This window comes from Dendropsophus ebraccatus, chromosome 10 (genome assembly GCF_027789765.1).
Source record: "Dendropsophus ebraccatus isolate aDenEbr1 chromosome 10, aDenEbr1.pat, whole genome shotgun sequence".
NCBI lineage: Eukaryota > Metazoa > Chordata > Amphibia > Anura > Hylidae > Dendropsophus > Dendropsophus ebraccatus.
In genome coordinates this window covers 80,347,266-80,410,113 of record NC_091463.1, presented here as the reverse complement: position 1 = coordinate 80,410,113, position 62,848 = coordinate 80,347,266, and the positions used below count along the sequence as shown (strand labels likewise).

Below are 62,848 nucleotides of genomic sequence, written 5' to 3'. Positions count from 1 at the left end.
GACAGCTATTGAAGGTGTACAGGCATCTTAAGGACCGTTTCGGTGCTGTCACCATTTTGCAAAATATCCTTGTGTGGACCGGAAAGACAGATAGGGATGTCAGATTTATCATTTTTATTTCGCCAGGTAGAATAGTGCAGCAAATGCTATTATTCTGGCTGTCAGAGGCAATGGAACTATGCAAGGGTGGCACTCAATGGCCATGCTAAAATGTACCGGTGCAAAAAAGAAGAAGAGAGAGAAGAAGACAGATAAGTGAGAAACCCAGGACAGGGTTGGGGCAATGACTGCTTTCCCCTGAATTAGTGAATCAGCTGTGATCTTAACATCACCTATCCTGTTCGGACAACAATACTGTTAACAAACCAAGGTGGCAATGGTGATGTGCTACATAGATTTTTCATGGCTGCAGGCTGAAAACAAGAGATCAGTACTAGTATAGTGTAGACAGCTCCCTACCTACATCCACCGAAATCTACAAAACAAGGTCTCCGTTTTCTACATAGGCTTTATCCTAGACTCCTGCTCTTAGGGCCCTATTATACCAACAGATTATTATTTTTTTGAGCCAAAGCCAGGAGTGGACTATAAACAGGGAACAGGTAACAATAGATAGACTGAGATTCCTTGTCTTTTCAAATCCACTCCTGGCTTTGGCTTACAAAAATCTGTAAAATAATCTGTTGGTGTAATAGGGCCCTTACAATGTCCATGTATGAAATTAGACCTGTGACCCCAAAGTTCTGCATAAGATCGAGTGATCAGTTTTCCAAGGATGATTTTCCAGGTGAATCCACATTAGATGGGAAAATTCTGATTCAATGGTTTTTATTAAGGTTTTTGGAATAAAGAAAAATTCATTGATCTGGGTTGGAACAAGGCCTGATCATTGGTGCTAGACAAGCCAGGGCCAAGATTTCACTGCCAACCTTGTAGGGTTTTCCCATACACTGGTTTGGAAAGCATTCTGTCATGCCTGTAGGGGTATAGTGAGTCCTGACCAGCCCCCAGCCCATTGCCCCTGCCTACTTAGTCAATCTACCCTGACAGCAGCCCCAATTGGACAATGCTCCCTACTGTAGCTAGGCGCACGGGCAGTCGTTGAGAAAAGTAAGGGTCCTATTACACGGGACGATTATCGAGCGAAAAATCTTTATATTGTTCGAATTTAAACAATAATCGTTCTGTGTATTTGCAGGCAACGATCGAAAAATCATTCAGATGTCGTTGATCGTTGATTTAGATCTGAACCTAAAGTTATTGTTATTCGTTCGCTGTAATTTAACATTCGTTCGCTCAAGTTCCGCATTTGTTCACCAATCGTTCAGTGTAATTGCACATTGTTCATTGTTTTGCTGGGATCAGAAGGAATAAACGATCATAGTAGCGATCGCAATAACGATTGTAACTAACGACCATCGTTTTGTGTAATATGGTGAATGATTTCAGGTTAACGATAAACAATCTAGTTTGCGATTGTTTATTGTTAGTCGTTAATCGTTAAAAATCGCTCCGTGTAATAGGAGCCTTAGGTTAATAGTCAGAGTCAATACCAGGAAGGAACGTCAGCGACAAAACCAGATAAAAGCCAAGTGTCAAACACCAGGGAGGAAAGTCAAGCGCCTAAACAGAAAACACCAGGAGGGTATATCACAAGCCAAAACAGAACCAGAGAAATACCATATACAGATCTGGTAACAACCAGAAGGTAGCATAAAGACAGAATCACAATCCGCATTGCATAAAAGTCATATACAGGAAGACTCAGCAGCAAGGAAGAAACGTGAGTGAAGGCACAAGACACAATGACGGGCCACTCACAATATTTTGGCACTCCTGTTATTCTGATAGGCTGGCCGCTCCTGACGGCAGTGTGATCAGCCATGGAAACATGCCCCCATCTTGGAATTGGCTCCCCAGTTGTGATGTTAGCGGGATGGGCAGCCATGGCAATCACCCTATGTTCCAGTCACTGTGAAAGGGTGGAGAGAAATAACTCAATGATAAAAAAGAGTCAGAATAGGATGTTGGGGGCCATGCTGATATACAGGTGAAGCAAAGTCATGGGGACTGCAGCTATATACAATCCTGGCTGGTGGGCTCTCAAGCAGTTCTTGTTATATAAGACATCAAGCAACGTACAGTCATCGGAAGCATCATTGCAATGTGCTTCTTTTTTCTCTAAGAGGCTGCATAACAGGACAACAAAACGGCAAATAGGATATTCCCCATCAGGATAACCATGGCAAACCCTGACACATTAATGTAATGAAATGTAATGAGATCAACAGATCATGATCAAAAAAGGAGGAAACAGTCCTTGGAGACCTTCCAAACTTCTGTTTTATCTGAGATGTAGGAACAAAGCATTGTCATGTTCCTACATCTAAGGCTGTATTCACCTGATGCTTCCACTCTCAGCATCATGTATACATTTGCAAAATGTTAAAATCTGATGCCAACATATACGTTCACAGGCCCCATGGACTGTAATGACCCACAGTCAACTTGGCTCATATTGCAAACGTATATGTGCATTTACTCATACTAAGAAGCGTACTTGTGAGCCTAAGGGCCCTATTCCACCAAACGATTATCGTTTGCATATCATTAACGATTAACGATCTCAAACGACCACTATTGCGAAAGACCTGAAAACGTTCACTCATTTCCATTGAACGATAATCGTTACTTATGATCGTAATTGCGATCGTTTTTTCTTCGCTATTTATTCGCTATTGCATTCGTATCTATTGCGAACGACCGAACGATGTCTTATTCAACGCGAACGATTTGCGAACGAGCAACGATAAAAATAGGTCCAGGTCTTTTAAAGCGATCAACGATTTCTCGTTCGGTCGTTAATCGTTAACTGCATTTCAACCGAACGATTATCGTTTAGATTCGAACGATTTAACGATAATCTGAACGATAATCGTCCAGTGGAATAGGGCCCTAAGTGACACGAATGGTGCAACCAGGAGATCCTCCATACAAGTTAAGGCTATGTTCACACTTTGTATGACGGAACGGCCGGTGTCAGAAAAGATCATCCCAGCTGGTACTGCAGTACCGGCCAGATGATTTTTACAGCCACAGAATTTGGATGCGGGCGCATCCGTTGTGGTCACCTGAATGATGACAAAATATATAGAGCAGAGGTGTAAAAGTTGTGGCCCTCCAGCTGTTGCTGTACTACAATTCCCATCATGTCTGGGCAGCCAGGGCTAAATCTTTAGCTGTCCAGGAGTTATGATAATTCTAGTTTTGCAACAGCTGGAGGGCCACAGTTTGACACCTGTGCTATAGCGTGACCACCGATGTCAGTGAAGATACTCATAAACATGAGTTGCTCGAGCCCACCTATTTCAGGGCTAGCTGACCATTTTCTGTGTATGTGGGTGACTCTCCTTTGACTGATGAAGGACAAGCGGCATGTTAAATTATATTGGCCCTCCTCTTGTTTCTTCTTGTCCTCAAGTGAGAGACACCCCTGTCAGAGGATAAAGTAGTAACTGTCTCCCCTCTCCCCACTGGAAACATATGCATGCTCAACTTTACAAAGCGTGCACGTTAATGAAGAGAACGGGAGGGGTATCTGTTTGACCAAGTGTTACTGAAGGTGTATGGCCACCTTTAGACAGCTGTCTGTCATCTTTGGGGTGGACAACCTTCAATTTGCTTCGGAAAAGGAGTCTGAATTTCAGGACACTACTTGCATTGTATTGAGACTCTTTCAACCCCTGTCATCACGTGGACAGAGTTATAAGGTTATCTATAATGATAAAGGAGGTTGTGTCGGCACTCTGGGCAGGGGTTGCCAGGAAGGCCAACATCCATCTGTGAGGTTCTCCACCAGTTCTTGGATAATAACCAAGCCTTTCTCTGCATGGGGCTATAGAAAAGGTTGAATAGACAAATGCCCTCTTTTTTTTCTACAAGATACTGTAATGACTTTGGCAAAACATGGGTGGTAATAAGCACATGCTAGGGCGGAGACCCAGGCTGAAATCCCACCTACTTACCCTGCCAAATAAATATAGCTGAGATGAGGAATCATGACACAAGCCTCTGCAGAAACATCATTATGGAGTTTCAGCCTTGGAAAGACTACCTTCAGCTGGCCTCATTGGTCCAAAAGATGGCACGGATGAATACTACTGCCAAATCTGAGCCTGATGACTTCTTTAAGGAAAATCCAGCTATACCAACAGAGGGCCAGGCTAGCAGAGAAGACCAAATCAACTCCGGCTCCCCAGCCTATCTGATTTTTTCTGAGGATGACCCTCCAGCGAGCGCTAATCCACCTGACTCCTACTATCAAGTAGGACCTAACTCCTCTTACTACCTGGACTCTAACCATCACCTTGCCCATCACAAATATGAACCAATGACTCTTGAGAACGTTGAGACTGAACCAGATGCTCAGTATAAGTCTCCTGATGTTAATCCTATTATACCTTCGACTAAACGTGAAGCTCGATCTCGAAGTGCTATGTGTCACTTCTGCAAACACAATGGAGAGCCACGTCATGTTTACACCGGCCATACCTTGAAGGATGAGGAAGGCAAAGTCATCTGCCCCATTCTCAGAATGTATACCTGCTCACTGTGTGGGGCAACTGGAGATTCATCCCACACCAGGAAATACTGCCCCCTGAACAAGAACAAAGATACTATCGGCAGGAAGGCTGAGCGCACCTGTGCTGGGCATGGGATGAAGCACTAAGCTGGATCAGCAATCTGTGAGGCTGTAGTTCCTGTAGTTCGATTTTTTTTAATCTGTGGGGCCATTTTTTTTTTCCTGTTAAAAAAAGATCCAGGGCAGGACTCAGAACTTTTCTTTATTTCTTGTATGGGAGGTACCCATTGTGTCTTTTATTTTACCATTGTGGCATATAAGGAGGAAAACCTTTGTATGTGAGTTGGCTGTACCTGGACTATATGACGAGAAGTCACCTTTATGTTCAGAGACTCTCTGATTTGTGAAAGTTCCACATTCAGGTCCCTGTAAGAAAAAAGAGCAAAATGTAAAATATGTAAAACTTGTAAAATCTCTTGTAAAAAAAAAAAAAATTCTTTTTTTAAATGGGTTAATAAAAAGTTTTTTTCAGCAATTGTTTTTATTTTATTTGTAACCTTAAATACAATATTTTCAGACACGGGTATCAGTCAAGGATAGGGTCAAAGAGCAACAAGATTCCTTGTTAGGCTGGGTTTACATTTATTTCAGTGTTTTCCTCCAGTCCTGTTGCAAGTGCCAGAGAAAAACTGATTTTTGAACTGATCCCATTCATTTCAATGGGACAGTTTAAAGCACCCGGCACTTCAAGTGGGATGTCGGAAAACTGGACAGGCCAGACGGCGGAACGCATCTTGCAGCATTCTGCCGTCCACCCTTGACAGTTAATGGAAAAAAGGATATGACAACTGATGCATTTTTCCATCAGTTGTGGCATCAGTTGTCATCAAAAAAAGGATGCGGGACCGCCTGATTCATGTACACCCAAAATAAAACCAAATGGTCCAAGTGGTTCCAATGATCTAACTGATCTATAGTGGTGTCAAGTAAAATCTATTACTATGTGTTTAAGAAGAATGGTAAAAACTAGGTGGAAAATACATCTCCTCTATATAGTCTAAAGGTGCCCATACACTTTATGCTAAAGATGGCTGAACCCGCTACTAGAGGTATAAGGTGTATTGTCAGGTCTGATGGATTTTCACTGCCTGACCTTTTAGTTTTTAGAAGGAAAAACCAGTGGCAAAGGGGTCTGGCTGCGGCTTACCCTTCCCCTCCCGATAGAGAGCACAGACAGGCAGCTGTGCCAATTGTTAATGTATATAGGAAGGCCAGGAGACATAGCTGTTGGCCAAACAATCATTTGTCAGACAATTATTGAAGCTGTAAAGGTACCTTTACTACCACTCATTCAGCCAATATCTAACATGAATGCACAGCTCAACCCAATAGGAAGATGGCAGGTAAGCAAGATTCCTCCCCAAGAACAAAAAAAGTTGGGCAGTTGAAATGGAACATACCACATAACTATACAAGGATTTATTTACCACATAATATAGCAGGGTAAGGATTAATCTGGCACCTAGGAAAGCCAAGGAAGAACTAGAAGAGCCGAGGAAGAATATGTCTGGCACCTAGGAAGATTGGTGGAGGATTAGTCTGGCACTTATGGTAACTGAGGAAGGACTGGTCTCACACCTAGAAAGGCATCTAGGAAGAACTAGTCAGGTACCTAGGAGGGGTGATAAACAATTGGTATGGCACCTAAGATAGCTGAGACAGGATAATATGGCAACTAAGAGAGCTGTGGAAGGATTGGTCTGGCACCTAGGAAGGCTGAGGAAGGATTATATAGCATTTAAGAGAGTTGAGGAAGGATTGGTCTGGCTCCTTGGAGAGCCAAGAAAGGATAACATGGCAACTAAGAGAGCAGAGGAAGGACTGCTCTGGCAAATAGGAGAGCCTGGAAACAGTTGGTGAGGCACCAAAAAAGGACTGGCCTGAAATCTAGGACAACTAAGGAAGAACTGGTCTTATAGAAAAGCTGAGGAAGGATTTTATGGCACAGTTAAGAAGGCCAAGGAAGGACTGGTCCAGCACCTTGGAGAGTCAAGGAAGGATAAAATGGCAGCTAAGAGAGCTGAGGAAGGACTGGTTTAACAAGTAGGAATGCTGAGGAGCAACTGGCCTCGCACAGACGAGAACTGAGGAATGATTATACAGCACCTAAGAGAGTTGAAGAAGGATAGGTATAGCACCCAGGTATAGCAACCGGGAGAACTAAAAATTGGTGTGGCACCTAAGACAGCTGAAGGAGGTCTGATATGGCACCCAGAAGAGGCGAGTAAGGGCTAGTCTGCTTACACCAATTAAAGATTAATGACGGCTGTAGCTTGATAGATATCACATTAGGTAACCTATAACCCTAGTGCTGAGAGACAATCCACTGGTTGCCCAACAACATTCCATTGATGAGCTGTGACCAAGTCCTCAGCACTCACAACCCGCACTGGGTCCATCCTAATTTCATGTGGTTGGTTTTCCATTTACAGACTGCAAACTGGCAATTACACAATTTACTAATACAAAGAGCTTCCACCCATATGACTTACTTACTTTCTTTCCCTGAACCGAAGCTATGATATGCCAGCCTGGCTCATCACCCCTCGGCAGATATTCCTGCAGGATAGGTAGACAACAGAGGGAAGAATATTGAAAAGCATGACCTATAATTGGCGACCAAAATGTTAAAATTTTACTCAGAGGCAAATACCCAGATAAATGAACACAGGCATAAGTCTACCCGTACCAACATGACAGCTGCATGGGGTCATGGCTCTGGTATTAGGTGGAGGGAAATGAGTCGGGTAGGAAGACCTGGTACAGTGATTAAGGTGCCACAATCTGTCAAGGAATTTTTTTTATTTAACCTGATTACTCATATAATACACTGCAACTATACTGAGGTTGTGAGGAGACAGAGGGATCCCCCCTCATTCTATATAGCTACTGAGCTCTCAGTAGTGACAGATGACATCTCTGAATAATATACAGTTAATATCCTTATCCAATGGGTTGTCTGTAGCGATGAACAAACTTGCCCAGCGTTTGGGTTGAATCTGAACCTGAACGCTTGGCCTTTGACTCACAGCGGCTGAAGAAGTGTGATGCAGCCCTAGGGAGGCCTAGAAAACATGGATACATTCAGAGGCCGAATTCATGTTTTTATTGCAGCCCTAGAGTGGCATCCAACTTCTCTGGTCACTGGAAGTCAAATGATGAGCACACAGATTCAGGCGAACACAAACCTTTGGTAAGTTTGCTCACCACTAGCTGTCTGGCCTACAAAATGTTTGACTACGAGCTCTGGCTGCCTTAAAAATAAAGAAGAACATATGTTCAGTAGCCTGATCCCCCACCAGCTCTATCTGAATGATGTTCGGTCACAGTTGAGCAGAACTTGTTTGACCACGAAGGAGTCACCCATTAACCTTATCACTATCAATGATGGGACAGACACAGCAGGGGATCTTGGCACGTGAGTACAGATTCTTTTTATTCCATTGTAAGCCTGCCTCAGCCCATACTAAACATTTCATGAGAAGTTGCCAGAACCCATTGGGTGAGATTTATCAAACATGGTGTAAAGTGAAACTGGCTCAGTTGCCCCTAGCAACCAATCAGATTCCACCTTTCATTCCCTACAAACTTTTTGGAAAATGAAAGGTGGAATCTGATTGGTTGCTAGGGGCAACTGAGCCAGTCATTTACCCATTCAAACACACACACAGTTGGCTGTATGGGAAGATCAAGTAGGACAGTTGTGGCCTGAAAGAACATAGAACATATACGCATTGCTTCATACATGATTTTGCTAACAGTCCTCAATCCCTTGCATGGGAGGCTGCCTTACGTGGACACATAGGGGCACATTTATAAACATGCGCCCCTGTTGTACCCCACGGAAAAGGGACAGATTAACCCCTTTTCTGTAGTGTACGCCAGGCGTATCTCCCGTCTGACGGATGGGCAAGCAGGGGGGGAACGACAAGGCAGGGAGGAGGCGTGGCCTTCTCCCTACCTGATTTATCATGATTTACTCCTGCTCGCAGGTGCAGATTTGATGTGCAGCCATGCGTAAGGCCGACTGGTTTTACAAAAAGGCGCACGCCTCTTTGTAAACCCTGCCAGGGGAAAAGCGGGCAGAGGTTTTATCTAAGACTGGCATACGAGTACGCCATTCTTGATAAATGTCCCCCATAGTCCTCAGTGCACGTTTACTTTAAGGCTGCGTTCACACTACGTGTATTTCAGTCAGTATTGCAACCAAAACCAGGAGTGGAATAAAAACACAGAAAGGCTCTGTTCATACAATGTTGAAATGGAGTGGATGGCCGCCATATAACAGTAAATAACGGCCATTATTTCAATATAACAGCCGATGTTCTAAAATAACAGCAAATATTTGCCATTAAATGGCGGCCATCCACTCAATTTCACCATTGTGTGAACAGATCCTTTCTGTGTTTTTAATCCACTCCTGGTTTTGGTTGCAATATGAGGACCACAATACTGACTGAAATATACATATACTGACTGAAATATACGTAGTGTGAACGCAGCCTTTAAAGAATACTTGCAATTTCTGGTGACATTTCAGAATAAGCTGCAATGTCTCACCTGTTTTCTCCTCTTTAAGCTCTAATTTTCAGCTAATTGTTGGAGCACACACACACAAAGGAGGAGATACTGCTCCCCTATATCTCTATAGCACACCCTCAGAAGCAGCAGCTGCATGGAGGACATTATAGAGCAATACTAGGCGGTTGGAGCTGTGAATCAAGCCCTGGGATGAGATCTTATACTCACGGTCAGCTCCTACACTCTCTCTGCAGTCTCCCTGTTTACATCTGGCTCTCTCCAGCAACGTCCCTTCCTCTTCTCCCCTCTCCATAGACTTGTATGGGCAGCATGTAACTTCATCCCTCAGCGATCCACTATTCCTCTTGCCTCTTAACAAATGATGAGTTTAGGGGAGAGCCCTATAAGTGGAAGAAGAATTTATCTCAGTTAACATTGCACCAGTGCTAAGATAACTTATGATAGTGCCCCCTTTTTTTGTTGTGGCCCAACAGACAAGCAGACAACAATGGAAGTCATGTATATGCTGCTGATCTGCACCGCTGCCCATCCATAAGACAAGGGCAGGGGACGGAAATCAGAGGAATAAGCTAAAATAAAGTGAGCAAAAAATTACTTTTCGAATGTTTTTTATGAATTTAAACATTATAATATAACAACGTGGCGGGGGTTTTATTTATTTATTTTTTATAGAAGAGCAGGCGGGCGATGTCTGTGGCTCTGTTCCTTATCATGGTAGTGCAACACATGCAGGCAATATGTCCTCCCCTAAATTTACAAAATAATAAATAAACTACTTGTATATAATATACAGTATCTACAGCAGTTTACCCCAACCTGTATTTGTCCACCTGTTGCAAAACTACAACTCCCAGCATGCCCTGACAGCCAAGGGCTGTCAGGGCATGCTGGGAGTTGTAGTTTTGTACCACCGAGAGGGCCACAGGTGAGAAAACACAACTACAACTAATAACCATACAGCACTTTTCTAAGGAAAAGCTCCAAATCCTACATTTCAACGTCCCGATTTTACAAAGCCTCATGGGATATGTAGTTTTATCCAAAACAAATCAATCCCAGCTACCCAGTAGTACCGCCTCTACGCCGGGGACCGATCACGTGATCCGGGCTGGGCCTCGCGGTTGGCATAGTTACACTTCCGGCACCCGATTAACGCGCTGACGCTCCTATTGGCTGCTTAGAAAAGCAGATGACCCTAAGGTTCGACCAATAGAAACGCGGCAATAGAGAGAAGGCGGGATTAAAACTGACGAGCGTGAAGTAGAGCCAATAGGAGAGCTTGTACTGGGACCAGGAACCAATAGGAAAGAAGGGCGGTGTTGTTGGGGAGACCGGCGGTTTAACTGACCCAGGGGTAACTGCTGAAGGAAGGGGGACGAGAAGAAGGTGAGTATTATGGCTGTCTGTGTGCCTGTGTGTATCAGTACGCGTCTCCTGTATGTCTATCATGTGTACGGCAGTGGGTTACTGTATCCTCCTACTGTTGGGTTAATCCTCAGTCCATGTGGTGGATAATCCTATTACAGACCTATAGCTTTTGTTAGGGCACTGATCCAAGTAGTCTCCAGCTGTAGCAAAACTACAACTCCCAGCATGCCAGGATTGTTCACGTTCGTTTTATTTATTTTTTTGGTCTGCTTTGAGTTGACCCTTCTAGGACACCGTAGTAGGATGGATCCCTCCAACAAATAAGCTGTAGTACAGGGATAGGGAACCTTCAGCCCCCAGCTGTTGCAAAACTACAATTCCCATCATGCCTGGACAGCCAAAGCGAAGCTTTGGCTGTCCAGGCATGATGGGAATTGTAGTTTTGCAACAGCGGGGGGGGGAGAGTCAAAGGTTCCCCATCCCTGCTGTAGTATAGTGTGCCTTCTAATTCACCAAGCGTGCCTGCCGCGTATGACATGGACAATCCCTTTAAATCATAGGGCTATATGCTAGTACTTGTAAAATTAAAGGGGTATTCAGACTTAAAATTACTTATCTCCTGTCCACAAGATAGATAATTGTCCGATTGCAGTGAGGTCTACCTGCTGGGACCCCCATGTGATCTCCAGAATGGGGTCTTGCATTTGAGCACAGTGGGGAGTTCTATTAAAGGGGTACTCCAGTAAAAAAAAAATTTTCTTTCACATTAACTGGTGTCAGAAAGTTATACAGATTTGTAATATAGCTCTATTTAAAAATCTCAAGTCCTTCCGTACTTATCAGCTGCTGTATGTCTTGCAGAAAATGTTGTTTTCTTTCCAGCCTGACACAGTGCTCTCTGCTGCCACCTCTGTCCATGACAGGAACTGTCCAGAGTAGCAGAAAATCCCCATAGAAAACCTCTCCTGCTCTGGACAGTTCCTGACATGGACAGAGGTGGCAGCAGAGAGCACTGTGTCAGACTGGAAAGAACACACCACTTCCTGCAGGACATATAGCAGTTGATAAGTATGGGAAGACTGGAAATAGAAGTAAATTACAAATCTATATAACTTTCCGACACCAGTTAAATTGAAAGAAACAGATTTCTACTGTATAATCTCTGTAGGGTAGCTTCACACGTACCGAATCCGCAGCAGATTTCACAATGCGCGTTGGCAGCGAAATCTGCTGCGGATCCTGTAGTATGAAGCTGAATGGGTCCCATACACGAAGCGGACCCAGTGCTATAGGGGTTCAGTACATGATGATGTCTTGATTGTTCTTGTCTTGACAGCCTTTGCTTACTCAGGATCCCACCATCATGGATGACACGGAGGTAGCAGAAGCCCGGTGCGTCTTCAGAGGCATAGAACACATCCTGCGCATCCGTAACACAGGGGGCCATCTGGAGGTTGAGGTTGAAGATGCTCTGACTACTGACCAGTGGAGGGGGGAGTTTGATGCTGAATGTAAGTATGGCCTTTATATGGCACTGGCAGGAGGCAGAGGACCTACTAAGTGCAGTTATAGAAAGAGGCCAGTGTGAATTGGGGAGACACAAGTGAATGCACGCTATATGTGATGGAAGCCTATCTTGTCTAAGAAGGATTATCTGGCTGCAGACATGACTTCATTTTTGTTGTGGATGCAGCTATGCGATTCCTTTGGGCTCCTTGGCCTGATATATATACACACACATAGCCATCTCAGACATACTCTATCAGCATGTTTGTTGGTGTGTGGGGGAACACCAAAGAAGCAGGAAAAAAAGAAAACCCATGCAGACATGGGGAGAACCTAAAACTTCTATTATGTGTAGTAGAATGCGTTATAATTTGCCAGGTTGGATTGTAGCTAATGTTATCTTGGTCTCCCTTCTGGTATCAGTTATAGAGGACCTCACTCACAAGACGGGAAACTTCAAGCAGTATGCCATCTTTTGCAATATGCTGCACTCCGCACTCACTCAGGTAACTTTTTATCTGATCATAAGTAAATGGTGAACGTTGTGGTTATGGGAAGTCTTGTTCTTCTAGATGCAATGACCTTTAATTTGGATCTCACAATTATGGAGTCTTGCTTGAAGCAACGTAATGTTAAATATTACAAGACCAGAAGCTTAAAGGGGTACTGCAGCGAAAAATCTTCTTCTTTCAAATTAACTGGTTTTAGAAAATTATATAGATTTGCAATTTAGTTCTGTTTAAGTCTTCCCATACTTATCAGCTGCTGTATGTCCTGCAAGAAATGTTGTTTTCTTTCCACTCCGACATGGTGCTCTCTGCTGAGATCTCTATCCGAGACAGGAACTGTCCAGAGCAGGAGAGGTTTCTATGTGAATTTGCTACTGCTCTGGACAGTTCCTGACATGGACAGAGGTGGCAGCAGAGAGCACTGTGTCAGACTGGAAAGAAAACAACATTTCTTGCAGGACATACAGCAGCTGATAAGTATAAGAAGACTTGAGATTTTTAAATAGAAGTAAATTACAAAACTATATAACTTTCGGAAATAAGCTGATTTTAGGGGTTATCTAAAGTAGGATTCCCCATCCCCCAAAATTCGATCACTGGGTGTCTTTGACTCCATCACTCAGCAAAATAAAGGAGCTGTGTGTTCTGTCTGCGACCGATCAGGAGAACGAGACGGGAGAAGTCCGACCGACCTGGATGGCCACATAGACTTAGGTTCCTATTACACAAAGCGATTTTTAACGACTAACTATAAACGATCGCAAAAGGGATCGTTTATCGTTAACCTGAAATCGTTCACCATATTACACAGCACGATAATCGTTAGATACGATCGTTACTACGATCGTAATTGCGATCGTTACTATAATCGTTTATTCCTTCTGTTCCCAGCAAAACAATGAGCAATGTGCAATTACACTGAACGATTAATGAAAAAACACGGAACTTGAGCGAACGAATGTGGAATTACAGCGAACGAGTAACGATAATTTTAGGTTCAGATCTAAATCAACGACATCTGAACAATTTTTTGATCGTTGCCTGCAATTACACAGAACGATTATCGTTTTAATTTGAACGATATAACGATTTCTCGCACAACAATCGTCCTGTGTAATTGGGCCCTTAGATTATTGTCCAGGTCAGAGAACGTGCTGCACATTCTCTTCTCCCAGCTCGTTCTCAATGGTTGCGACCCTACCCTGACATGTACACCAGTGTCCCCAGAGTGACTGGACTCTTTACAGCTGGATGGTGGCCACTTATGGATCTGACTATACACTCATGGATTATGTATGTGCAGGTTACCACAAGTTTACTAAAACTCCTAATCATGTCCCATCTTCTCCCCAGAGCAGTGAATCGGTAACCCTAGACCTCCTGACGTATGCCGACCTGGAATTGCTCCGCCACAGAAAAGCGGGAGGAGCGCAACGTTCAGCCCCACCAGCCAGAAGTTCATCACTTACTTCCAAGCGATACCTGATACTTATCTACTCGGTGGAATTTGACAGGTGAATCTCATTGACACCTCCCATTTATAAATTGCTATATTCTCTTTACTCATGAAAATATATTCTTGCAGGATACACTATCCCCTCCCTCTCCCGTACATTGGCAAACCAGACCCCGTTCACTTACGACAAGTGATCAGAGGATTGAAAGACGAGCTGGCCGCTCTGAAACTAGCACCAAGTGAGGAAAGCCGGGAGACCGAGATCCGACGACTCAGGGAAGAGTAAGTATGAAAATAATCCCAGGTTTTTGGTGGTCAGCTCTTTCTTTTCAATGACATTTTACAACATCACCTGTTAAATATAAAACATTGTGGTCTTCTCAAATCCCAGGCTCCAACGGGTGATACAGGAAAAACAAGAGGCCGATCTTGCCTTACAGAGGCTTCAAGACCTTGAAGTCCCTAATGGTAAAGAAGTCAGTCACATACGTATCCTGAAGAGAGCCGTGCAGACGTTAGAGTTGGAGCTTCAGAAGGAAAGGAGCAGGAGTCAGCGACTGGCGAGCAAGAAGAAGGAGGAATGCAGGCAACTTACAGAGGAGGTGAAACAAATGGATCTATGTATCTTCCATTGGTTCTATACCACAGGTGTCAAACTCAGGCCCTCCAGCTGTTGCAAAACTACAATCCCCATCATGCCTGGACAGCCAAAGCTTTAGCTTTGGCTGTCCACGCATGATGGGAATTGTAGTTTTGCAACAGCTGAGGGGCCTGAGTTTGACATTCCTGTTCTATATCATTCAAGCGACTCTGTACCCACAATCTGCCCCCCCCAAAACCGCTTGTACCTTCAGAAAGCTGCTTTTAATCCAAGACTGTCCTGGGGTCTGTTCGGCAGGGGATGCAGTTATTGTCATAAAAACAACTTTTAATCCTGCAGCGCTGTGTCTAATGGCCGGGGCTTATGCTGCGTTTACACGGAACGATTATCGTGCAAATTCGCATGATAACGATCGAATTCGAATGATAATCGTACGTGAAAACGCTGCAAACGATCAAACGACGAACGAGAAAACGTTCATTTTGATCTTACAACACGTTCTAAAATTGTCGTTCGTCGTTCGCAAAAAATTTGCAGATCGTTCAGTGTAAACAGTCGTTCGCCGATTTAACCAATGTGTGAGATAGGCTTAAGCGATTGCAAAACGAATTTCCATACGATATATTGTACCGTCTAAACGCTGATCGTTATGAAAAAAAAAACGTTTATTCCGACATTGTTAATCGTACGATCAGGCGAATTATCGTTTCGTGTAAACGCAGCATTACATTTGTATATGCATTAGGCTGGCACACCCTCTCTGTCCTTTCTCCCCACCCTCCTCATCATTAGGAATGATCCAGGCAGATTGCTTCCTATTCCCCACCTGTGCTGGATCGTTAATACACCTGTGCAAAGCTCAAACAGCAGTAAATGTTCCTGGATCATTCCTAATGATGAGGAGGGTGGGGAGGAAGCACGAAGAGGTGGTGCCAGCCTAATGCATATACAAATGTAAGCCCCGGCCGTTAGACACAGCGCTGCAGCTATCCGAAGGTACAAGTGGTTTGGGGGGGACAGATTGTGGGTACAGAGTCGCTTTCAGGAAATCGCCACACTTGCGAATCTTCTGTAATAGATGAATGCCAGACACTGCTTACTTAAGTCTACATTTCAGTTCATCCCAAAGGCGTTCAGAAGGATCCACCACGTGAACCTCCTTACCCAATTTTATTATAGAGCTCCGTTTTTACGCAATAGCACATTCATACTGGGTGGTTCTCAGACTTCTGCCACCAAGTTGGAAGCATGCGATTGTCCAACATGTCTTTGCACGCTGGGCCATTAATGTTACCTATAGTTGTAAATAAAAAGACAAACCCTAGAAATGTCCCCAGACCATTGTCCCTCCTTCACTATTGTAGTATCGGTTCTCTCCAAATGCAGATTTGTCCTTCACACTCCCATATAGTGACATGGTCCATCACTCCACAGAAGATGATTCCACTGCTCTATAGTCAATGCTTTCCAGCTTACACAGCATTGACCATAGACTTGTGTGCTTCTAATAGACCAGCGGTGGGGAACCTTGACTCTCCAGTTGTTACAAAACTACAACTCCCATCATGCCTGGACACCCAAAGCTAAAGCTTTGGGTGTCCAGGCATGATGGGAGTTGTAGTTTTGCAACAGCTGGAGAGCCAAGGTTCCCTACCCCTGTAATAGGCCATGGAAATCTCTTTCCTGGGGCTCCCAGCACACAGTCCTTGCACTGATCTCCGTTCCAGAGGCAGAGTGAAGCATAAGATGTGTATAAATCGTTTATCCTATGCTGCACCACACAATGGCGCTGCTCTGTGAATTTGCATGGTCTTCAGATTCATGGCTGTGCTGTTAGTACTGATAAATCGCAAATCCAGGTGAGCGGGGAACATTGAGGAGATCAGAAATTTCACTTGTGGCAAAGCTGGTATCCAATCTAAAACCCTGTAACACTATCAGTGTTTGCATGGCTGTGTGAGTGATTTGATGCATCCTTTTGCAGTGGGCTGAAACTCCTCAAATGAACTATTAGGAGGGGTGTGCACATACTTTTGGATATATAAGGAGAGATTTATCAAACATGGTGTAAAATGAAACTGGCTCAGTTGCCCCTAGCAACCAATCAGATTCCACCTTTCATTTTCCAAAGAGTCTGTGAGGAATGAAAGGTGGAATCTGATTGGTTGCTAGGGGCAACTGAGCCAGTTTCACTTTACACCATTTTTGATAAATCTTGTCATCCTGTTGCTGTGTCACTAGCTCTGGAATTTCTGAAGATGGCCTCCAGGGGCTTCAGTCCACTCATATATATCTTCCCAATTACGAGATACTTTTGGATATATAGAGTGTGCACACCCCTCCTAATAGTTCATTTCAGGTGTTTTAGCTACGCCCCATTGTAAAAGGTTGCACGTGGTAATGCAAACATTGGTAGTCACACTCCGAGCACTGTACTCAGCAGTCCTATAGTGAGTGCAGTCAAACTGGAGCATTGTTTTTGTTCATTCACTTTGAGCACAGTGAACCCCTGGTTTTGTGACTGTTAGGGCCCCCCCCCCCCCCCCCATCAATTCAGTACTTATCACCTTTCCAGTGGATAGGTGCTAATCTATAATCTTGGAATGTTCCCTTCATTCAGATTTTACAGTTTACTATATGAAATTTGTTTAAAGTGTACCTGTCGTTTTAATTATTATTATTTATTTTTTTAAGAAATCACAGGCGATTTTAAGAAACTTTGTATTTGGGTTTATTAGCCGAAAAATGCATTTTTATCATGAAAAAGCAGTTTGAAGCTCGCCCCCATGTCTTCATTGTTCTCTATGGAGAGGGGAGGGGTGGAGGGAGATGAGGCACCAAAAGAGGACAACAAAGAGTTAATTTACAGCTACATCACTGGGCTATGTCCTCTGAAGTCAGCACTGACCTGTCTGACCTCTGAATACCGGCTTTCATACAGCTCCCGCTGTGTAATCCTTTGTTCTCTGCTGGCGACTACTCTCCCTCCTCCCCCTCCCCTCTCTATAGAACAGACAGGTGCAAGTCTGATGTAGACAAGACTATTTCCTGATAATGAGCAAGGAAGGAGAGAGGGAAGGGGGGGGCCTGGGGAAAGTCTTTTTGAATGCAGATAATGGCATATTTGCCTAATAAACCCAGTTACAAAGTTTCTTAAAATTGCCTGCACTATTGATTTCTGCAAAAAAAAAACAAAAAAAAACCAAACACACGACAGTGACTCCTAACAATAGGTGACTGTAGGAAGAGTTGGTCTAAAAATCTTTTTTTTTTTTAATTTATTTTTTCCCAATTCAGCTTGAAGAACTGCGAGCGATCGAGCGGACCCTTCGTCTGAAAGTAAAGAGTCTGAGCACTGAGCTGGCCATGTATAAAAGAGGGTGAGTTGGGTGAGGGTGAGACAGTCATTATTTTGTAGCATGCACCTTATTAAATGGTTATCATTTCTTCCTCCTTACAGACGGGTTACACCTACAGGCCCGTCCTCACAGAGTCACTCCAGCTCTGCCGGCCGGGGGCCTGCTCATCGTAGCTCATCTAGAGGAGATAGTTCTTCAAGGAGAGAGAGATCCACATCACGAGAGAGGAGCGGACTTCACTCCAGAGAGGGAAGGAGTCTCACTAGGCAGCCAAGGTTATCTCCCTCTCCTGTGGGTAGGTGGCATCTCTTGACCTATGTTGCACATGGGATATCACCTCTAAAGAATGTGATTGATGGAGTCTGCGTGGACTCTCCTCAATTCTGAAGTGGGGGTTATGGAAAGAGTTTAAGAAGTTGAGCTCAGCTCTTCCTGGAACTCCAGCGGACTTAAAGCGACTCTGTACCCACAATATGACAACTCCCCCCCCCCCCCCCCCAAACCCCTTGTACCTTCGGATAGCTGCTTTTAAACCAAGATCTGTCCTGGGGTCTGTTTGGCAGGTGATGCAGTTATTGTCATAAAAACAACTTTTAAACTGGCAGCCTTGTGCCCTACGTGAGTGGCCTAGATTGTGTATGCATTAGGCTGGCACAACCTCTCTGTCCCTCCTCCCCGCCCTCCTCATCATTAGGAATGCTCCAGGCAGATTGCCTACTATTCCTCAGCTGTGTCAGCCCGGCACATGGGCTGGATCGTAAAGACACCTCTGCAAATGTTCAGCATGGAGAAAATGTTCCAGTGGCATTCCTAATGATGAAGAGGTTGGGAGGAGGGACCCCTCCGGTGGTGCAAAGTTAGGGCACAGATACTCCCGTAGGGCACGGGGCTGCCAGTTTAAAAATTGTTTTTATGAAATAACTGCATCACCTGCCGAACGGACTGCAGGACAGATCTTGGATTAAAAGCAGCTATCTGACGGTACAAGTGGTTTGGGGGGGGGGGGGGGTCAGATTGTGGGTACAGAGTCGCTTTAAAGGGGTTATCCAGTGCTAAAAAAACATGGTCTTTTTTTCCCCTCTCTTGTCTCCAGATTGGGTGGGGTTTCAAACTCTGTTCCATTGAAGTAAATAGAGCTTCATTGTAAACCACACCTGAACTGGAGACGAGAGGGGGAAAAGTGGACATGTTTTTGTAGTGCTGGATAACCCCTTTAACCAACACAGAAACAGTGGCTGCCATGAATCACATTGTCCTGATGATTATTATTATTTTTTTTTTTTGTATTCCCCCTACTGCAGCTTCTATTACGGTATTTTTTGATACAAATCTCAAACTGAGAGTGTGTGTGTTTTATATCCCTTGCATTCAAGTATGTGATATGCATGAAGGGCCTAGCAACCAGTTGGATGTTTGTTTGCCTTCGCTAAACAGATGAAGGAACACGGAGGGTTGACTTTAAGGAAGGAGGCACAAAGTCTGCTTTGTTTTCAGCCACAGTATGACAGTATTTGTGCTGTATTTTTGAGCTACATTGTCATATCCTGCATCTGCTGACCGGAAAGCAAGAGACTCCGGACCCCTTATAATAAAAAAAGAAATGTCAACAACAATGGGCTTCTTGTAGATGGACACAAGATCTTCGTTAGCTACATTAGCACAATAGATAGTAAAGAGTTTTAGATTTAAATGAAATATAAAATTTTGTACATGGTTATACACAGCGATTTGAAGAATAATTTTATCTTCTGTTGAAAATGTTTCCTCTTAGCCATCCGTCCTCCTCGATTTGATCCAACAGCCTATATTCGAGACAAGGAACGTAAGCAGAAAGAGACAGACTTAAAGAAGTAAGTGGATATTCATTACTGGTTACACATGACGTACGTGTACATCATGGCTACTTGAGCCTTAAGGACTTGTGCTTTACGTCTAAGTCACAGAGTTGTAGTTACTCTATGAAGCAAACATATTTCATAGACAGTGGTTGCTGTTAGCAGCCAGTGCTCATAGTCAGTGACTGGCTTCAGTGATCACACTAATGTCAGTCATTTAACCAGTCGGTAGTTGTGGCATTTGAAGTTTTTTTGATTTGATTTCAATGATAAATGCTGCGCCTGTCAGTGCTCCAATTGGCACCTCTGTAGTGTGATTGTAGCGTGCCAGTTGGTTTTAGGCTATGTTCACACTACGTTAAACTACGGCCGTTGTTGCTGATGGCAACAACAGCCGTAGTTTTTGTGCAGTGGAACACAGCCTATTAAGCAATGGCATCCCGGCCGGAGCGTACACACATCGTATACGCTCCGGCCGGGATCTGTGCGGCCCCACAAATAATTCAGTGAATTCCGGCCGCAGAAAGACCTGTAAGTTCACACAGTGAGGCGAGCGGCTTCGGCTATGGTAAGCTCTGATGCGTGCGCACGCTGATGTGCCCGCATCAGAGCTCTGCGGCCGGAAAGATCATCCGAGATGATCCGGCCAGAGACCGCCCGTTCCATGACCCGGCCGGGGTCACGGAAAGGCCGGTCCCATACGTAGTGTGAACATAGCCTTAATATGGGTGAAACGTTCAGGCGGAAGTTCAAGTCTCCATGGCTTTAAACATGAAACTGTAATGTGTGCGAAACCCACTGGATCAGAATAAAGTTGTGGGCAGTATAGTCTCATACAAGTTCATAGCCATGGAGGCCTGATCTTCTGCCCACACCGCGGAGCTCCCTGCTGATCCGGCATCAGCCCTCATGACAGGTACACTTCAATGTCCTTAAAGTGGAAAAATCCCTATAGATGTATTGGCAATGTGTAGTCTTTTGTATTTGTTTTCCTTACAGAGAGGTTGGCATTCTTCCTCTTTTTAGCTGCTGTGCCAACAGGAAGTAAAACCATAGTGGTTTGTCACTTTTATGAATTAACCTCACAGAAACTTGCAAGCAACTTTTTATTATACTCTATGAATACAAAGTGACAATTTTTACCATTATTCACTAAGAAGCTATTTTAAAGTGAATGTACCACTAGGCACATTGCTTTGTGTTTTTTACATGAACAGACCGGCTCTGGTGCGGGGGTGCCGGTGCCGCAGTCCTTTTTATTTATTTTTTTGAACTGGCCCACCCTCAGTGCTTCGTGCCCGACCGGTGCTCAGGAATAGACCGGCACAGTGCGCGGTTCAAGAAAAAGGGCACCGGCACTGGCATCCCTACGCCAGCGCTGGTCTGTTCATGTCTAAAACACAAAGCAGTGTACCTAGTGGTACATTCGCTTTAAAAGTGACAAATGATACAGTTGTCAGTTTCACAAAAATATACATAGCAGTTAAAAGCACAATGTATGAGTGTTTGCTGGTCTGACAGCATGATGAACGATGCTGTCGTCACTGTCTGTATAGCCCAGGACATAAGGTTTCCAGTGCTCTCTTTTGTTTGCATACTTATAGTCGTCTGAGCGTATGTCCATTCACGGCTCCAATATGGTGGCTTGCACATGGGACCAAGAAATGTCAAAAGAAATAAAGATAGTTTTGTATAAGTAAATATACAACATATTGAATAAAACACCCCTCACATATGTAGTATCCACATCAGCATAACAAGCTATACTCCAAGTATATACACTTCATATAGATCAGAATGTTTTTTTTTTCATTTATTTAGATGTCGTCGGGTTTCCAGTTCTCCCTCCAGTGTGAGAGGCCAGAGACGTAGCTCTTCAGGTAAGCCGTAAAATCTTACACACAACCCCCTTAGACTCCATACATGATTCATTAACACAGGTGCCAAATTGGAGAGGTAGGCTCTGTTCACACTTGTGTCAGTCCTATTCAGTCAGAACAGTTAAGTGACATGCTACTTTATTCTCTCTAGTAAGAAAACAGAAAGCTGGCAGAACACTTATAATATAACAGGCAGTAAAATATAATCATGGCTCCTGTATTTATTTTAGTTCCTACCTCCCAACATTCACATCTGTTCGTGTTATTGGGGTTGACAATCTACTTTCACCCACTATGAACTTTTTGCTCTTGGTTGGATCTTTTTTATTGGATACCTCCCTAGAGCGAACCCCTTTCAGAATGCAGCCCCCAGGAATATTTAGCTGGGGGGGAGGGCACCATGGCCAGGCATTTCCCCTATACTGGCCACTGCTAGCAAAATGTAGTTTAAGATAGTGACCATTCTGATTTAATAGCTGTCAGTGTCATAAAAAGACTGCACAAGTCAGCCTCTCATACAGAGCAGTTCTCTGTATGATTATCTGGGACGTTTCTATGCAAAGGTGCTCAATGGGACTGATAAATATTCAAAGGTATACTCCTGTGCCCTGCTCCCCTACTGCCACTCTACAAATAAGGCAGTGCCCACTTAGCAATGTTCCATCTCAGTGATTGGCTGAGCAGGCACATGTCGAGACTAAAACCAGGAAGTGCTGTGCAACAGGACTAGGCCGTGTCAGAATGGCAGGGAATGGGGCTGGTGAGTACTTTTTATATATGTAATGTATATTTTTCATTTCACTTATATGGCTCTTGATGACTGATAGCAGTTGTTAGTAGGTGGGTTATCCAACATCTCAACATCCTAAATTAATTTTATGACCAGATGTGCAATCACACTTCCTTCCTCAATACACCAGTACGTTATACTAAGTCATTATTGTTTAACTTGCTGGTTTTGACTTATGTTATCACCTTGTAAATTTTATTCATTGTCTAAAAGTTGAAAGTATTGGAAGTCATCGATCATATCGAAGCTCTGGGGATGAAATGGACTATGCTGAACGTCTGCGCAGGTAATAGACGCTGCTGTTAATTAACACCCCCCCCCCCCTTTTCCTAGGTTTATGTCTCTGTTTCCGTTCTATTCACTCTCTGCATTAACCGTATTACAGTGACGAGAGAAAACCAGCAGCGCGTGGAAGGAAGCCCTTCACTCACTCTTCCTGGAACAGCCGAAATAGCGTACGTTTCCAAACCAGCATAACTTGTAGCTAAGTGATCCCAGGTTTCCTCTAGTCCTCATGCCACATAGCCAAGTATACGTTTTCAATCATGTTATTCTTATGCACGTATTCTTTCTCTTTTTGTTGTCATCTTCCCCGCTCTCCAGGGCAAGAAAGATCGATTATCTGCAAAGAGACTTTCCAGTACCCCAACTTATGACCGAAAAATGGAGAAAGGTTTGTGCAAAAATTGTTGAAAACCAAAAATAGTTTTTTTTTTTTACAGATTCTTTGCCTTCTTGTTCCATCCTTTAAACTGTCATTGTAACTTTAAAAGAGATGTCAAACATTTTAATAAGTTAGGGCATTCAGGCCCCCACTGACCACTAGAATGAGGCAGGAGACGCGCTCGGCTAAGCCCTTCACTTCCCAACTCACTAGAAGACGGAGTCTGTAGTAAGTGTATTGAGCCTGTCTTGTGCAGCGAGAAGGGGAGAGAAGAACTTAGTTGAGCACTTGTCCCGAACCTTACTAGCAATCTTTGGGGGTCAGAACACTCAGGCCCGACTGATTAAGGTCCTCTTCACACATCAGGAAAATCTGTCCAGATCTAGATAGATTTCCTGACCTATAGGGTTCTATTCGACATGGGTATCCGTGCGAGAAAATAGGTCCAGAAATAATTGGACATGCCCCATATAACCCTAAAGGGGCATCTGGAATTCCAGACTGCTCCAGTTGTGCATCCGGAAACTGTTCGGAATTGTGGATGCACTGCTTGGCAGCCCGGGCAAGTGCTCCTTTGTGCTGACTCTGGCCCTTTAACTGTACACGCTGCTAATCAGGAGCATATACAGCAAATGCAGTGGTCTTGTCAGTCACTCTTTTGAGCATTATGCCTCCAGTCAGAAGAGGTCGCCCTCTCTGTGGCGTCGCTTGTGCACTTACAAAGCCATGAGACAGAGAGAGAAGACGGATGGGAGCCCCAGGTGAGTATAGGGTTTTTTTTTTTCTTCACCATTTTAACTGTCAGGAACAACTGATTCCTGATCAGTGTTTTCTGACCGCAAAAAACGGCCATGGACATATGAGGGAGGTCTAAACCTTTTGACTCTTTAACATATTTAAAGGTTTTATAATATGGCAGTAACCCTTCAAAACAGTTGCATAGAGGAGCTATGTTGCTGTAAAGAGATGCTGAAAACTGCCATCCAAATGCTTGTTTGTCCGACCATTGTACTGTGTGATCCCTACATAGCCATAAGGGGCTGTTCTGTCCCATAGGATGTAGAGGAATAGCAGAGCCGGCGTATTCAGCTTTCTCTACATCGGACGTAGGAAATAAATGAACAGTATCGGCCTCCGTTTCTTCATAGATGAAAGTGTTTTACACATCTTATTACTATTCATGATGCGAGATCCCCTTTTATTATTAAAGAGGTTTTGGCACCATAAACACAGGCTAGGGATATGTGCGGGATCATGGGCTTTTACTATAGGTGGCTGTAACCAGTGTACAACCACATATAACTGATCACACATTTCGTTTTGTCTCTTCCCAATTCCAGAAAACCACTTTGACCAACTTTCCGACCTTTCAGATATTGATGCTCGACTGCAAGCGTTACAAGATTACATGAGGAATCTGGACACCCGCACTTAAGATGGCAGCTCTGAGGTGGAGATCAATCGTGACAATCTGTTGGCTTCCGGGATTGCGGACACAACAATGAAAATGGCCGGCTGTGCCAATGGACACTATAAGAATATGAAGTGTGATTTTATGTATATAGATGGTTTTTTTTTTTTTTTTACTTTGCTAAATCATACACAATCAGGGAGTGCAATCTAGAGAGAAGCCATGCCGTGACCATGACTTGTGATGCGGCTGGTATGCTCGGGGAGCTGCACAGTATATCTATATGGGAACCATATCTGCACAATACTGGTAATTGGTTCCCTTTAACAATGTGTAGCCCTTGTTCTTTTCTTCTGGAGCATGAATCTAGTGACATTAGTTCAGGTTCTAGGTACTATTTCCCTAATGTTAAAACTTCTACAGTCAGCCCTTTTCAGCAGTTTCCCCACTATATTATGTTGTCGTTGTGATAACCATGGCAGATGAAGGTTATTCCAGGGCTTACACATGCTGCACAGCTGCGGTGTCCGCTCAGACTCCATATGCCATTGTGGTCATGTATAATATATTATTTGCAGCAGAGGAAATTCTTTGATGCTGCACATGGTAACCAGACTTGTTCACTTATATCACCTGATTTTTTTTCGGTAGTTTTACATGTGCACATTCCGAAGTCCCTTATACCTGCAACCATCTGAACTGCATAATGTCTTGTCTGTATGCGCGGCTCAGGAGCAGGAACGGGCAAATAGGAATGTTGCACTGTACAGCTCCATTGGCCTCCTGTAAGGAGAATGGGGGTCATCTGACACTCCAGATAGGAGTATATGGGTTAGAGCAGTGACAGTCTATGCATGCACCTCTCCATTATAGTGGACATGCCAGGCTGTTGCCAGCACTCCTATTATCCTCAGTGCTGTGTGCATGGTTTCGGCCCCAGGAGTGCAGATCAGATGGAGAAGAGAACCCAGACATTTATAACACTTTATATATGCTGTAAATGTAAATGTCTCTGAGGTAATCACCCTTTCAGTTTTATCGCTTGGGAGTGGTTCAATATAGCGATTGTAGCCCTCGGAGCAGAAGAGTTTCCGCACCCCTGGCCTAGATAAAGCGGTGGGCTGTTCTATAGCCCACATTACTTCTATTGATCAGTCGGATCATTTTAGTTTCCATGTTTTTGATGGTGGACGGGATTTTTTTATATAATGTGACAGATTTTATTTATTTGACTTGAATTTTAATGTTGTGAATGTGAGTTGTAACATTTTGTTTTAAAATATATTTGTATATAATCTGTAGTCTTGTCTTCATTTAGCCCTATGGAACAGTAGATAGGGGCAGCGCTCATCCAGCATAGAATCAGAAGGGTAAAAAATTACTCACCGGGTGATGGTGGGTTCAATTAACCCCCACATTACCATAGAGCTACGTAGGCACATCTATTAATACATTGCGGATGTGATATCCCATAGGGAGAGCAAGCGGATCCAGATACCCAAACCATCCAGGAAATACAGTGGTCAACTTACAGGAAAAAAGAAAACAAATATACAGGATTGTGCTCAGGACTAATAGTAAAATGAACAAATAAGAGAACCAAAATATCTGTTGTACTCACTCCACAGGTGACATTTGATCACCGAAACGCGTTGCCAGTGACCTATTATCTTATCCATTGTGACCTGTAGAAAATCTACCTGCCGATGGCGATTTTAGGCGTGGACCTGTTGCCTGCTGATTTGGAGGGGGATATAGATAAGGTGGCTTTTCTATCCCCCCCTGTGGAGTGTGAGTACAACAGATATTTTGGTTCTCTTATTCATTCAAATTACTATTAGTCCTGAGCGCAATCCTGTTTTTTTGTTTTCTTTATTCCTTCATTTAGCCTTGTTATATATCCCTAGCACTATTGGATATTAAGGGTTCCGAGAAAGGGACGCCATGCTAGGGAAACCAGGAACAAGAATAGAAGTCATGTTGGGGGCTAGGAATGGGATGTGGAGTCATGCTTAAGATTAGGAATTTAATGAGAACCCTTGCTAGAGATTATAGGCTCTGTAAGGGTGGTATTACACGGGCCGATGGGGGCCCGATAATACCTGTAAACGAGCAGCAATCTGCTAGATCGTCGCTCGTTTACTGGGCCTATTACACGGCCCAATAATCGTTAAACAAGGGCTGCAGGGACATCGTTACCGATGTCCTTGCAGCCCTTGCTTTAACTCTATACATTACCTATCCACGCTCCAGGGCTGCTCCTGCGGTCCGCTTCTCCCCGGGTCCCGCGCGCTCTAATTTCAGAGTGGCCTGTCAACTGACAGGCCGCTCAGCCGATCACAGGTCGGGACCGCCATGGCCTGTGATTGGCCAGGCGGCCTGTCAGCTGATAAGCTGCTCTGAAGCTAGAGCGTGCTGGACCCGGGGAGAAGAAGACCGCAGCAGCCCTGGAACGTGGATAGGTAATGTATATCGTCAGTCACCGGCTGCGCACCGATATTACATGTAGCGGTGCGCGGTCGGCACCCGACTAATATAGGTCAGAAGCTATATTAACGATCAGCCGATGATTGTTGTATTTATTACATAGAGCGATAATCGGCCGAATCGGGCCGATTATCATTCCGTGTAATAGTACCCTAAGTGACCCTCCATGTAGGCCAGTGCTGATCTGCTAAAACGTCTCTTGCTTCCTGAGCCTATTACACGGCTGGACAATCATGCGTCCCTTTAATCAGCCATTGCCTGTGCATCTCATTACACAGAGATGTCTGGCCAGGTTTGACATGTTGAAAGACAGAGATCAGCTGGTAATGGTGCGTTTACACAGGCAGATTTATCTGACAGATTTTGAAAGCCAAAACCAGGAATGGATTTGAAAAGAGGAGACATCTCAGTCTTCCCTTTATGACCCGTTCCCTGTTTAGGGTCTGTGCCTGGCTTTGGCTTAAAAAATCTGTCAGATAAATCTGCCTGTGTAAACGCACTATAAGTGAATGTTTGCTTGCTCAGCTGCTGATCGCTGGCTCTATTACACAGAGAGACTAATATAATTTCATTCCAGAATGACAATTGGTAAAAGTTATTGTATATTGAACCCATAACTCTGGAAAATTAGCACTTGGGTCTAAACCCTACAAAAAGTAAAAAAGTAAAGTATCTAATGCAGATGAAGCAAGTCCTTACATATAACAGACTCGGCTGCGGTGAATCCTGGCCGGTGACTGGGTTTTCTTTGGGGTTTTGTACAGTATATATAGTGTGCTAGAACAATAACATGGTTCTGCGCTGTACTATAGGGAGGCGCCACTAGACAGCCAATCACTAATACAATAAGTTATACCAGTGAGATGCTGTGGTTGGATTTCCCAGTGATTATCGTGTCCCACATCAGTGTCTGGAGTAGAGATGGCTCCCTAGTGCTGCCTCTAACTTCATAGCTGCTTGCTCAGGTTCAGACAAAATCTCTAGTCAGGAGCATTGTATGTTAAAGGAGAAGTCAGAAAGGCAAGGGGGTGCAGTAACTTCCCTTACCCTTCTAATTCCCAATCCTTTTGCAGCTCCTGGGACCAGCTGACAGCCGCCAGTGGCCTGCAGCTCTTCCAGTTGCAACATCACAACATGGCTGGGCGATTGCCTGCTCAGCCAATCAGTGACTGCTGTGGGACACTCCTACACTCACTGCCTGAGCAGGCAATTGATTATTCAGGTGTGACGCAGCAGCTGGAAGAGCCGGATACCAGCTGAAAATGACAGCTGGCAGCAGACATTGGGACCTGGAAACAGTGCTACATTTATTAAAGGGGTACTCCAGCGAAAAGCTTTTTCCCAGTAATTGAAACAAATTACAAGGTTATATAACTTTGTAATATGCTTCAATCACCTATCTGCCCCCTTCCCTATCTTTTCCCCCTTAACCCCTCACCAAGAAGTGAAATAAACTCATTTTTACCTAATGACTGTTGACCCCAGGCTTTTCTGTGGCAGCCATTTTGTGACAATGACATCATCAAGGGGGAGGCGGGTCGAAGCCCTTGTCAGATGAGACAGGTTGCTCAGCTCTGAATGGCTGAGCAAGCTTTAAGACATCTAACAGTTCTACCAAGTCAGTTAGACATCACAGGAGACAAAGTGCATCATGGGATAACCCAAACCAGGAAGTAAAGAAAACATGATGACACCAACTGGAGCTTCAGGGAACTGCAAACAGCGGGAAATTCAAACGGAGACAGACTCCAGAGGGATGGTAAGTGGGAAAACTATGTTTATGATTGAGTGCCAGATTATCTCTTTAAGTTTTCCCATGCCGACCAGCCTGGCCTGAATTTCACAGGACTTCTCTTTTAAAGAGGTTATCCAGCGCTACAAAATCATGGCCGCTTTCTTCCAGAGACAACACGACTCTTGTCTCCAGTTCAGATGTGATTTGCAATTAAGCTCCATTAACTTCAATGAAAATAAGTTGCAAAACCTGCACCCAAACTGGAGACAAGAGTGGTGCTGTCTCTGGAAGAAAGTGGCCATGTTTAAACCCCTTCAAATGTGATTTCATGTTACACTGACCAAGGAGAGACCATTGTATGGTGAAAATACCAGAGGTCATGGTTTGAACAACCCATACTACATCATCCCTGAGACGTTCTATAAGATTACGATTTGAGGACTGTAAAGACTAGGGGGGAGATTTATCAAACATGGTGTAAAGTGAAACTGGCTCAGTTGCCCCTAGCAACCAATCAGATTCCACCTTTCATTTTTAAAAGAGTCTGGGAGGAATGAAGAGTGCAATCTGAGCCAGTGTCACTTTACACCATGTTTTGATAAACCCCCCCATAGTGATTACCGGCTTCCTCCTTTCGTCAATGAGTTCTTCACGCCCACCGGATCAGACCATTCCCTGTATACTCTACACATCATTGCGTGAAAACCCCCCACAAGGCATGATGGAAATTGTAGTTTTGCAACAGCTGGTTGGCCGCAGGATCCCCATCCCTGTCCTAAGTTGCTCAGATCACTGGATTTTTCCCATTTAATGTGGATTCACAATCAGACTGATCACTCGCTTGTCGCACTATGGGGACACGGTACTAATGTCCATACAGGGACGCTCCAACCATAAGAGGTGTCTTTATTAAAGTGACCATTCCGTGTATATAGAGATCAGACAGGTGTCCAGGCACTTTAGATATATGTTCATAAAGTGACCATATAAAAAATAATAGTCTTTCACCACGGCAATGTGTGCACTGCCCAGCGAGGTGCTGACCATTGTTCCATCATTAGGAGTCATTGTCAGACAAATAACTATCCTGTTCCATCATTAGGATCTCAGTCATACATGGGCTAAGTTTAATTCACTTATAAAGACTGTTCCCTGGCACGCTGCCCGCTCTGTGGGCATTACACGGATTGGGCACCCGTCTCTGGCAGGGGCTTTATCATTTATTTTGGACTCTGCTGGGCGGATGATCCTCTCTGCCAGTTGTTTGTTCAGGATAGAAACCAACCGAGTCTGGGGGGGGGGGGGCAGCAGGGAGGCAGGGGTTAAGCTCTCCGCCAGCTGTGCCTGCACTGTCCGGCGTTGGCTTATGCCTGGCAGGGAGGGTTAAACATTGTGCGCTGATCTGCTCTATGTTTGGTTACATTCCTGTGCCGAGAGATTTCGGATGTTTATATTTAGAGCGTGTGGAACTTGTGAATAGGGAGAGAGACATGGAAAGAATGAGATTTCTATCTATATCTGCCATCTATCTGCCCGCTTATTTGTCTGCCGCCACGTCTATCACTTTACAGCTCTTGGCTGCACCTCCCTTTACAGCACCTGTCCTGCAGTATGTGGCTGCAGGTGTAATGCATGCTATTTCTCCCTGTTATCACCCATTGTGTTCTGTTACAGAGGCAGGATCTACCCACAAGGGTCACAACCTTATGAGAACATATAGACTACAGGTTTAATGGACTTTTTAGGGTACAAACCCACTTGCCGGATCTGCAGCGAGTCTCCTTGCTGCGTTTTTGCAGCGAGACTTGCTGCAGATCCCAGCCCTATACTTTCATTAGCAGAGAAACTCGTAGCAGGGATGTACATCCCTGCTGCGATTTTGTCTGCAGCCCTCCCCATTAACCCCCTAGCCGCCGGACATTATACATTACCGGGTCCCCGTTCCTGCTTGCTTCGGGACTCCCGGTGTCTTGACGGCCCGCCCGGCCAATCAGTGCGCTGCGGTTGGGCAGCGCACTGATTGGCCGGGCAGAACGTGTCGGGAGCCGCCGAAGCAAGCAGGAGCGGGGACCTGGTAATGTATATTCTGCCCGCCCCCCCTGCAGCCCCGATCGCCCCCGGCCGCATGATCGCCCCCCGCACCCCCCGGCCGCATGATCGCCCCCCGCACCCCCCGGCCGTACGATCGCCCCCCCCCCCCAGCCCCCTGCAGCCCCGATCGCCCCCCGCAGCCCCCGGCCGCATGATCGCCCCCCGCACCCCCCCGGCCGTACGATCAAAACAAGTGTCTGGCTGGGTATAGCTCTAGTATACATAGATGTATTTATTATACAGTACATATACACTATAGATCTATATATCTACATTACAGCTATTTATCCACCGGCCATACCACTGCTTTTAGAGCAGAGTGGTGGTCTGAACCAAAACAACGAGCTGTCAACAATGGAATGGAAAGAGCAGCATATATGGAGGAATGTAGTCATAAAAATATTTAACTACATGAGTTTCACAAGTATAACTATATTGGTTGAGGTTAGAATACCCCTTTAAGGAGAATGTGATAATCATTTTTAGCCTTTAGACATTCATGTGAACATATACTTTCCAATACTGCAGGTACAAGTGGTTATTCAGAACAAGAAAATGCATAGCTACTTTCTTGCAAAAATAGCGCCACCCCTGTCCACAGGTTGTGTGTGGTATTACATCTCAGCTCCATTTACTTCAAAGGAGCTGAGCTGCAAATCCCCACACCCAGACTGAGGACAGGAGTGGCGCTGTTTCTGGAAGAATGTTTTTTTTAAAATCCTGTATAATCCCTTTAAGGCCAGTTTTATCCTTGCAGCCGCAAGTCTCAGCCTGATCGCCGGGTCTGATGACATGAACTGTGAGCTGTCATCGGACTCGCGGTTGGGTTGGGACTTGCGGCCGTAATACGTAGTGTGAAACGGCCTAAGGCAGCATTCACATCTGCATATTAACAGCCTATGTGACGGAATCTAGATTTTATTGAAAACAAGCTTGGATCCCATCCCGCTAGAGAGCTGTGCAGAAACACTACACGTGGTTAGGTTGAAGGTCTTGAAGGTTTTTTTTGCAGAACACATAGGGGGAGATTTATCAAACATGGTGTAAAGCAAAACTGGCTCAGTTGCCCCTAGCAACCAATCAGATTCCACCTTTCATTTTCCAAAGCGTCTGTGAGGAATGAAAAGTGGAATCTGATTGGTTGCTAGGGGCAACTGAGCTAGTTTCACTTTACACCAGCTAGTTTCACTTTACACCATGTTTGATAAATTTCCCCCATAGACCATGTGCCACCCCCCATAAGTGTAACGTATGCACCAATTTTAGAGTTTGCGTGCACCTTCACCATAGGACAGCGGTGTCACACTTGCGGCCCTCCAGCTGTTGCAAAACTACAATTCCCATCATGCCTGGACAGCCAAAGCTAAAGCTGTCCAGACATGATGGGAATTGTAGTTTTTCAACTGCTGGAGGGCCTCAGTTTAACACCTGTGCCATAGGGGGAATTAAAGGGGTTATTCAGCCCTACAAAATTGATGCCCAGTTTTTTCCTTTTAGAACAGCCATGGTACCAGCCAAGTATCAGGACTTTCCATCAGCTTTGAGTTATTCAGTTATTCACCAATTTTTTTTTTCTTTGAAATCAACTGGTGCCAGAAAGTGCCAGAGATTTGTAATTTACTTCTATTAAAAAGTCTCAAGCCTTCCAGTACTTATCAGCTGCTGTATGCTGTAAGTGGTGCATTCTTTCCAGTCTGGAGAACAGGAAAGGTTTTCTATGGGGATTTGCTACTACTCTGGACAGTTCCTGACATGGACAGAGGTGGCAGCAGAGAGCACTGTGCTAGGCTAGACAGAATACACCACTTACTGCAGGACATACAGCAGCTGATAAGTACTGGAATACTTGAGATTGTTTAATAGAAGTAAATTACACTGGCACTTTCTGCGACCAGTTAATTTGAAGGATTTATTTTGCGAATTATGTAATAGTGTTTTATATTCACATATGAAATAAAAACTGGATGAATTTTAGTGGGAGTGGAGAATCTGGCTCTTCTCCAAACATGATCCTAAGGATAAGTCATCAATATTAGATCGTTGGGGGTCTGACACTCGAAACCCCTGCCGATCATCTGTACAAAAGGACCACTGTAGCCTCTTTACTGTGCACTATTAGCACCCCCCTTCACTATTCGGAGGGTGGGCCATAAGATTTGTAAGGCTGGAAAATCCCTTTAAATATTACACAGAATAAAAAAGAAAGTGTCAGATTCAAACAAGTAGATGAAGGGACCAGAAAGTGTGAACTGTGCTTGAAGAGCTTGTAAAGGATGGAAGGACAGGTGGGAAGAGAGCAGGTCAAGAACAAGAACAAAAAATGGATGGAACCGTGACTATTGTAGGTGAGTAGAGATGAGCCTGAAACTCTATTCATGTTTTCAAGGACTCCCTAGGGCTGCATCCAACTTCTTCAGCCACCGGTAATCAAATGCAGAATGATTGTCTCAAGTTGCGCTCATCTCTATAGGTAGAGTTATAGGGAGTCGGAAGAGATTTTAAAGGGGTTATCCAGGGCTACAAAAACATGGCCACTTTTCCCCTTCCCTTGTCTCCAGATTGGGTGGGGTTTAAACTCAGTTCCATTGAAGTAAATGGAGCTTAATTGCAAACCACACCTGACCTGGAGACAAGAGAGGGGGGAAGTGGCCATGTTTTTGTAGCACTGGATAACCCCTTTAAAGGCCATAAATAAAAAAAAAAAAGAGAAATTATGAAAGAGGACAATAAGGCGGGGGTCATGGGCGATTGGGAAGAAGACATAGAGGGGCATATAAAATTCCTATGTCCTCCTCAATGTCGTCTTCTCTCAGAAGTGATTCTCTTGTATGATAGAAAGTAACGTGGCAAAAGGAAAGCGAGGGGATAACTAAAGGAGGAATATAGATGAAGCAGAGTAAGGAGGAGAGATGGAGAACATAAGATGGAAGAAGGGAAGAAGGACATGGAAACTAAGGAGAAGGATGCAGCGGCAAAAGAAGACTGGAAAATAGATGACTGGAAAAACCTGATTGGGCAAGACAGGAACGAACTGGAGAGAGAGAATGAGTGGAGTCGAGAAAAAGAAGTGAGTAATTCAAGCCTGTAGGAGTTAAAGGGACAAGGGAGGTGGAGAAGGGGGGTTGGATAGTGACAGGAAGGAGGGAGAAAAAGGGTGGGACAGAAAAGAGAATTTAGAGGATAGGGAGAGAGGAGCGGAGAATGAGGATTGCCAAGTAAAGGAATAAGGTGGGAGAGAACCTGCTAGATCAGAAGGGCACGAGGCGTGAAGGATCTGATGCAGAACTTGTGAGAACTTACAACATTCCACTGCACAACTAACTTATAATGCTTGTCGCAATAGTAAGGAGTATTTGCTGGAAGCCATGAGAAGAAGTTACCTTATCGACTAGTGTCCATTAGAAATAAGGAGAAGGAATTATAACTTGAGTTATCATTGTCTGGGGCACTTCATACCGCACAGTGACTATGGTTGCCTATAATATTTAGCCTGGGCCATATAAGATGAGCCGTCAGCCAATGTGACATGGACAGGTGGCCGTGAACATCGAGTACCAGTCCTGACAGGATGGAGCACACACTCCTGCCGCCAGCTCTGCTGAGTCTGGATGCTCTGCTGGATCTCATGCTCTGCGTGTGTCACGAGTTGGTCACATCGCCATTGGTCAGCGAGACCCATATAGCAGATTTCCTACACTGGGGTAAGTGCCTTTTATTATATATATTTACGTTAATACGTGAACTGCCATATGCCATAGCCTTGTCTAAGATAAAACCATTGGCTAAGTTGAGTTCCATTTTCACTATAGGCGTTAATTGGGAAAATCTGTAACAAATCTGCAGCAATAAGTCCAGTGTGAACATAGCCATTGATTGGTTGTGCTAATTTCTTTGTCGCCATATTACGCAATTCAAACGATGCAGATATGCAAGGATTTGTTGTACAGTGGTCATCGCCTTGTATATATTGAAGTTGTTTCTGTAACCTATTTAAATATTGCATAGATATAGACTGTATATAATCTATATAGTGTATATGTTTATATGCACACTAGTCTGACTGGAAGGGTTGGTTTATAACATAGGGAGTGCCGGTGTCTGCAGCAGAACGCCCTGTAATTATACATACATGTCTGGCTGCTGCACGGGCTGACACAGTCTCTTTTCCTAGCAGGGTAACAGTCGGTAATATATAATAGACAGCATAATGTAAAGTTTAGCATTCACGGCCTGGCACACCTTCCACAGGGAGACAAGAACAGAGGGTGGGCTCCATGTTCTGCATGTTGGCACAATTAGACGGCACTTTGGAGTATTGTTCTAGAGCCTTGTGCCAAACGCCTTCTGGGAGTTGGTCCCTGTACCATGACAGGAGGCCAAAGAATGCGAGAGAGTACCTCCACCTGCCAGAGAAAACAGCTACTGGGATTCTGCCCCTCCTCGTATAGACCCATCTGGGCGAATGGAACCGCGTGTCCCTCATGACAATGACAGGAGCATGTCCCATGACTCATCCCATCCCCTTATAGGATGTTTCCTATCCTGCAGAACAGATCTTACAGAACTTCTGACAGAAGTGACCATGTGGTTTCTTGTCTCCAAGAGAGTGGGAATGAGTTAATTCCACAGACAGGGAGGTAACCTTATTACATTAACCATATGTGGAGTCGGTAAGAGCACCGACTGACACAGTCCATATAAGGAAGAGGTCTTACGCTTCTCCCCCCTGGACTAAGTGCTCATACCACTGTCCCCACACCCAGTGATCCTTCATTGCTCCCCGGGCATACTGCACTGGTTGCCCGTTGCCCCAATCCCATCCGTTTCCTCCTTCCAAAGATTAGTATTATTAAACCACCCCTTTTGGGGCCACCAACATGTGCACCACGTTCAGTAGTTACGTACATGCACTTTCTCCATATCTTTAGACATACATTGTTATCGCAACCTGCTAATATGTTCCTTGCCTACAACACTTCACTTCAGCTTTGCCACTTCATTCACAGATTGTACTTCTCAACACTCTTCTAAGTATGTGAGCGAGTGAGATGAGACTGATGGGTGTGCATAGTCCAATATGTGGGATTGGGGATGAGTGGTCCACTATTGACATTGACAGGTGGTCGGGATCTGAGCTCTTCTACCCGTCCCATTGATGATAGGAGCCTACACCTTTAGTGTAGAGTAAATGGGTTAAGAAGGCAAATCTCAAGATGGATCTTTTCTTCAGTCAAATACTCTAGACAGTCCAAGGCTTTACCCCACTAACACTTGCTTCTCCAACAGACTAGATCTAATGGACAGGCTGTCTGACAAATTATTTGAAAACACTGTGGTTGCTAAGCAGTTTACTTCCTAGCAACCATATGGTCAGTCATGACTCAGCTGATCAGCTCGAGGATGGATTGACACGTTGCAGACAAGGGGAAAATAACTTGGCAGCGGTCACATCATGCCTTTCATCACTATCTCATAGGGAAAAAAATTGGCTCTAGCACTAGATGTGATGGGGCAGCAAAACATACCTCATGCAGTTATGAATGGAAAAAAAAGTAAAATCATTGTTATTTTCTGCAAGCCATTGGAAACCAGTAAACCCTGACAACAAAGCTTTGTTTCTTCTATCTTTCTTTTTCTGAATTTATTGCTTCCTCTTAAAGGGATTTTCCTCTACAACAATGTTTTAAAACGTTTCTGTAACTCCTTTCTCAGAGGAGCATTCTGTGCAGTTGGCCCATCCTCTAATGCAGGGATAGGGAACCTTCGGCCCTCCAGCTGTTGCAAAACTACAATTCCCATCATGCCTGGACAGCAAAAGCTTCGCTTTTGCTGTCCAGGCATGATGGGAATTGTAGTTTTGCAACAGCTGGAGGGCCGAAGGTTCCCCATCTCTGCTCTAATGCAAGCAGGTCTAAGTCCATGTTACAGATGAGTGTCCTGGTGGTCCTCACCAGTATCTATTCTACTGACAAGGCCCAGTTTCATGCCTATATGGGCCCACCATGATAATAACAAGTGTTTGTAACCATAGCTGGCCCATAAAAATGAGATGAGAATTACATTTGAGTCTTGTGACTTCTCAGATAGCTGTATTCTAGCATATGGGCATATGGCCTATATAACCTATAGCACATGGCCTATGAACTTTGTTATCTGGTGGGTTTCCAGGAAAGGAAAAGCTAAATAAACCTATAGCACCTTTATTCCTTATCACTTTGGTACCACGAGGTCTATTGTCTAGGAGAATCCAAGGTTAAAATAGTGGTGGTGTAAAATAATAGAGAAGACTACTCTAGATTACTCTATAGGTCCCCATATGCCTTCAATGACTGACGGCCAAGCACGTTTCTGTATTCTCTATGGGGAGGGGTAAGCCACAGCGGGGGCACTCACACTGCAGTTTATCGCTTTCTGAACAAACGGGTCGACTGTGATTTTCCATCAGGGCCGACCCCGATCCCCACTGACTTCATCTATCTATGGTTGCTCGGAGGGCCCCATACATGTTAGACTGACGGCCACAAGTTATGGGTTCATCCGCCAATAGTCTAAAGTGTATTGGGACCAGCGCTACAACAAAATGGCCACTTTCTTCCTGAGACAGCACCACTCTTGTCTCAAGTTTTGGTGTGGTTTGCAAGGGGTTATCCAGCGATACAAAAACATGGCCACTTTCCCCCTACTGTTGTCTCCAGTTTGGGTGGGGTTTTGAAACTCCGTTCCATTGAAGTAAATGGAGCTTAATTGCAAACTGCACCTGAACTGGAGACAACAGTAGGGGGAAAAGTGGCCATGTTTTTGTAGCGCTGGATAACCCCTTTAAGCTCCATTCACTTCAATGGAACTTAATTACAAAACTCCACCCACACTGAAGTGGTGCTGTCTCTAGAAGAAAGTGGCCATGTTTTTGTAAGCACTGAAAAAACCTCTTTAAGGGATGATACACCATCAATGGGAAAATATGAAGGGATTTGTTATAAATAAAGTTAAAAGGGGTCTTCCCATTAGCTGATCGCTCAGATCCAACATGTCAAAAAATAATGGTCTGTCAGCTGCACATCTCCCTGTGTAATAGGGGATGTGCAGCTGACGACTGATTAAAGCAAAGGGCCACATGAATACCCAAGTGATTTTGCTGTAACCCTGGCTGTACGTCCACCTAGCTGTGTAATACAATCTATAAACGAGGGCCAATCTAATAGATCGTGCTTGTGTGCAGTGTGGCTCAGGCTGTGTAATACGGCCTATAGAGGTGAAACCTATATCTGTCAGACATTTATGGCATATCCTGTGGAAATGAGATGGGAATTCTAATGACACATGCAGTAATAAAATGGTTATTACTTTACAAGACCTGTGTAGGGATCAGTAATTTGTATACAACACTATAAAAGATCTAGAGGTCTCTATCTCCCAACAAGAGGCCTCATGGTCCTGATGTAGCAAATACGTCATTAACAAATGAAAGAGTCTCTTGCCATGACAGAGAGTCACCTCAGGGTTTCTTGGCCTCTATGATAAATCCCTGCCTGAGGTCACATAGTTTTCTATGGTCACAGAACTCCTCTGTCACCTCTCCAACTCCAAGTCTGATATACTATACCATTGTAAGCCATACCATGTTGTATATGTGAGACTCTGTGTTCATACTTTAACATCTTCATAAAACATGCACATCTCTTGGTTGGCAGCGGAGCCATTAGTCCAGAACATCCGGGAGCAGAGAATGAAGAGAAGTGACTTTGATATCATCAAAGTAATTGGACGGGGAGCGTTCAGTGAGGTAAGAGCTGCACTTCATCATATATATATATATATATATATATATATATATATATATATATATATATGTGCATGTAGATCCTTGTATAGTGACTAAACTGGGTCTAATGTTTAACATTGGCATGTAAAGAATGTTCTGGAAATACCACTTTAGATTAAGCATTAAGGCTATGTTCACATAACGTATGAGACCGGCCGTATGATCTTTCCGGCCGCAGAGCTCTGGTGCGGGTGCATCAGCCCTCGCCCGCATCAGAGCTTCCCATAGCACACAATGAAGCGTGTGGCCGGAGCCGCTCGCTTCACTGTGTGAACTTACAGGGTTTCCTATGGCTCCTCATGGGATCCCGGCCGAAGCGTGTATGATGTGTATACGCTCCGGCCTGGATCTCATTAAAAATAAGGCATTGTTCCACTCTGCATAAAGTACGGCCGTTGTTGCCGATGGTAACAACGTCCGTACTTTTACGTAGTGTGAATATAGCCATAATGTAAAAATTGACTGAGTTATGTTCGGCCTTTTTGACCTTTTGCTGTGTCAAACAGAATCCAGGACTGTGCAAATGAATGGAGGATCTATGTCTTATGCTTTTCAGCATTAGGCTATGTGCACCCTCCAAAAATGGCCACATTGTATGCAAAAACAGCTGAATTTTTTTTTGGCTATTATACAATTTGCAAACTGCCCAAAAAGTTACTAAATTATGGTTATTATTTTTGTAAAGCCGTTTTAGGGATAAAAAAAAAATACCACAATATACTGTGTGTGAACACAGCCAAATTTGGCCAAGCAGAGAAGAACTATAAAGAGCTTGTACAAACCACTTTTCTCTCCTGGAGGTGTCTGTAATATGGAAAATGATTTAGTTTTACTGGATAAGTGGACGAAAGACTGGAAACTGCAGTTCAATGTTTCCAAATATAAAATAATGCACTTGGGGAGGAGAAATCCTCTATTGTATGGGCAGTTCTGTGTTCACACTGCGGAATACGTGCGGAGACTTCAAGCAGATTCCGCCAGGCAGCCTCCCGGCGGAATCCTGCACTTTCCATAGACTCAATGATAGTCGCCAGTGGATTTCGCTATCCGCCCAAAAATTGACATATAACCCCCCAAAAAAATCAGTATCATCTCATTAAAGCATCTTTTACACAAGCCAATTATTAGTCTGGATCATTGCTAGAAATAATCGGCCTGTGTAAAAGTAACAGTGATCAGCTGAGAAACAGGTAAATGCCCGATCCTCGCCTGATCGCATCTTTGGTGTGGGCTTTAAAACCTATTGCTATCAGCCATGCATTTCCCCATGTAAACAAGATATGCGTGGCCGATAGTAATAGATTTAAATAGCTGTACGCTATGACACAATGATTGCTTAGATTTCTGTTATTGATTCTCTGCATCTGATTTTCCCATGTGAAAAAATCCATCATGTGATTTTGGCCTAAATACAAATTCATTGGACTGGGATTTTCTCTGAATATGTGACAGGCATTCTCCCTAAAGTCCTTTACTTGTCTTCTTGTTCCTTGACTTAAAAAAATGCCATTTTCCAAAAAGCGAGGAGACAATGATTACAGATTTTAAAGGTGATTTCATGCAGTTTTCTAAGGGAATATTCACATGTTAGATAATAGTCCAGTGTGTGTTTCTAAGGCAGAACTCCAAGGCGGGCCCTTAGATTTCTACCATGGATGTCCAGTCTGCACTGGGAATAATCCTTGGTATTCCTGCACACAATCCATGGCAAATAAGTCACATGTCACCTTTTTTTTTTTTACCACACTGTGCATCAAAATTCATGTGGAAAATTTCCAATGGGTGTCAATGGATTTACAGAGGTTTCAGTGTGAAATTTGCACTAAGATCTATGGTCAAATTTAACCCATGTGGACATAGCCTTAAAGGGGTTATCCAGTACTACAGAAACATGGTCACTTTGTTTCAGAGACAGCACCACTCTTGTCTCCGGTTTGGGTGGAGTTTTGTAATTCAGTTCCATTGAAGTAAATGGAGCTTATTTGCAAACCTCACCTGAACTGGAGACAAGTGTGGTGCTGTGTCTGAAACAAATTGGCCATGTTTTTGTAGCACTGGATTACCCCTTTAAGGTCAACCAAACATATTATACAAAGCTGGAGAAACCCACCATCTGGGTTAATGGTGGCATCTGACTCTGACGAGGATGGAGAGAAGGTTTGGCCATTTAGAATTTTTAAAGGGGTTATCCAGCACTACAAAAACATGGCCACTTTTTCCCCTCTCTTATGTCTCCAGTTTTGATGGGGTTTCAAACTCAGTTCCATTGAAGTAAATGGAGCTTAATTGCAAACCACACCTGAACTGGAGACAAGAGAGGGGAAAAGTGGCCATGTTTTTGTAGCGCTGGATAACCCCTTTAATGAAAGACCCTATTGTTTAGGAAGAAATAAGCTTCCGTCAGAGCAGTCATCCCTCACCATAGAGAACACATAAACGTTCAGCCACGCAAAATGTGGGAGAGAGGTCGGGAGGGATTGGAGTATGGCAGCCTTAAATATGTGGCATCCAAACCCAAAGATTCCAACAGGATATCTACGGTGGTCTCTGACTTTTCATCAACAAATGATGTAGGAGAAGAGAAGGATTGGACACATTCAATTTCCACTAGCATATCGTTTTTGTTTTTGAAGAGATAAGACGAGACCAGAGGATCCTCGGCCAAGTGTTCATGTGTATGTGGGAATAGGGAGACGTAGCTGTTGGCCAAACAAATGTTTAACAGCCATCTTATATGTATTACTACCTTTAGACTAAATGATAAATCTGGTGGTGGACTGAAGGTCCCCATACACTTTATACTAGAGTAGGACAAACCTGCTGCTGGCAGTATTAGGTGTATGGGGGCTCCTGACTCTCTATAAACAAATGATGGGGATAGAGGTCAGATGGATTTTTACTACATCACCCAGTTTGCTTTGGAAGGTATGTAACGTGGTACCAGAGCAGTCTGGCTGAGGCTTACCTTCCCCATAGAGAACATACAGTTGTTCAGCCTACAGCTATTGAAGGTATATGTAACGTGTACCTGGTTTCCATCACTCTATTAGGCACATTTGCCTAATTTTCGGTAGTGGGTGTGAAAATCTTGGTGACAACCCCAGTGTAAACCTTTATAATAGATAAAAGAGCATAACAAAGTTATCTCATCTGACAGAAGATAGAACCAAAGACCTATATAATACAGTCAAATTTAATATAAAGGGGATGTCCACCTGACATTAAAGGGTTACTCCAGCAAAAAAAGTATTTCAAATCAACTGGTTTTTAGAAAGCTATATAGATTTGTAATTTTAAAAAAATCTCAAGTCTTCCAGTACTCAAATCAGCCTGATTTTTGATTCGTATCCTTACGTTCCTTACGATGTATCCACCGGCTGCACGTAGGGAACAGACAGCGGGAGTCAGCCGCCGAGATTTCTGATTCATACGAACCAGAAATCCGGCTGATTCGCTCATCTCTACTTATCATCTGCTGTATGTCCTGCAGAAAGTGGTGTATTCTTTCTGGTCTGACACAGTGCTCTCTGCTGCCACCCCTGTACTTGTCAGGAACTGTCCAGAATAGTAGCAAATCTACATAGAAGACATCTTCTGTTCTGGGCAGTTCCTGACATGGACAGAGGCGGCAGCAGAGAGCAGTATGTCAGACTTGAAAGAATATGCCACATCCTGCAGGACATATAGCAGCTGATAAGTATGGGAAGACTGTAGATTTTTAAATAGAAGTAAATTGCAAATCTGTATAACTTTATGACACCAGTTGATTTGAAACAAATAAGTAGTCCATAGAGTGCATGAATATACATGCCCGGTCCTCTAGAGAAAGAGACGCTCTATGGCTCCATACTCTGCCTATTACAGGGTGATGATGGATAGCAGGATAGTGCTTGCATTATCAGCACCGATTAGCAGGTTTGCAGGGAATCAGTCTGCTCCCGGCTGGTAAACAGAAGTCAATGAGAGCTAAACATATGGCCAGGAATAGCTCATGGCTCAGAAAAGCATAGGCTTACTTAGGCTGTTCAGTAACTGAGAAACTGCAAATCCAAGTACTGTGAGTTAGCTTGTGGCTTGCCTGGCATCTTGGGTCACGACCTAAAGAATCAAAGTCTTATAGAAGAATCAAACCTGGCTTAAAAATAATAAAGTCTTATTGTTTGTACCAGTTTAGTGTAACGTAAAGCCTTCCATTGGTTGTTAGACAGGTATGGTTTGTTTTACTGAACTTTTCCCATGACCACTAGGTATATGTCTTTTGCCAATTGTTGCTTAAAGGATTACTCTATAGAATCTGGATTTTACTTGGTTTATGTGTATGTGAGGTAATATGGGTGACTATGTATTGTTCAGTATCTCCATTGCAGAAGTGAGGGGCAGCTAGAGTAGTGACTTGTGATGAGTGAACCTGCCAGCGGGAATCAGACGCCGAGAGTTCAGGTTCATACGAACCCGAACCTCGGCAGGTTCGCTCATCTCTAGTAGTGACCTTTAAGTGAATTTACCATCAGGAATAGAACGTGCGCTGTACATAGAAACTGGGCTGAGGTCATAAAAAGGGACTGCGGTGCCGGCGCTGTTCTATTCATGTGCAAAACTTAAAGGGAATGTACTGATGGTACATTCGCTTCATGTCCTGGCTAGAGATGAGTGGTCCTTCCAAACCCGAGTGTGCGGCATTTGATTGGCGGTGGCTGCCTGGAAATCATGGAAGTAGCCACAGGCCGTAGGCTGTATCCATGTTTTCCAGGACTCCTTAGGGCTGCATCCAACTTCCTCAGCCACCAGTAATCAAATACTGCATGTTCAGGTTTGGAAGGACCCGAACATGCTCAAGTTGCGCTTATCTCTAGTGCTGAGACATAATATTGGTGGTCTGTCAACACTAAGAGCCATAGGGATTTCTTTGGTACAACAAATGAGTTTCTTCTACCTATCCAGCATAGACCTTCAGTTACTGTACACTCCATATTTAGCTTACTATATACCTGCAATAGCTTTCAGCCAAATGTTTGTTCCGGCAAGTATCTCTCCTGATCTCTGTGTGTATGTAGAATGGAGAGAGTAGGGGTAAGCTGCTGTCAGATTCTTCTAGCAGTAGCTTATTTCTCCAAAAACAAAAGGATGAGGCACTTGAAATCCAACATGTCTGATTCTTCCCTTGGGTCAGAATTGGAGGGCCTATTACATGAAATAATTATCGTCCTAAATGGCTGGAAATTGGCCAAGTACGGCTGATAATCATTTCATTTCATGTGATAGGGCCTTTAGACAGTAACTGGCCCACCAGAACACCAAAGGATCCTCCGGTGGGCCTCCAGCTTTAGAACCTGCACAAGCACTGAATGGCATGTTGTTTTTCACTGGTTCTTCATTGGTGGGTCCCTAGGATCATTTCCTCTGGTGGGCCCCAGATACCCCAGTACGACACTGCCTGGTATAGAACGCAGACCACCATAGAAAGCCTTGTGCAGATATAGAACTAGCAGACATCACAAAAAAGACCACCTGGTCCATTGAGTCTGCCCTTACATTATGAATGCTGGGTGATTTTAGCTTTGAAGCTTGTAGGACTGTGAATGGAGCTCTGGGCTAAGGCTGGAACCTGATACTTTGGATAACATGATATAAGAGCGATGTCTGAGTAGTAATAATGACAATGCGGAGCTGCTGTGTGTACAGTGATATGGAATGTGATAAGGGGTACGGAATGTTACTGCCGCTTGGCACCGACTCATAATGCCCTTGTGGACAAGAATCTCTTCAACCAACAAGTCTGGATTCTCAGAATTGTATTTTGTCATCTGTTATTATGAAGTGAGTTATTGCTCTCTTTGCTTTCATACGTATTAGATGTACATAGGCTGAATCTACCTATTCTAGGCTCACAGGAGCAGCTGACCATGTATAGGGTGTCCTGACTCTCTATGATGGCAGGAAAAAGATGGATCAGCCATGTTGCTGTCCTGATCCCCCCTACATATGCAAAAGGCCCTTGTGGATGCTTCTTGAATACACCCATAAGCCAAGTTCACACCCTGTAAAATTACGGCTGCCATTTGAAAAAAAAAAAACACTGTTGTTTTCATTCTTCAATGATTAAAAGGAACCTGTCACTAGGTATATGATGCCTTAAATGAGGGCAGCAAAAACTAGTGACAGAAATGATCTGAACAGATCAGTGTGTTCCTAACATAATTTTGTTCAGCTGTTCTCCTAATATGCAGGAGAATAGGATTGTTGCTACACACCTCCCCCCGTCCTCCAGCTTCTGATTGACAGCTGACTGCCTATACACAGCACAGATAAATAACTGCCAATCAGCAGCTGGTGGGCGGAGTTTTCTGCATCTCATGAATATCCAGGACTACTGGGCTCATGCACATAATGGAGAGGACTACTTATTGTCCACGTTAATCAGGAGGATATTTCAGAATCAGCTGCACAGAACAATGTAAGTGATACATTGTTCTGTTCAGCTTCTCTTTTACTAGTTTATGCTACCCTGAGACAGGACACCATAAACCTACTAACAGAGTTCAGTTAACACTGAAGTCTATGGAAGCAACGGCCATTGGTTTATACTATATATGACGAACAGTGAACAGAAAATAATGTTCATGTCATTAATTTGCAGCCATTATTGGGCGAACAGCGGCTGTTCACACACATTTTTTTTTTTCAAAGAGTTTATTTAAATTTTTTTTTAATAAAAAACAAACAAACACATAGACAATAGGACACAGCATGTCCACATTACCTTGGTATGGGTATTGTACTGTAAATTGTCAACAGTAAAAGGAACATAGGCTAGCAGTATACGAAACAGGATAATCATCCATTGTGCAGTCCAAAGAACGTCCATCATACCGAAAGGTCATCGGTATCCAAACTGAGTGGGCGATCCACGGAAACAAGACAAACAGCATCCACATCCACACATGGAGGCACAGCGGCAAACCCCCCCCCCCCCCCATGCCAATGTATCCATATTTTCCTTAAGTAAATGGATGATTATCATATAGGACCTGATACATGGGAACATATTCATTAACAAGCTGTATCCATCTGGTTAGCGGTGGTACTCCAGTGCTCTTCCACTCCATAGCTACTATCTTTTTGGCACAGAATAAAAGGAATCTGATAGATAACCTGTAATGTGCAGTGCGCGTGACCTCATTTATAATACCCAACAAACAGTATGGGTACAAAGGTATGGGAAATCAAAGTGGTCAGTCAGGAATTGCATGACTGAACGCTAAAAGGGTTGAACTCTGAGGCAGTCCCACACAGTGTGGAGGAAAGTTTCATCGTCCTTTTACAACAATTTCCATTACATTGAATGGGACTTTACAATAGCCCCACCCAAAAGGGTGTGAAAAGGCGGCCATGGCGAACATAACCTTGTACCAGCGGCCGTCATTGTAATGAGGGCTCCCAAGGTATCCTAAATAACGGCCGTGGTTTTGAGTATCATTGAAAATCATTGTGTGAACATAGCCATAGAGGTATATTCACACATGGAAGATTATATATATATATATATATATATATATATATATATATATATATATATGAAAAACTGTTCCATTCAAGAGAATGGGGATGGTTTGGCAGCAATCATAAGGATTCCAGCAAGTTCCATTCAGACAACTGGGACCATCATAGAAATATGCCGTGTGTGAACCTACCCTGAGGCTACGTTCACACAACGTAACTCTTCTATTGGTCACGGCCACTGTTGCCGATTTGTTACAACAGACTTGTTTAATAGAAAAGTTTTGTTGCACAGCAGTCAAAGGAAATCCCAGCTGGAGTGTATACACATAGGGGGGGATTTATCAAACATGGTGTAAAGTAAAACTGGCTCAGTTGCCCCTAGCAACCAGTCAGATTCCACCTTTCATTCCTCACAGACTCTTTGGAAAATGAAAGGAATCTGATTGGTTGTTGGGGCAACTGAGCCAGTTTCACTTTACACCATGTTTGATAAATCTCCCCCATAGTATAGACTCCGGACGGGCCACAGGAGAAACGTACATGTCAGTTTTGTGCGGCCCCTATTCATTGAATAGTGGCCTCACAACACTGACAACTCGCACAATGGAAAGTGCGGCTCTCCATTGTGTGCTATGGTGAATTGGGATGCGGGCACACACTAATGCGTCCGCATCCCAATTCAGCACAAACTACATGTACCGGCCGGGATGAACTTCACTGACACAGGCTGTTCTGTGACATGGCCGGGTCACAGAATGGCCGGTGTCTCACATAGTGTGAACCCGGCCTGAGGGTGCGTGCTGCTGTTTGCTCGGTTCCTGTTTCATCGGATAGATGTTTCACTGTATTGAAGGTGACTTTAGCATTTTCCCAATTTGCTCTAATTTTTCTTTTACACTTTCTGATTTCCATTGCGTTTACCCAGGAAAACTTCCCGGTAAAGCCATGTATAATCTCCTTATGCAGTAAGAAGTAGTAGGACAAGTCTTTACAAGGCAATGCTAATTTTGGCTTGGCACAAATGTTACAATATTAGTCAGTATGCATAATCTAAAAAAAAGGGAAAAACAAAAACCTTTCTGACTGGATCATAGTGTGAAGGGCGGATGTGTGTGCAGAAAGTTCTGCGTCTGTCCCATTCATCTGAATGGAATGTGCAGAAATCTACGTGCCAGCTGTCGAAACTGGCCCATTCAGATGAATAGGATGGTCTGTTTGTGCCAGAAATTACTGCAGCTGCTTATGTTTATGTTTTACATTTCTCTAATACATTTATATAACTATGTAATACAACTTTATTGAAGTAAAATGTCTTCTTTTCCTTACATTTTATTCAATAGTAGCAGTAAGGCACAGGTGATAAACTGCGGCCCCGGAAAGCTAAAGCTTTGGCCGTCCAGGCATGAGAAGAATTGTGCAACAGCTGGAGGGCCGCGAGTTTGACACCCCTGTAGTAAGGGGTTACATGGCCCCACTGCTACTACTAATGTCTGTGTCTGGGACTGCAGGTCTGCATGAGCCCTGTTAGGGTACAAATACACGGGGCTTATCCACAGCAGATTTCTCGCTGCAAATTCGCAGCGAGACAAGCAGCGGACCCTGCCCTGTACACTCTATGGGCAGACAAACTCGCAGCAGGATGGGCATCCCGCTGCGAGTTTGTCAGCAGTCCACCCTGTTAACCCCTGCCACCAGAGCGTATAGTTCACCTGCTCCACGCTCCGGCTTGCTTCGGGGGTTCCCGGCACGTCCCGCTTGGCCAATTGGCTGAGCTGGACGTGAAGACGCCGGGAGCCCCAAAGCAAACCAGAGCGTGGAGCAGGTGAAGTATGAACTCTGGCCGGCTGGGGGTTAACCGGGAGGACTGCTGACAAACTTGCAGCGGGATGCCCATCCTGCTGCGAGTTTGTCTGCACATAGAGTGTACAGGGTAGGGATCCGCTGCGGATACGCCAAGTGTGTTTGTACCCTTACCGACAGTTACATGTATCTGTTGCTGCTGCGTGCAGATACTGAGCCTCCTCTGATGTCTAGTCTAATACATATTTAGGCTATGTTCACACAACATAAGTTAAGTATTAATCACGGCCGTTGTTGCCGATATGCAACTCGGCCGTGATTAATACTTAACTTACATTGTGCTGCACAAGAGGGAATCCTGGCCGGAGCATATACATATAGGGGGAGATTTATGAAACATGGTGTAAAGTGAAACTGGCTCAGTTGCCCCTAGCAACCAATCAGATTCCACCTTTCATTCCTCACAGACTCTTTGGAAAATGAAAGGTGGAATCTGATTGGTTGCTAGGGGCAACTGAGCCAGTTTCACTTTACACCATGTTTGATAAATGTCCTCCATAGTATACACTCTGGCCGGTATCGCTAGCGGCCACGCAGAAAACTGACATGTCAGGAAAATTTGCCGAAATACCCCTTTAATATGAATAAAGGCATCCTCCCAGAGTCCTCTGACAGCACTTATCTCCCATTGGAACAAAGGAGCGTGCATGACATCCGTCTCTCCTTCTTACCCCTGTAAGATGATGCCTATACACATTAGATCTCGGCCAGTCATTGAGATCAGCTGATGTGTACGGATTTCACCTCTGAAGCAAAATTTATTACATGTCTATAGGGAACGTCTTTAAATAAGCTCCCAGAGGAAGCGGGCCTTTGGTGGCCACTTTGGGTATGTCGGAAACGCAGCATACCAAGCATTGTGGTGACATGAATAATGCTGCATGTTGGTTAAACTCTTAAAATGTCACATTTTATTGAACATATCATCCGCCATGAAGTCAATTTTATTTTTAGTAAGCCATAATGTTGTACAAAGGCGGTCATCCATTATACAGGGAATACTTTCACTCTGGATCAGCAGTCTTGTGGTACATATCGGCAAGCGCCATATTTGCCAGGGGGCTGTGTCTAGGGCAGCAGTGTTAAGGTGGCGGCATTTATCCCCTGAGGGAATCTCAACACTGGGGCCCCCATCGATAACAAGAACAGAGGAAACTCATGCCCTTAAATGAATACAGCACATTGCATGTGTGCAGCCAGTGCTCATTCATTCTCTATGGGGGGCTCACTTATTTTGAGGATATATTTTTCCTACACACGGACATACCGAGTGGTCGGTAGGGTTCGGATTGCACATCCCAGACGTGTCATAACCCTTTTTTTTAGCGTGTATGACATCCCAGATGTGTCCTCAGTTGTTCTTGTTGTGCAATCATTGACTGCCAGAATCCCATTGTTTTCCAGCTGACTAAACAATAGGGTGGAAAGGGAAGAGGAGAAGTATTCTGAGCTCTTTACAAATGACTGAGTATCCTATTAACAGCTCCGATGACCTTTCGATATGTGTCACTGAGCATTTAAGGGACATTTTCCTTACTATTAGGACATGGGGCATTAATGTTACGAGTTATATCACAAGGATAGGTACAACCTACTGTAACTCCGAGACAGAGCTGAGCAAATAAACCACTCCTGTTCTATCAGTCAGCTTGTACATGGCGACCTCTGGAATCATTATTATTATTTTATCTCACAGTCTGAGTCTGTGTTTTCACTGCCAAAGTGCCAAAAAAAAGTGCACACAACAAACAACACAAGGATACGATCTATCACAAGCTAAGTCCAGATGACACGGGCTACTAGCTACTCCCCAACTCTCCAAGCCAGGGGCAAGAGTGATAGTGAAATTTATGTAAATGTAGGATCCCATCCCTATTGGTCATGCTAAAGCTATGAATTATATAGTAGGGAGAGTTTTATATTGGTCCCCAATGACAATTATGCAACATTGGTTGGAGCCACTGGGTAAACCATTGACTTATGTGGTTACTCTTTAATGGGAGATATTTGAAGTGAATGACCTGTAAATGATCTACATGTATGCTTGTTAGGGATGTAGACTAAAACAGTCATTTATCATTGGTAAATCTTGTTGCTGGTCAATAATTATAGTATGAAGTTGTTGGGCTCAATGCAAAAAATAACTTGCTTTCCATTATACCTAGAGTCCCCTATAGCTACGCCCCGATTACTTTGTACCTAAATATTGACATTTTACTAAATTAATTTCTCCATGTTATTGTCAAATACCTGCTCTGTTCTAATTGTCTGTGATGGTGTCCCCAATGTGTGGCTCTCAAAAAAGTTTGGAAACAGCTGGAGAGCCCCACATTGGGGAACAGTGGTCTACGGGCTTCCATAACTAGTCATACCAAGACAAATTACATATTAACAGTAAGTGAATGAGTTACTGTCAGATATTCTAACTCTCTCTCGTTGGTGGTTCTGTGTTCTCTCACTTTCAGGTTGCAGTCGTACGGAAGAAAAGCAGCGCTCAAGTTTACGCCCTGAAGATCATGAATAAGTGGGACCTCCTGAAAAGATCAGATGTGAGAGGAGAGGACATATAGAGGGATGGTGTGTGGGGACTAGTGGGGCACAATATAGACCAAGGACAGAAAGTGAGGAGGTCACGTGTTGTTCATCTCCATTATCTGTATCTAGGTGGCCTGCTACAGAGAAGAGCGAGACGTTCTGGTGAATGGAGACAGGAGATGGATTACACAGTTGCACTTTGCCTTTCAAGATGATAATTATCTTGTAAGTTTTCCTTTATGCTAAAGGACACCATGGGAAGGGTATTAATCCCTCATTCCTTAAAGATAAAACTTATTTTGAATTGTATAAAATATAGACATATATTGGCAAATAAAGTTACAGTATTATTTTTGGGGTCTTCATGCTTTCCTTCTGGTCCTGATGGAAACTGTCTCCTCTTTTGTCTTTATTGCCCTATCTACTGTCTACTATACACCTTGCAATGTACTTCCTGTTCCTCTAGCTCCCTCCCTCTACACCTAATTGACTACAACCCTGCTCACTACCCTCACAAGAGCCTCCCACATACTGAAAGGGAGAGCCCAGCTACAGTGTACAGCAGGAACAGGAAGTTCATTACAGGATGTACACTAGACAGGAAGTGTGGCAATCTAAATAACAACGCAAATGGTTTATATCTAAAGGAAAGCATGACAGGCCAAGATTGTAACTCATCACCTGATTCATAGGGGCCTGACTGCTAGGATCATTACCAGTCATGAGAATGAGTGGAGCAACAGTTGAGCAAGCACGCCACTGCTGCATCCACTTGATTGTCGAAGACACTGGAGTATAGCTCTTGGCAGTCCTATAGTGAGTTATTGAAGTGGTGGTGTGTGTGCTTGACTAATCCTCCACTTATTTGGGGGACAAGTGACTCCTGTTTTTGTGATCATGGGGGTCCCAGCAGTTAGATTGGATACCTATGGAAGACTTATGAACTACTGTTTTATTAGATGGATCTGATTAAGATTTCTTCTTCCTAGTACCTAGTGATGGATTATTATGTGGGAGGCGACCTTCTGTCCCTGCTCAGTAAGTTCCCAGATGGTTTTCCTCCACAAATGGCAATCTTCTACCTGGCGGAGATGGTCATGGCTGTAAATTCTGTCCATTCTCTGGGCTACATACACAGGTGAGAGATATGCAATGGACTTTTAATATAGCTGATATATCTTGAAATCATTATATATCCCAATGCTCTTTCCTTCTTCTTTAGAGATATAAAGCCAGACAACATGCTCTTAAACCGGTCAGGACATATTCATCTTGGTGATTTTGGTTCTTGCTTGAAACTGTGTCCAGATGGCACGGTATGTCCAACCAGAGTTAATTCATGGTGCCCATTCACGCTAATACAACAGATCTTAGTGAAGACTTCTGACTTTGTCTTGAAGGTGTCCTGCTCTGTTGCTGTGGGAACTCCTGACTACCTATCTCCAGAAATACTTCTTGCCCTTGAAGACCATACCTTGTCCTACGGTGTTGAATGTGATTGGTGGTCTATAGGGGCCTGTGCCTACGAGATGTTCTTTGGACATCCCCCCTTTTATGCCGAATCTGTTGTGGAAACTTATGGAAAGATTCTTCATTATAAAGTGAGTAAACTTGAGCTACTAGTGTAGCCGGGTCACAGAATGGCGGTGTTAGTGAAGATCACCCTAATTTGTATTGAATTGGGATGCGGACACATCCATGTGCGCTCATATTCCAATTCACCATTGAACACAATGGAAAGTACGGCCGGAGGCGCACTCTCCATTGTGTGACCTGTCAGGATTCTGCGGCCACTATTCAATGAATAGCAGCCACACAAAACTGACATGTCAGTTTTTTTTGTACAGCCACTAGCGATCCTGGCCAGAGAGTATACTATGTGTATACACTCCGACCGGGATTCCCTCTAACTGCAGTGCACGTAAGTTGTGTTTTACTCACGGCCGTTGTTGCACATCGGCAACCATGGTCATGATTAATACACATCTTATGTTTTGTGAACATAGCCTTATCCTGCATTACATAGACAAACCACTGATTCCAATAGACACTGTGTAATATTAATATTCCCTGTGGTGGCACTGCAAAGAAAATAAGCATTTATTGCCATGTTTCCACATAAATTATTGATGAAAGGAGTGAAAAATCTTTGTGACCTGCTTATTGTCAGAGGACTCTTCTTACAAATAGGGGCTTAAAAGAACTGTTCAGAGCTAATTTTTTAAATATTTAGACAGGGTTGATGTAAAATAAAAAAGAGATACTCACCTACCCAAATCCTCTCATGCTCTGTAGACTGGAAAAAATACACCACTTCCTGCAGGACAAACAGCAGCTGTAAAGTATTGGAAGAATTGAGATTTTTCTTTATAGAAGTAAATGATAAATCTCTGGCACTAACTGGCACCAGTTGTTTAGAAAGAAAAACATTTTTGGTGAACAACCCCTTTAATTTTTACATCGCTCCCTGCCATATATAAAAATATTTTAACCCCTAATCAACTCATTTTAGTTAATTATTCTGAATAGTATGAACTATGGCTTCTTTCCGTTTCTTAGATGACAAGGATTGTTTTATTTCATGCACTGGTTGCCCTAGATCAATGGTATATAACCTATGGCTCTCCAGTTGTTGGAGAACACTATTATAGCTTGCTTTATTTATCTAACCTAGTAGATATGTAAGCTGATTATACTTAACTCATTATAAGATATTGACGCGCCAAAGGTATGATTCCTCTGAAGGGTGAAATCCACAAGACCTGGAAGCATAGAATACAAAGAATGTTTGAATATACAGTATATATAGAAATAAAGGATATGAACAATAGAGCTTACACCACTTGACTTTACTATGACTGCTATCATAAAGGGTAGTATAGCATGTTATGAACCAACTAAGCCTCACCAACTAAGTTCACATGTAGTAAGAGACCGGCCGTTCTGTGACCCGGCCGGGTCACGGAACGGCCTGTCTCAGAAAAAATCATCCCGGCTGCAGTACCGACCGGATGATCTTTAACGCCGCTGAGTTCTGATGCAGGTGCATCCATGCGCGCCCGCATCAGAACTCCCCATTGCACACTATGGAGCGTGCAGCTGGAGCCGCTCGCTCCATAGTGTGCACTGACAGGGTTTTCTGCGGGCGATATTCATTGAAAAAAAACGACAAATTGCAAATACCTGGTGTATACATGGCGCATGCGAAGCGGTCCGGAACGGGCGCCACTTTCGGGTCAGGGGTCATGTGACCCGTGCTAGTCACATGACCTGTGGCTGCGCAGAAACATGTAATGATCCCGGGATATCCAAATGCAAATTACATTGCATTGCATTATATGCATTATGGATTGGATGTAAATACTACAGAGCAAGTGACCGATCTCCTCTAGCTAATATATGACCACACAGTTCCAATTTCAACATCCCTCAGTTAATGCGTTGTGTCTGCAGGAACTGCCCCTGATTGGGGTGGGACACTGCTGCAGCCAGTGATTGGCTGAGTGGGCAGTTCTTGCAGTGAAGAAAGTTTAACAGGAACCAGGAAGTAGCAGTAGCGGGATGAGCAGGGAATGGAAGATGGCAGACCGAGATCCGTGGAGGATCAGGGTATATGAGTATAGTTTTTTTATGTTTAACACTACCAAGCAAAGTCTGGGAAAAAAAAATAATTTCTTGATAACCAAGTCAAAAATGTTTTCCTAAGTGTTTTTATTATTTGAAAATGGGTTATCTTAACCACTTTCAAAGGAAACCGTATTGAAATCGCATTAAAAATGCTTTCATTTTGCAGGTACCATTTTATAATGCAGGAGCAGCTGAGTAGACTAATATTGTTGAAAAAGATTTGGTGTTGTCATTTATTGATCTAAATCTCTGCTCATTTTGGGCTTATGAGTCCAGTGGGTGGTCCTAATCAGTGAAGGCTGTCAGTCTATGATTAGGACCGCCCACAGGACTCCCAATCCCAGAATAAAAAGGGATTTAGATCAACAAAATAATGAATCTTGAATCTCAAGTTATACTGAATTTTTCCGTGCAAAACTATATATCAATCTACTTAGCTGTTCCCCGGCGGAGGGGTGAACCCAGCACTATGGACATTTCTGCTGTAGGCTTTAAAATTCAGCTCCTACATGTACTAGAACACCTGAACACAAATGAAATATAGTAACAAAATACAGCTCCAGGAACAGAAGAGAAATGTGTTACAGTAGACTAAACCATTTACCAAAAGAGCCAGCTTCTTCAGGGGCCATTCATACTATGTCCCAGACCCCTGAAAAAGCTTTGTTTACAGTGAAACATGTTGGGAGGGCATTGTCTTTGATGTTCTTGTAACAAACACTGAATTAACAACAATAATAATAATAATAATAATACACTTGATTGAAAGGTCTGGCTCTTTATAGGAGCCCTTTTGGTATATGGTATAGTCTGCTGGACTTTATGTTTATCTGATGCTAGTTGATAGATTCACTGGCCAAAATATTGGGTTATACCATATGATTTAAACATTTACAAAATATCCGGACAAAGAACCGGTCTAGTTGACTCTTCTATTTCCCCTCCAGGAGCACTTTAACTTTCCCTCCTCAGTGACAGACCTACCACCAGAGGCATTAGACTTCATCTCATCCCTACTTTGTGATCGTGAATCTCGCTTGGGCATTGGTGGACTCCAGGATTTCCAAAGCCATCCGCTCTTTGCCGACATTGACTGGGAAGGATTAAGGGATTGCACGCCACCTTTTATTCCTGAGACAGTGGGCGCCACAGACACTTCCAATTTTGATGTTGTGGAAGATCGGCTATCAGAAATGATCAGTGGGGGAGGAGTGAGTATATTGTTTATACAGAAATTTTATGATTCCTTATCTGGCAAGCTTTGCATTGAACCAAGCAATACAAAAAAACATGCACCCTGCCTCTCTATACAAAGTCTATGGTACTGACAGTGATAGATAGAGAAGTATAGTTCTCCACTAGCACAGTCCTGTTAATGCAATGAGGAGGAATGACTGACGCAGGACTTCTCCTTTTTTGTGATAGTTTGGGCCCCAGTTTTTAAACACTTTATGGAAAAATCTGTCTTTTTTCTGTCAAATCAACTGGTGTCAGAAAGTTTTATAGATTTGTCATTTACTTCTATTCAAAAATATCTAGTCTTCCAGCACTTATAAGCTGCTGTATGCTGTCTGTGTCTGCTGCCACTACTGTCCATGACAGGAACTGTTCAGAACAGTAGGGATTTGCTACTACTTTGGACTGCTTCTGACACGGACATAGGTGGCAGCAGAGAGTACTATGTCAGACTGGAAAGAAAACATCACTTCCTGTAGGGCATACAGCAGTTGATAAGTACTGGAAGACTTGAGATTTTGAAATAGAAGTGAATTACAAATGTATATAACTTTTTGACACCAGTTGATTTGACTTTTATTTTCAATAGAGTACCTCTTTAATAGAGAGGAATCCTTATACAAGATCCTCATAACCAGAGAGAATAAGTACAAAGACAATCTATTTCTCTCTTTGCAGGACCCAAGACACAGTACATTAAACAGGCTGCCAATTATTTTATAATGTATGTAATACTGCCTTTCTCCTGTGGGGGTGCTGCAGGGTGATTGAACATTGGCTGTCAGATTATGGTAACAATATAGGCAAAGTCCGATGGTGTTTACTATGCTTTCTTCTTAGGAAACCCTATCAGATGTTGGGGACACCTCGCCTCTTGGAGTTAACCTTCCCTTCGTTGGTTACTCATATACATTCAGGTAAGTAGCAATCAGAACTTTCTGTTTAATGTTTCTTTTCTTTTTTGCGCATCGGCTGATCTGTTCTGCCCTGTGAATAAAATCCAGCCAATAGATCAGCTGATGGCTGATTGCAGGAAAAAGCTGCAGGAACGACCTGGCGATCCATATGACCGATCATACCTAAAAGGGTTAGACCACTTTATAGTAAAATAGGTCAGTGTACAGTGTACAGTATTAGTACTCACTGTATATACTGCCAGCAGCTCCCTGTGTACCTCATAGAGCTAATATCAGATTCCCCTCCTCCAGGTTGTGCTGTCCTGCTCTGTGGTGAGTCTGTCCATAAGATGGCTGACATAGAGGGACATGTGACCATGCCAGCCCCCAGTTTCCACCATAGGCGTATACTGGCTCATTGTTGGACACTTGGGAGCGGGGCATGGTCACATGCTCCTCTATGTCGGCCATCTTATGGACAGAATCACTACAGAGCAGGACAGCACAGCCTGGAGGAGGGGAGTACACAGGGAGCTGCCGTCAGTAAGTGCAGTGAGTACACTTACTGTACACTGAACTATTTTACTATAAAGTGGTCAACCCTTTTAAGAAAGCTCTGTAAACGAGTGCCGAACCCCCGATCACTGAGATCAGCGCTTGTTTACAGACGGAATCAGGCCGTCTAAATCTTCAATCAGTAATGCTTTTCCCTTGTACAATGAACTCTTGGATACATGTGGTGTTCATGTGTCCCTCCTAGGGAGGACGGCAGGGATCACGTTTGGGGAAACTTGAGAAATGCGTGTGCGTGTAAACTAAGATCACATCCAGACCCGCAAAAAATGAGCCATGGGGAGAACTTGGTGAGTAATCCTGCCCCCTACTGATAATCCATTCCATGTTTATTCATTGCATGTGAGGCCTCAGTATACAGGGTAAAAAGCCACATGCTTTGTTAAAGAAGGTGAAATAGTAAATGGCGGATGAAAGGGTCTGGTCTTTGATGTTATATCTAACTAAGGCATAATAATGGAGCAAGTGCTTCATGCCCCCAGGAATCACATTTGGATCCTTCGTTGTTGTCTGAGCTGCGGAATGCTCTGCAGAGTGAGGTGGAGGCCAGAGAGGCTTTGTCTTCTGAGATTACCCTTCTTCAGGCCGCCAACCAGAGCCTGGCCAGGTGAGACAAATGGTGATCTGAAAGGAAACAAAAGAGTAGATGTGTTTTTGATCCAAGCCCCGTCATCCGAAGCCAAAGCCAGAAATGGATTTGAAAAGAAGAGAAATCTCAATCTTTCTTTTGTGACCTGTTTATATAGTCTGTTCCTGGATTTGGCTTCAAGAATCTGTCAGATATTTAGCGCGTGTAAAAGGAATATTACACGGCGCGATATGGCGGAGCAAGTGAGAGCCGACCCGTCATGTCAGCGCTCGATTGCTTCTCATTCCCCGCTTGCATACATCAAGTGGGGAGGAGTGGGGGAGCTGCGGGAGGGGCAGCCCGAAAGATCTTTAGATCGTTCCTTGTGGCCCATAGAGCAGAGTGGCAATCTGTTGTCGCCTCGGCCAGCAGACCGTCACTATCATTATCTTGATTTTGGGTTATGTTTTAAAACAACAAAATTAGCTGACATCGTGCATGTGGGCCGATCGTTGCCTCTCAACATGAGCTATAACATGAAAAGATTATTGGTCAGAATGGCTAGTAATCGGACAAGTACGGCCGATAATCGCTTTGAGTAATAGTACCCTTAGAGAATACTGTCCAGGCATGATGGGAATTATAGTTTTGCAACAACTGGATGGCCCATGAAGATAGCCGAGTTCAGCTTTTGGCTGTTTTTGTCTGGTTCATAAAGTTGAATGAATGAATGGTAGTACACATTTCTGACCACCACTAAATCCAACCAAGGTGGACTTGTGGTTGGTGTGGGTGCCAGAAGTTGGACCCCAAATGATTAGTCATCCATCCCATTTTCTTGCCATCACTGGTGGACTTCAGTCCTGGTTTCATAACTAGCATAGACGCGTAGGAGCACACATGCAACCGCTGCTCCACAATACAACTTCTTATCATACTGGCAAGAAGGGATAGATGATCCCCATTTTAGCAAACAGTGAGGGTCCCCGTTGCTAATCACCCTTCCCCCTTCTTGTGCAAAGTGTATGATATATAAAATACGGTCATGGAAAAATCTATCCATGGAGGGGAACTGGTTTAACCTAAAGTCCAGGGAACAGCACCAATCTCAGCAAGGGTTTGGTATGTTACCGCTTGTTTTACTGTCCTTATCCTTGCCTCTCCTTACAGTCGCCTATATGAAGCTGACCAGCTGAACTCTGAACTTCAAAGCAAAATCCGCTCATTGGAGCAACAACTACAGGATAGAGAGGGTGGTAGTGGAGAAGAAGAGAGAGGTAAGGAAGTGACCCAACCTATTTAAAATGTAAAGGTTTGTACACATTAGGTATAATCCAAGCATCTCGGTTAGGTGCCATTAGGCCATGTTGATTCTATGGTGAACACCACTAGGACACCTATGGTAAGCATACTCCAGTGTGATCCAGGTCCAACACCTGAGGGATGCTTTCACCATAGGGATTAATGGCATCAACCAGTCCAGCCTTGGCCACCATGAAGTCTAATACTGCCTACATGCTTGATTCTTTTTACCTTCTATGTACAACACTGTTGCACTGCTCTATTGACTATCCATGATGTATTCCACCCTGTATCTCAGCCCACCTTTCAGTCCTTATATCTTTATGCATCTATGAATATACTGTATCTTCCTTCTACAACAAGCCTCTGATATCTGTCATCCAACCTCTTACAGAAAAACATTTCCTACCCCGAAGATGTGAAAGCTGCAGACAGGAATCTGAACCTACATCTAGGATTAGACAAGTGAGATTCCTATAGGCATTGGATATGGGAGTCAAGTTGGTGTATTTCAATAGTAGGGTGTGATGGAGAGTAGAAGGGGAGGGAGGCAATGCATATAGGACTAGATGTGGGAAAGGGGGTCATTAGCTTGTTTTTGGGCAGAATGAGCCTTAAAGGGTATTAGGATTATGGGCCAGTTTGATGACTCCATTTACCCAAAATGCAAGTTTTCTATATCCTTTACGGCCTCCTTTATGGTAGATTGGTGGTAGACTGGATATGGGGATGGACAGACTTTGGGGGGGTTGCCTTGTGGGACATTTGAGGAAGTAGGAATAATGAAGCCATTGGTAACGTCAAAGCCCCAGACCTGACTCCAAACCTTTGTCTGTCTTCTCTCTCAGCTAGATAGCTGTATACCTTCCTATTGCCACCCCTTAGTGACACCAGTTCACCGTCACATGCTGCTGTTCTCACGGGTATGTCACCTGCATGTCACCTTACGTGTTGTCCTGTCTGGAGAGGGGCAACTCTCACCCGAGCCCTTTCTGTGTCTTTGTGGCATTAGACTGGTGTTCCATGTCTTTTATGTCTGTCTCGTACCTGTGTGTTGGGAAGTGGGAAGGTACAGGATTCTGTATATGTAGGGCAGAATCTAGAGCCCTGTTCTTTTCTGTCTTTTCTGTGTTAAACCAGCATCACCATTGCTCTATGAACTAGAAGATCTACAGTATGTTGACTTGCAATGGTTCCTCATAGGCTCATGTGAATATACATTAACTCAGACTCCAGACCTCAAAAATAATTGCAGAACCCATTACTTAATCCAGATCTCAGACTCCAGATCACTAAATGAATTCTGACCTCAGATCAGTCCCCATTTATTCAGACCCCCAAATTAATTCAGGACCCCCCGAACCAATAAATCAGTTTAGACCCCCAGCATATACTTTGCACTCCACCCCCAGTATAACAACACTCGGCGCTGATGCTGTTTAGGATGCTGCATGCTGCCCAGATCCAAAGAGGACCAGACCCTGGAGTGAGAAGGGTAAGCAAACAAAGGAGTTATCATGGTAGCTGAGCTTGGGTGGTCTTAACTATGGGACACTAAACTCAACCACTACAATAAATATGCAGGTAGACATAGCAGCTTATGGGTGCGGCGACAACCGAATACAGAATATACAAATACTTTCTAGTATCTCACATCCCCACTTTCAGCACAGGTGTAAGGAAACCTTTGGAGGATATAAGTTCTGGTTTTCTCAAGCAGTTTCTCTGAAATCCAGATAACATCGTCCCTAGAGGTGATAAAGCTCAGACTGGATCCATCACGTTTCCTCAATAGATAAGATCAGGCACTTTTTAAATTACAATAAGATAATATTTTTTAACATTTTAAAACAAAGTTATGCCCCAGTTACTTTCCAGATTTTTTTTTATACTAGAATATGAAAGGGATAAAATTTCCTTGAGGAGAGCACCAAATTGTCATGTAGAGTCTCAAAGGCCATGCAATGACCCACTAGGAAGAATATATGCAAAGTAGCTTTCCTCCAGAAGGAAGAGAACTTGTTCTTTGGTGGCACCCACTGTAGGTAATGCCCCCCCCCCCCAAAAAAAAAAAATATGGAGCTCCCTTTCTTCTGAGAGTACTTAGTGAGGGGATATAGGGATATTATATTTTAAGCTAGCTGACCCTTCAACAGTTGACTTATCTCTTTGTCTTCTACAGGTACTTAAACCCAACTCAGGCTGGGTGGGATATCTCCTGCATGCCAGCATGTGGTCCCTGAAGTGGATGGTGCCTCCGCTCCTCTGAGTGACATCTCTGAGATTCCAGTTTTAAAGATGCTTAAACCGGAGAGAAGGAGTAAAAACGCCTTAAAAAACATGGGGTGAACCTAAAAGAGCTGTGTCCTCATCCACCGCGTGTCCGGGACAGTAGTGGCCTGCTCGCTTGTCAGGTTGAGTTTTGTATTACTTGTTGGCTGCTAAGATTACTGAAGCCAAATTCTCTGTCCTGATCGATTTCAATCTGGTTGGGTTTTGGGTTGGTTTGGAGGCCATGCTTCCTATTCCCAATAAGATAGAAAAATATCATTGATTTTAGTTGATTGTCAGACTGGGTTTGCTTGGGTCCACCTGATCTGATGATTATGGGTCCTCTCCATCTTTACAGAACTTGTCCAGTTAGTTGTCTTATCCTAGAAGTTAGATCCTAGAGGGAAGTGATTGACTCCAAAATCAGCTCTGAGTAGGGTTGACTTCTTAGAGAATCCTCCAATCCAAATCTGCAAATGTGTATGCTCGATTAAAGGAGTTCTGGAGGGATCAGAGGACAGCTCAAGCCTTCTGCTCACTACCTGCATTTCAACAGAAGACGGGTGTATATCCTCATCAGCATGCTATCCAGCTGATCCAGCGCTATACAAAAATGGCCACTTTCTTCCAGAGACAGCCCCTCTCTTGTCTCCAGTTTGGGTGGGGTTTTGTAGCTCATTTCCATTGAAGTGAATGGAGCTTAATTGCAAACCACACCTGAACTGGAGACAAGAGTCGTGCTGTCTCTGGAAGAAAGTGGCCATGTTTTTGTAGCACTGGATAACCCCTTTAATGAAACCAGGCTTTAGTCATCTTCTGCTCCCTGCACAGTCCTGTTTTTGAATCGGTGCCCGGTTACCATGCACAGCGCCGGTCTATTACCGAGCACTGACCCGGCATGAAACACTGGAGGCGGACCTACCGGCCCCCAGTGTGATGAAACCCCCTCCCCTCTGTGATGCGGCTCTATTGATTCTAATGGAGCCGTGTCACAGAGGGGAGATGGTCACACTGGGCAAGCGGGTTTGCCCTAGTGCTTCATGCTGGGCCCGTACCTGGGAATAAACCGGCGCCGAGTGCGGAAACTGAGCTCCAGTTCAAAAAAAGGACTGCGGCAATGGCATCTCTATGACGGCGCTGATCCATTCATGTAAAAAACTTAAAGCAATGAAATGGTAGGCGCATATTTCACTGGCATTTTTCCGCCACAAAAATGTAAAATGCGGCACAATTAGAGGCTGCCATTATGCCCCCTCCTCTCCCCTCTGGTGTCCTTCTGCATAAAATGGGGTCTGCACCAAATCCTAAATGTCCCTTCCCACATGTATTCAGAATAACAGCATGGAAGGAAGGTGAAAGTCAAGTTATCGGTACTGTATGTGTGGACTGAAAAGGAGGTTTGGGGGAGACATTATGCAGGGAACAAAGATAGGGGGAGATTTATCAGACATGGTGTAAAGTGAAACTGGCTCAGTTGCCCCTAGCAACCAATCAGATTCCACCTTTCATTTTCCAAAGAGTCTATGAGGAATGAAAGGTGGAATCTGATTGGTTGCTAGGGGCAACTGAGCCAGTTTCACTTTACACCAGTTTGATAAATCTCCCCAATAGACTGTAATTTATTACCAGGCAGTTAGCTGGGAGATGTAGTACATAGTAAAAGCCTACCTATAATGTGATGATCCATAATCCGTACTTCACGACGTGTGATTTATCACAGTTGCACATAAGTTTACAATAGACATCACATGATATTGCATAGCGATACTAGGTCTTAGCACT

The 62,848-nt window shown here is 43.9% G+C and overlaps 3 protein-coding genes and 1 long non-coding RNA gene across 11 annotated transcripts; 3 read left to right on the top strand and 1 right to left on the bottom strand.

The window, feature by feature from the left end:
• The first annotated feature begins 4,048 nt into the window (after positions 1-4,048).
• Positions 4,049-4,729, top strand: NANOS2 (nanos C2HC-type zinc finger 2). Its single transcript, XM_069944034.1, has one exon. The coding sequence runs from the start codon at positions 4,049-4,051 to the stop codon at positions 4,727-4,729; it is 681 nt and encodes a 226-aa protein (XP_069800135.1).
• Positions 4,730-4,812: 83 nt separating this feature from the next.
• Positions 4,813-10,332, bottom strand: LOC138803026 (uncharacterized). Of its 3 annotated transcripts, none has more exons than XR_011364846.1 (4): positions 10,258-10,332; positions 9,392-9,564; positions 7,139-7,201; positions 4,813-5,008 (listed from the first exon to the last, which is right to left on the bottom strand). It is a non-coding gene; the product is annotated as an uncharacterized lncRNA (long non-coding RNA). The 3 variants fall into 3 exon arrangements; XR_011364845.1 differs by having other exon boundaries at positions 10,248-10,326; XR_011364844.1 differs by having other exon boundaries at positions 10,176-10,262.
• A 145-nt stretch (positions 10,333-10,477) lies between these two features.
• Positions 10,478-25,860, top strand: CCDC61 (coiled-coil domain containing 61). Of its 2 annotated transcripts, none has more exons than XM_069986846.1 (14): positions 10,478-10,570; positions 11,889-12,063; positions 12,482-12,564; positions 13,921-14,081; positions 14,153-14,305; positions 14,415-14,625; positions 17,922-18,004; positions 18,085-18,278; positions 19,755-19,833; positions 21,640-21,698; positions 22,702-22,774; positions 22,874-22,943; positions 23,092-23,161; positions 24,526-25,860. In XM_069986846.1, the coding sequence occupies exons 2-14, from the start codon at positions 11,916-11,918 to the stop codon at positions 24,585-24,587; spliced, it is 1,446 nt and encodes a 481-aa protein (XP_069842947.1). In that variant the 5' UTR covers positions 10,478-10,570; positions 11,889-11,915; the 3' UTR covers positions 24,588-25,860. The 2 variants fall into 2 exon arrangements, with proteins under 2 accessions (XP_069842947.1, XP_069842946.1); XM_069986845.1 differs by having other exon boundaries at positions 24,493-25,860.
• Positions 25,861-34,381: 8,521 nt separating this feature from the next.
• Positions 34,382-62,516, top strand: DMPK (DM1 protein kinase). 5 transcript variants are annotated; one of them, XM_069943540.1, is made up of 15 exons: positions 34,382-34,577; positions 38,568-38,659; positions 50,524-50,607; positions 50,723-50,818; positions 51,583-51,731; positions 51,816-51,909; positions 51,994-52,194; positions 55,168-55,431; positions 56,297-56,373; positions 57,113-57,215; positions 57,408-57,532; positions 58,664-58,770; positions 59,190-59,260; positions 59,644-59,718; positions 60,978-62,516. In XM_069943540.1, the coding sequence occupies exons 1-15, from the start codon at positions 34,445-34,447 to the stop codon at positions 61,062-61,064; spliced, it is 1,758 nt and encodes a 585-aa protein (XP_069799641.1). In that variant the 5' UTR covers positions 34,382-34,444; the 3' UTR covers positions 61,065-62,516. The 5 variants fall into 5 exon arrangements, 4 of the variants coding, with proteins under 4 accessions (XP_069799641.1, XP_069799643.1, XP_069799644.1 ...); XM_069943542.1 differs by having other exon boundaries at positions 59,648-59,718; positions 60,978-61,067; XR_011358686.1 differs by lacking the exon at positions 59,190-59,260 and having other exon boundaries at positions 60,978-60,999.
• The last annotated feature ends 332 nt before the right edge of the window (positions 62,517-62,848 follow it).

Coding starts and splice junctions, on each gene's coding strand:
- DMPK (XM_069943540.1), top strand. CDS start 34,445: ATGGAGCACACACTCCTGCCGCCAGCTCTGCTGAGTCTGGATGCTCTG. Junction 55,432..56,296: donor AAATGATCAGTGGGGGAGGA/GTGAGTATATTG, acceptor CTTTCTTCTTAG/GAAACCCTATCAGATGTTGG. Junction 57,533..58,663: donor GCCAACCAGAGCCTGGCCAG/GTGAGACAAATG, acceptor CTCTCCTTACAG/TCGCCTATATGAAGCTGACC.
- NANOS2 (XM_069944034.1), top strand. CDS start 4,049: ATGAGGAATCATGACACAAGCCTCTGCAGAAACATCATTATGGAGTTT.
- CCDC61 (XM_069986845.1), top strand. CDS start 11,916: ATGGATGACACGGAGGTAGCAGAAGCCCGGTGCGTCTTCAGAGGCATA. Junction 12,565..13,920: donor TGCACTCCGCACTCACTCAG/GTAACTTTTTAT, acceptor TCTTCTCCCCAG/AGCAGTGAATCGGTAACCCT. Junction 23,162..24,492: donor TGACCGAAAAATGGAGAAAG/GTTTGTGCAAAA, acceptor TCCCAATTCCAG/AAAACCACTTTGACCAACTT.